Below are 71,428 nucleotides of genomic sequence, written 5' to 3' on the forward strand. Positions count from 1 at the left end.
AGTAGGGGGTTGATCCCTCAGTCCAAGGATAGACATCTTGTTATACATCAGTGTACCACCCTGATCAGCTGCTGCTTCAGAAGGGTTGGTGTCTCCTGTAGGTCCTATAGCACATCTCCCAGCCCTGGGCAAGTGCATTTGATTCTCTGAGGGATTTCAAGCAGCTGTATACAGGAGTTTAGGCACCAGGCAACACCACAGTGTCCTACTTGTAGGCACCCAGTTGTAATCGCCCCTAAATCCCACTCCAGGTGACCTGTTCAGCTAACTGCCTGCACTGTCTCTGCCAGCTGTGGTGAGAGAGAAGCTCCAGAGAAAGTTCAGCTCATTTTAGGTGAGCTGGACAAATGCCTCTGTAGAGGTGCCTTTCATCTTTTGTAGAGGAACCTAGAATCATAGAATTGTGAAGGTTGGAAATGCCCTCTGAAACCATTGAGTCCAGCACTACCATCCAACCTAAAGCTAAACCACGTCTCCATGTGCCATATTGAGACCTCCCCTGGTGCAAATTGAGGACATTTCCTCTTGTTCTGTCACTTGTTACCTGGGAGAAGAGACCACCTCCTGCCTCACTACAAACTCCTGTCAGGTTGCTGAAGAGAGTTATGAGGTCTCCCCAGGCCTTCTTTTATTCAGGCTAAACAATCCCAGCTCCCTCAGCTGCTCCTCATCAGATGTGCTCCAGACCCTTCACCTGCTCCATTGCCCTTCTCTGGACATGCTCCAGCTCCTCAATGTCCTTCTTGTAGTGAGGTGCCCACGGCTGAACACAGCACTCAAGGTGCAGCCTCACAAGTGCCAAGTACAGGGGGACAATCACTGCCCTGGTCCTGCTGGCCACCCTATTCCTGATATAAGCCAGGATGCAGTGGCCTTCTTGGCCACCTGGGCGTATGCTGACTGACATGCAGCTGCTACTGACCAGCACTTCCAGGTCCTTTTCCTCTGGGCAACCTTCCAGCCACTCTGCCCCAAACCTGTGGCATTGCATGGCAGTGTTATGATCCACATGCAGGACCTTGCAGTTTACCTTGTTGAACCTCAGTCCCAAGACAGATATCTAATAACCAGCTAGGGTGGAATGGGATTTGTCCCAACATCTGTTTTCAGAGATGACTAAAGACTAAAGCACATGATCCTAGTGCAAGTTCCTAGTGAAAGGAGTAACTAACACTGAGTGCAGCTACACTGCACATACACCTACAGTGTAAAAATCTGTATCTGGGTCTTCTCAGACACACCCCAACCCTGGCAAAATTAATTCCCAGCTCTTTGGCTCCTGTCTGCATCCTCCTGGGAACTACAAACCAACAGCTCTCTGTTTTGTCTGCAACACTTGAATCATTCAAGAAGAAAACCTCTGCATGACCTAATACATAAAGGGCCCCACAAAAACAGAAAAGAGGAGCAATTTCCTCATTTATTCCTGTAATTTAGTTGAAGCAACAATCAGTCAGCAGGTGGAAGAGACCCACTCTCAGCCCTACACACCATTTCTCTAGAGCCCTTTCCAAAGGCAGAGAGAAGAAAGTGTAGACAGAAAGAATACATGAGAGCATCTAATCAGCTGTGTAGAGTACTCACTTGAGAGAGGAGAAATTAGCACTTCAGCTTCTGCATCAGCTATTATTTATTTCATCAAATGGCTGCCTGATATAAACCACAAACATTAATTGGCACAGAGAGTTGTGGTATCAAAGTTCTTTGTTCTTGTTCTTATACCCCAAGTAACTATGGATTCCAGTGGAAAATTAGTAGAAATTACATAATTCATTTCCTTTTTTATATATCAACTCATCAAAAGCCTATTGAAATATTTCTTCCTGCTCTCTGCATCACACACCCCCAATAATCAGGCCTGGAAGTTGGTTAAGGTGACTAATACAACAATGCAATATCTTGGCATGAAGTGATGTAAAGGTGGAGGCTGTAACAAGGACAGAGAAAGACTCTTTTCAGTGGTACCCAGTGCCAGAACCAAAGGCAATGGCACAAACTGAAACACAGGATGCTACCTCTGAACATCAGGATAAACCTTTTCACTGTGAGAGTGACTACACCCTAGCACAGGTTGCCCAGGAAGGTCATGGAGTCTTCATCCTTGCAGATATTCAAAAGCCATCATGACATGGTCCTGGGCAATGTGGTGACCCTGCTTGAACAAGGGGTTGAACAGGTGTCCTCCAGGTCCCTTCCCACCTCAGCCATGCTGTGAGCCTGGGCTTATTTTGTTCTCTGGGTCTGGAGGAGCACCAGTTGTGTTGTCTCAGTTGAAGTGCTTCCAGGCTGCAACATGAGCTGTGAGCAGCAGAACTCGGGTGCCAAAGTTTGGAGACTGCTGAAGATCCCCACAGTAGAGAGAATGTCATAAAAAGAAAATAGATTACTTGGGCACACAACAAATTCTGCTTTGCCCCTGGGAAAACTACTGGAAAAGGTCACTGATTCAATTTATTTTTGACCCACTTTAAACTTTGTAAAAAGGACATGATTCTGTGAGCTCATTTACACTAGGCTGAAGAGCACAGTTAATATGCCTTGGGTGCTAATCATTTCAATTAACAAAAACTAATAATTTTGACTGGAAAATGTAAGCAGACTCATATTCTCCCTCACAGCCAAATGCACAGGGTCTCTATTAATTTCTGTCAACCCATGAAGTGCAGTTAGGTTTGTCTCCTCTCTTTGAGGCCAAACTCAGTATTTGGCTGCAACCTGCCCTCTTCGAAGTCTCACCTGTCACTCAGCAGGAAATCCACAGTCCTGGTAGTTGTTTCAGGACACAGTTTGTCCTTCCAGCAAAGGGCATCCTGTTTTGCTTTGTTAGGCGGTCTTCCTTTCCTCAACAAGAACAAAAGCCTTACATAATTAAAACTGTAGCTCTGTTTTAAGGTGTTTTTTAAAGACATTCTGAAGGAATGCGTTCACAGCAAGGCACATAGCAATGGGGGTATAGAATTGTACACAGATTCTCCCTTAAAGAGGGAGAAATGATGAGAAAAAAATTGCTGTGCTATGAAAGCTGACTGTGAATCAGAAGCAAATTAAAGCAACCATTTTTCTGGAAAAGTAGAAGCATAATCAATGGAGTAAGTGTTAGAAACAGTTAATAGCAGAACTCTAAAAGGTTTGCATTCTTATATAGCTCCCTCTAGTTTGGTAGCTGGACAAAAATATTTCTAAGTTTAGACCCATGATGATGAAAACTAAATATAGGCTATAAAGCAACACTTTATGAAAATGAAAATCTAAAATTTTCAGCTGTGGGTGTCTTTGGTAAGATGTTCATTCTTAGGTGACTTGATGCAGATCTTAGTTTTTTAAATGGGAGTTGTGGAACTAGTAATTTCTGAGATCAAGGACAATTTATCCAGCTATGTCAGTGTATGTGAAGATGTTCTGAACCTGCTTTTCATTTTCCCAAACCATCTTTTTAAATCTTCCTTCTTTTCTCTGCTTCCCAATTTAAACCTTTTTTCCCCCTGCTCTTATCCAACAAATGCAGACATGACTTTTGAATTCCACACATCTCCCATCTGGAAATTGTCTGCTCTTGCTACCATCTTCCTATATTTGATGAGACCAGGAGAAATGATATTCTCCTCTAGCAACAGTAGGAAATACCACAAGGTGTTGCTCAGTGAAGTATTGAGGTTTTTGTTTCGTGTCATCTTCCAGTAGCACATGGAATGTAAATTCACAAGTTGCAACAATAAAACTGGAGGAAACAAGCACTGCAAACAAACTCCTTCCAAAAGCTGGGGAAGTTATCACACAGCTCTGCCATCACAAACTCCACAGGAGACAGAAGGCCAGCCTAGCTATTACTTAGCTAGGTATGGCCTGCACATCTTTGTAGACCTCTCCCTTCCCCAGCCGCAGCAGTTAAGCACATCCTTCAGAATTTATGCCACTGTTGGGAGGGTCTGGTGGACATTATGTAGTAAGGAGAAGACATTTCATTATATGCATAACGAACAAAACTCCCATAAAATTAATTTGGATCATTCCATCATTATGGCCAAAGTCAACTTCAAGGGCAGAAAGTAACAGTAATCCCAGAATAAACACCAGCCAATACTGTTTCTGTCTCAAATCAAGAAAGTTCATTTCAAAGTTGTAGCGGTCACACTTTTCCATCTAAACTGTAACACATTTTCAATGAAACTTGACTCACTGGCAGCAGAGTAAGAGCTATCCCTCTTTAGGAAAACAATACATGACTACTATTTCCTCCTATCTGTGACTAACCCCAATCAGGATTTACTCTTTTTATAAATATTCAGGTATCATTTGACACAATGTTGAAGGAAGATGAATCTGAAACCATTTCTGGATGAGGAAGAATCACAAAGATCATTCAAAGGAGGCAAATGCACTCATCTGTTAGAAATGGGAAGTGAAAGCTCTGCAAGGATGAAATACTCTCAAACTAGCTGAAGCACTTGATGGATCTTTTCCCACCCTCTGTGATTAATAGAATGCATAAGCTATTCAGTCTCCAAGCATTTTGCTTAAGGAAGCTTTGATTTGAAAAATGAGACAAGTGCTTCCAATGCTGTCATTGATAGGAAATTAGGTGATAGAAGAGAGCACATTTAAGCAGCTCTTAAATATTCATAATTAGAGCTGTCAAACTGCTATACAAGCCTCTCTTTCTCTTGCATTTACCCAAACGTTCTGTCAAGAGTAATGCAAACAGCAAAGCCAGGGGGATGTGACAATACTAAAGTTCTTCAGAAGTAATCGTGGGAGGACAGAGTCAGGGGTTTGTTTTGTTGGTCTGGACCACATTACAGACATAACCATCAAGTTATATAGATGCACCTAACTAACTTGCTAAATTGCGAGGTTTTTAATTGCTTTACCTCTGATGAATGGTGCCATCACAGTTCTGCTACTTCCCCTTTTTTTGGTGCAGTAACAGAGCATTTAACTCACCAGCTTTGGATTATTTTCCTAGAAGTACATTCCAGGATGCTTTTTCTTGCGTCTCTGAAGTAAAAAACAAAATTTTTTTTTAAAAAAAGAGAAAAAAATTATCCAATGAAAAATTATAATAATTAATTTTAATATCCAATGAAAATTTATAACTATTATTTTAATAATTTATTTGAATATAATGAAAATAATTTTTACTTAAATAGATGTTTTGATTCTAAAGCCCCATGCTGACAGAAGGGGCTCTCAAACCAGGATATCCTAAATACAAAAGTAGGCATACTCAAAAAAATGAGGGATTTCATTTGTTATGAACTTCATCAACTTCTGTTCTATAACTCTATTAATTTAGAAGAACTACAACTCAGCTCTGCTTTTCAGACAGTTCTGGGCACAGTGTGGCAAGAAGCTGCAGAGCTTCACCAGCAGGCATGAGATGTGCTCGAGCAGGCAGCAGCACAAGCAAAGCAGTGTCATGGAGTTCAGGTTGCCCCTGACTGCACCACCTCTCTGCCATGAACAGTCCCAGAAGAGCAGTGTCTGCTCAGGGTGCAAAATCGCACCATTTGGTTCATCACTACAAAAACATCTTCTGTTTTTGCAGCCCAGCTGCTCCTACAGAAGACAATCTTTGCTTCATTTATCTTGTTTCATACAGTTTGTTAAAGTATGAGTTCCTCCTGTGCTGGGAGGTCACACAAGCAAGCTACAGCTGCAGGAGCCCCAGTGCAGCTGAGGCCTCAACCCGATGTAAAGCACACTGCAGTGGCTTCCAGCTGCCTTCAGGGCCATTAGGCTGGCCCTTAAGGAGCGGAGAGGACAGATGACCATTTGTCACCTCAAATGTGCAACCACTGCTGGGTCCATTTCTAAATTGAAACAGAGTTATAAGGTCGACTTGAAACACACCTGGGAGGTAGAGAGCAGTACGAGGCAGTAATTGGTACACAGAAACATCGCCCTCCAGTTTTGGTACAGGAAATGAAGACAAATATCTTTTGCAGTTGATGCTTCAGGAGGATGTATGCATAAAGAATGGAATTACTTCCAGAGACTTTTGGATAAGTCCGCATCCCTACACTAAACAAACGAGACTTGCTTGTAAAAATTAAAGGGATTGGCATCTCAGTTCTGAGAGAGATCATATATTTAGGGCTAGGGGAAAATGACGGATTCACAAAACATATTGATGTGGAAATTGATTTTGTAACAGGAAGGAATGAAAAATTTCAAATGTATGCAATTCTCTTGAAAGGGAACAGAGTCAAGGACAGACTGTCCAGGAGGTAGATGCTGAATGCCCCCGTGTGTCCAGCTCTGATATCCCCAGAAGGCAGACTGATTCACGGCTGCACATCACAGACATGTGTAATGGAAGATCTGGCAGACTCAAAGAAAGTGGCCCCTACTGGGGAAACAAGATCCAACCAAGCTGTTGGATCTTTATCCCAAAATGTGTGCACCCAGATCATGTCAGAAACTGGGCAAACAGAAAGGGGATTTGCAATGAAAGCAGGATGTGCTAAATGCATAGATAATGTTCATCCATGTCTGCAAACAGGTTGACTGAATGTGAAACTTGCAGGCAAGTATAATATAATTTTCTACATTTATGAAGGTCCACATCTTCAATGTTTTTGTGCTCAATCTACCATTTCAAAAGCCTGCCTTTAAAGTCAGAGGGAGGAAGAACTACAGTGTTTTCCCTTCAAACTGGACTGTCTGGTACCACCTTGCATCCTCCTTTACAGCTCTAGGAAAACACAAGCTTTTTGACTTGCAAAACTATAAATTACTCTAAAGAGGACTGGACTTTATGGTTCGTTAGGTTGGATCTTTATGACAGTTTTTCTGAAACAAGCAAGACACTATTCCCGATCCCTTTGTTTGAGTGGTAAGTGAACACTGAAACATTTCTGCTGTCACTTTTTGATTTTATGTTATGTGGCTTCATGCTGAGCCTTAATTTGCTGATTTTTATAGCTCAAGTGTAAGGAATACAGTTGAACAAATGGCACTAGCCCCCCCCTCAGAAACAAAACAGAACAAAACAAACAAAAAAAAGAAAAGCAACCAAAAAATGAACCCTGCTGCGAATATTGATTTGCATTTGTGAAGAAATCCACTGGGATTACACTCCTACTTTATCTTTGGCAGCTGATCCGGTGAATTCTCTAAGGAGAAGCAGCAGCAAATATGAGCAGGGAGTGTTGTGCTTCAGGCATGGGGTAGGCTCAGATCTGCTGGGGAGAAGCAAAGAGGCTTTGGCCAACCCCTTAATAGTGGCCACGCTTTCTCATGTAACAGCACCCGGCTGAGGTTGTGAGGACTTCCCCCTTTGCCAAGTCCAGCATTACTTGCCCTCACACACCAGCAGCACAATATTGTTCAGGCAAGTGACACTGAACTTCTGCTCCAAAGGATACAAAAGAAAGTAAAAGCTATTGCAGACCTTTTTCTTTTCCCCTACATTCCCTTCATGGCTGGATCCAAAGACCTGATCTACAGCTGTTTTAGGAATCACTCCTGAATTTCAGCAGTGTGAGCAGGAGCAGAGTGCAGCCTGGTGTTACAACAATACATAAAGCACAGTTGTCTAAGTGCAGGGACACCCCTGGTTTTAGCGTTGTACTGAAATGTTTTACAGTGTCTTGGTCTTCTTTGACCATGCAGAGTAAGCAGGAGAATACTGACAGCACTATTGAAACACCACAGCAGGGAAACAGCACGAAATCCAGAGCTGCTGAAGAGAACAGGAAATTTCTGATGGAGCTGACCTGGATCATTGTGTACTACCTGTTCAGAGACATTTTCAAGACATATCAACTGCTTTTACACTGTCTCCCAGAGCACAGCAGCTCTGTACCTGAAAGCCTGCAGCTTCAAAGAGAACAAAGAGCAGAAATCTCCTCTTTCCCTCACAAGAAAAACTCATTCATTTTTAATGTGATTTGCTGCTGGTCCATCCCCTGAGCTGACTCATTGTGCGGTCAGACAAGTGCCACTGGCACATGGGAAGTGCAGGGTCCCGCAGGTAGGGAGACAGGGCAGAAAACATCACCACCACCCTCTTCCAGCAGCACCCAGCCCCTAAACCAGGGGAAGGGTTTAGCTCTATCCTCACTACACCCTGAAAGTCCCAGTGCACAAGTCTCCTGGCAGCAGATGGAATACATAAATCTGCCATGAGAAATTCCAGGTAGGACAGAAGATCACTTGGAGGAGCTCTGTGAGCACAGGGCACACTGGGTAAGACCAGTTTCAGTGCTGTGCACAACCCCTTCTCCAGATCTTAGGCTGGATGATTGGCTGCATCTGGAACCTTCAGGTCAAGGACTGAAGGGTGACGCACAGGTGGGGCAAGAGGGGAGCATTCAGCAAGGGCAGCCAAATGAGTCTGTCCAGTTTACTGGCCTGTTTTTTGTCTTTAACCCTCAGGAGATACGCAAATATTTTCAAGGAATTCCTTAGGTAACCTGATTGCCAAGGCCATTTCATCATCTCATCTCTCATCATCATCTCAAAGCAATGAAGTGTAGCAGAAAAACAGACTATGAATAAAAATTTTAAACAAGGGATGAAAAGAAACAGGAAAGGAGTGTGGAGGAGAAAAAATAGCTTCTTCAGAAGAAATAAAAAGAAGCAAATGAGAAAAAAAGACTCTGGATAGGGAATATATACCTCATACCTTGAATGATCTCTACCTGTTTAGGTCCCACACAACAAAGATAGGATCATCTCACCCACCTGTGACACCTACTAATGAGGGCTATACTTGGGTCACTAAATTGTCACTAAGATTGCTGAAGAGAAACAAGCACTTCTAGGGCAAGCTTTGTCTTGTCTCAAAGAAGTTATCCAGAGTATCTTGATATTTCTTGTTTCTCTCCACTGGCTCTACAAGAAGCCTGAACAACCAGCTCTGTGTGGCTATCAAGAGTGTAGGCACCTAAAGGTAGTTGAGGTTACCAACACAGCAACATACCCCATGCTCCTTCATGGTCTCTTCTGCTTCTTGATGTTCCCAGGGACTCTTGAGCTCCATGTTTCCCACTTCCCAAAAAGAGGTGCCCACCACAGAAAAAGATGTCATGCTGCCAAGCTGAAGATCAGCTGAATGTTTTGGCAACCAGGAGCTGGCACATCACAATACACAAGGCAGGCAGGCTTAGATGTGTCAGGGTGTCACTGACACCTACTGCCAGTTTCTAACCATAAAGCCTGGCCAAGTAGAAACCAGCATATTCCTTCCAGCATGAAAACTTTGAAAAATCATGTAGAAATAGCAACACTGCCACTTAAATTTGTAAAATACAGCTGCCTATGGTAAACTGTCCTTCATGGGCTGGGTTCAGGTCTTGTGTAAATTCACCAAAATCAGGGAGAAATTGTAACAGGAACAGAGCACAAGCCCTAGCAGAATGACAATGGCAGGCACATTAAGTAGCATACTAATTCAGTTCACTAAATTGGGCTCTATCCCACTTTATTTAAATAATCAGAGCAAGAGAGACATTTATAGAATGAAAAGTTTGGAACAAAGTTAGATTTAAACAAAACTGAATGAAATAAAAAGGTGCATTTTCAGTTGGCTGAAAGAAATGGGCTATATTTGGATTTTGGTCAGAAATGCAAGGACTGTTTTTATCACATCTAAATATGGTAGCAGAACTCTGAGGTCCCCGGTACTGGAAGTGATTCTGGAGGCACATCCTCTTTGGAAGAAGATTAGGGTAATTTTCCACACATTTGTGTTTATTAATAGAGGGAGGGAAGAAAGACTCAAATGTCTCAGAATTGATGGAACCTTGTAAAAGCCTCAGAGACAGGAAAAGCTTCTCTTCCGAGCCTGTGCTATACACTCCAGCAGGCATCTTGCATCAAGGCATTGCTGCCTTCAGCCATCCGCCTCTTCATCCCAAGAGAAGTTGAAAAATCACCAGGAATCCCTAATCCATTTCAGAACATACTTTTCAATCTGTTTTCAGGCAGGTGTTGAAGTAAAATGACAGAGTTCAATTCACAACTATTAGCTAGGCAACAAACAGGGATGGTCCCAGTTTCTACCCATGGTGGCCTTCCAAAGGCTAGCAGAACCAAGATACCCTTGCTGAACAATTTCATGGCTCAGTTATTTCCATAGGGGTTTTTTGGGCTTTTGTTTTTGTTTTTTTTTTTTTTTTTTTTTTGGAGTTGACGGCCTGACTAATTGCTGGGTTTTGGTTTTTTTGGATGGATTTGAGCCAAGTGACCTTGAGCTCACCATGCTCTGCCAGCTGTTCCATGATGCTGTCTGCCTACTTCTCACCTCCCTCTCTGTTCCCACCTGCAGAGTGCAGGGGTATGAGCTCATCCCAGCAGAACACTCTCCTTGTTCCCTTCTATTCTGCAGAGAAAGGTCTTCAGACAGACAAGGCCATGGTTTTCAAGCTAATTGACTTCACTGCAGTGATTTCAGCTTCTACATGCACAGCAGACAGAGTGAGGATGTGCAGTGAGCACCACTGACATACTAGTGAGGAGCTCTCTTAACACTTTTGTGCAATCTTGTGCCCTCCACAACATCTGTGACCTGAAGTTTCAGCAGGATGAGATACCTGCCAGGGCTAGAGAAGCAGTGAAAATGGGAACATCACCACGATTCAGAGGTGTGACTGCAGCTCATACTTGAGTCACCTTCAGCTGCCAGCTCTGGTGCTGACAGCACTATTTCTGCACAGACTGTGCAAATCTGCCCAGGACCCTGGCTGAGCACTTGGCTGAGGATGTCCTCAGCATCACAGCTCCCTGGTTATTTGTACCCCAGCCAGGAAACTTCAGGTGCACTCAGGATGGAAAGGCAAGTCCACCCCCTGAGCTGCACAACAGCAAAGGTCTAAACCAAAATGCATGGAACCTCTTGGTACTTTGGAGATCCAAATGCAGTTGTTGGCTTGCTGGATGGAAGGGATGCAAACAGACTACACAACCTCCTGAAAACATCCTGTAGATCTACACATGCACCAACCTCCTCCCGAAACAATATCAGGTTAACTACACACATTCACAGAATCATTCAGAGGCTTTTAAACCTTGTGATCTTACTGGAAGAAGAAAGCTGAAAGCAGGGCATTTATTTATAATGAAGGCTTTTACAGAAGACTCTTTTATCTGTTTACTGTGTGGTACCAAATAGAGGATTCTGTGAGCATGTGCATCAGATAACACTGAAAAATGTATCTACATTATTTTTGTTAAATATCTCACTAATGTGAAAGAAAGACTAAAGGTCATCTGTCAAATGTAGTTGTGAGGCAGGAAAAAATCCTCTCATGTTGCATATCTGAAACCTTTCAGCTCATGATATTTTTGTTGAAAAGAGAAAATGTGATCAATGAATCATTCAGAGTCCTGCGCCTAATAATGGAAATCAAGAGTGCCTTTTGATGATGAGTTTAAGATGCTTTTATTAACCTGTCTCAAGATGGTTGATTGCTTCCTAATGTGATGAGATCCTCTCCGGCACTTGAATTTTAAATATTTAGCGATCTTTATTGTCAAATGCTTCTCAATAATACTTCCCAATAAATGAATTATTGTGCAAATTAAGCTCAAGGTAGTTTCTAATAAAATTTCAGTATTCTGTAAAGACTAATCATGTTCTACAAAGTACTTGCTAAAATAAAGGTAACTAACAAGAAGACACCTGGAAATTAATGAGGGACTAGGAAGATCTCATTTTCTTTTTAGACTAAGTTTCTGAGTATGTAAATACTCTAATTTCTAATTCTAACTGCCTCCAGGTCTCCAGTTAAATTTTGGCTCACCATAACAGTGGATATGTGAGTAGAAATTAATTCATCTATGCTCAGGTCCTAAGGAGCAAAGCCATTTTCAGCCTTAATGCTTTCTGATACAAAATCTATTTTGCATCTCATTGACTATATAGATTACATTCACATTTGTTTCACAATTCTGTTACACAGTTAGAGAAGTTCAAAGTGATGTCTTACTAAATGAGAATCAGGCCATTGCACATAAATTTTCACTCCTGTTTCAGGATGACAATTCCCATTTCATTTACACAAAAGTGAAAAACAAAGAAATCCATTTAAATCCACTGGATTGTACAAATGGGAAAAAAGAGTAAGAAAATTTTAAATTAGATGAGATGAGGAGCAGTGTTCCACATTCAAATGGCTACGTGCTTTGTAGAGTTAAAATAGACAGTATTTTGTTCTTACACACTTTTCAAACTCTGACAGCTTAGGCCTTCTTCTCGAAAGACAGCTCCAGTACAAATTCTGAATTTATAAAAGGAACAGAGCACACCTTTTCATTAGGTCGTGCCAGCCCCAGCTATTCATGGTAGAGGAGTTTCCTGTACCCTGCTTTCACCTGGTGATATGTTGCAAGACAAATTATTAATTGAAAATTAGGCTGCTATCTGGTCAAGTTCATTTGACTTTGCTTTATTGTACAGCTATATAACATAGCGCTCAATTGTCTCATCTGCCATCTGCTTTGGTGTCAAGATGTGCTTTTTCCCAAGTGACATTCTGTTGTCAATTGCAGGATTCTTGACATTTCAAAATGTCTTTGTTGAGAGCTTTATGGTCTACTTCAGGTTTCCACAAAAAGCATTGTTGATCACCACTACAGGACTTGCTGTTTGTGGCAGCCAAAGGGATTGTTCACCCTGCCTTTTCTAGGCAGCTCCCGAGAAAATTCTGAAGCTTTGCAGTCCTTTCTCCCAGTTCTCTGCCAGTTTCACAACTCCCTGCCAGTTTCACTTCTGAGTGAAGAATTCAGATGGGTTCACTCAGATTGTTTGCTTCTGCTTTTGCCCTTCACTTGATCTACATGTTCAATATTTTTCTATTCATCTGTACAATGCAAGTATGATATCAGAAAATCAATGTTGGTCCCCTTCCATGAGGCCTTAGTCATCTCCATATAGGTCTGGACTGCAAGAGTTAATATGTTATTGAGATGCTCATCTTATTGTTTCTAATTTAATTTAATGTGGACTATATTTTACTGTGTATTGCATTCTGTTCTGAAGGGGGAACCTCTCCCTAGGCAGCAGTTGTGCACAAAATGGTGTTACACGCTCTCATGAGCTGAATATGAATCAAGTGTGTGGTTCTGGAAAAAAGAGGAAAAAAAAGCAAACCCAAACCATTCTTACCCTTTGGGGTACTAAAAGGAAGGCAGGACATTCATTGGCCACATTTTGGAGTTATGCTACCGATTTTCATCTGGGGTATCAAAGCCTAAGAAAGATGTAGGCACATTTGAGAACTTTCAGGGGACAGAACAAAGAATAAAAAGTCTGGAGAACCAACCACAAATGAGGATGGCTTAGAGGCACAATTATCATCACTGCAGCTTCTAGAGCACCCTTTCAAAGTGCTGCAAATGTGTGATTTGTGAATTCTTGATGCAATCCTTCTAGCCCACAAACACCAATGTATTCTCTTGGGAAAACTTTTAAAAAATCTCAGGAAAGTGTAGGGAATAGGTGGGAAAAGCTGCCGTCCTGAAGTCTCAGTCACAGTGCCTGTGTGAGTATCTAATGCAAGTTACAAGGATGTTACTAATTGTCTGGAGTATCTGCAGTATTTTTCCCCCTTCCACACCCATTTCAACAGCTTAGCTTAATTGTACTCTCTGAGGGTACCTACCTGTATCTTGCAGATACTCAGACAATTAGTAGCACCTTTGTACCTAACAGTGCCCTAACTGCACCCTCAGAAACAAACAAAACAAAGCAACTCTGGCCAGATGCTGTAAATCTGTGGCCTTCTAATCAGTCTCACTAAGAGGCTGTGCACAAAAGCAGACTCAGGTAGCTGGCAAAACTGATATAACTCAAGGCAACACTAAGTTACTCCTGTCAAGGCTCAGGCTGTAGACCTGTACAGTAGCAATGAGAGAATTTGGTTTGTAAAAGCTTTCTGGATAAAAATCCCACATAGTTTTCATAATGAATTTAAATAACCTCTCAAAATATAGTTTGTACCACACAGAAAAAGGTCACAAGAGCACTTCTGCTTCCAGAAGTGGTAATTAACATATTCTTTGGCGTTTTGTTTTTTAATTCTTATAAAGTGATGTACATGGCCAGCAGTTACTTGAGGACTCTGTTGTACTAAGGTTAGCAGAGAACAATTTTACTGAGAAACTCTATAAGGTGCATGAGTGGACTCACGCTGAGAACAAATACACGAAGTGTCCCTGTGAGGCACTTCCCAAAAGTTGTGCACATTGAAACATATCATACCTCCAACAGTCTCTTTCAAATCTTCTATTGGTAGCCGTGCTCCTTCATGTTGACGTCATGGTGAGAATGCAGGGCTTGATGATTTTGTACTCAGTGACATACACTACTGGAGAATTTTGCTTTCAAAACATGCAGTTAAACGCAAACCTCACTTCAAACCCTTTAATCAGTAGGACTTTTCATGTGCCTGAGTACCCTCTTGAATGAAGCTGCAAACAAGAGGAGTTTCCCCACCTAGTTTAGCTGAAGATGAAGCTGAGAGATGAAGCAGGGTAGCAGTCAGTGTATTTTGATTTGTCTGAACAGCTCTCATCTAGCATTAGCTCTCATTATCTTGGCAAACCCCCACTCACTGCCCACAACATGTGGTAAACCTAGCCAAATTTTGCCCTTCTCTACCTAACACAAGTGGTAATGTATTAGTGTGCTTTTAGTGCTACCACAGCAAAAGTTTGCTACAGATTTAATGTCAAAATGTGTTTTCTGGACCCTAGAAGCTCTATCATCCCCTCCATTTTCAGACAGAAGCATAATGTGAGAGAAACTTTTCCTTGAAAACTGCTGTCGTGCCACCACCCTGAAAGACAGCAAAACAAAGGAGTATTTAAGTCACTTCGGGGGCTTGTTCATCTGGGCTTTTTGCAAAGAGCAAGTTTGCAACAATCTGCTGAATTTTCCAAATTTATAATGAAACCAACACAGAAGCATAGACTGTGTCCTGTTTGATCACATCTCAGCTAATCTGCATATCAAAAAAATGGTGGGTTTCTAAAAGGAAGAGATTGAAGCTCCAGTTCATAAAGTTCTTAAATTCATGCTTAATACAGTCTGCTTGGGCTAACACAAGTGGCTAACTTGCAAAACAAAAGTAGCTAGCTGAAGGGAGGCAAGAAAACAGGCTTGCAAGGATAAATTATTTTTATATGTATGTAATTTTAAACTAGTGTAATTTACACAGAAAATGCAAACTTAAATGTGAAAGCATAAAAGCAAGATCTATTTTTCGCCCCAGAGGACGGCAATCAATACTGCAGTCAAAGTGCATTTTCCCTGTATGTAAAGCAAAGATTTCATGCCACCTCAAAAACCATTGCTAAATCCATTGAGAAGACGATCACAAATCTTTCAACTTCACATCCACCCCAGCCTTTTTGTCTAAATAGATGTTTGATAGTATACATCTACTTTTCTTTTTGTTCCAATTGTTTGAGTTTAGAGGGTTTATTTAAAAGACAGGCTTAGTGTCAGATGTTTCCATCATAGTAATCCATAGCCTGAACACAGTCTGTGAATATTCTCTGTCCAGTCCTAAATCATCTGCTGGGTTGTTTTTTTCTTTCTCTAATCAGCAAAAACATAATGAGAATATGCTTTTCTCAGAGCTGTTTTGCACAGCTTGAGCAAATTGGAATGAAGGAAAAGCTGTGATCATTCAAACCATTTATTTAAAGAGATGTTGCTCACCTCCTTCTTCCCTACTGATCTTCTAAGAGGCATTTAGGAAGTATTTTTCCATGTAGCTTTCCTCTTCTTTCATCTACTCTCTCTGATTGTAGAGGTCTGTATTTTCATTGGTGTAGGCTACTAAACCCAGGAAAGGCCTTACCAAATGAGTGGAAAGCAATTGCTTTCCAATAGACAACACTGCCCATAGAAAACATGCAGCTGGGATTTTCCATGATCCTGTAATTGACCAGTAACACCAATAAGGGTTGAGTCAAATGCTTAATTCACAACTCAACTATTTCTCAAACTTACCATCAGCTCTTTCTCAAACTTACCAATGTAGTTATGATATTTTATGAAAATCCCTTTGCTAGGATTTTCTTCTCCTGAGAAGCTGAAGAGCCTCAGCTTTGAGTATAAACAATTTGTTATCTGCTACTGTGAAATGCAGCAAGTGCTTTCTTGATTGGTCGATGTAGGATGTTTCTACTTGGTGACCAATCCAGGAGGCAACAACTCTCAAACTCTCTAGGAGTCACAGAACTTCGTTATTCATTCCTTACTATTCCTGTCTCGCCTTCTGATGGATCTTTCTCTCTGTTCTTTGTAGTATAGTTTTAGTGTGATCTTTTTTATATAATATATATCATAATATAATAAACCAACCTTCTAAAACATGAAGTCAAGATTTCTCCTTCCCTCCACCAAGTCCTAACTACCCTGAAAACCACCACATCATACCAACCCCTGTTTCTCACACTTACCACACCATTCACACTCATCATGCATTTATATCAGGGTATTATAGGAAAGTTCAGCCCGCCTTACTCACACAATTTAGTAGGTACATTTGCCAGGTCCCCAGAAACACTCTGTAGACCTGCACCAGAAACTCATCTTCTGACACGACAAAGATCCGGGTGATTGTTTTTTCAGAGAATCCCCAAGGCACTCCAGATAGCGTATTCTGGATGGAGCAAAGCAAGTATTTGAAAGCCCAGAGAGGAGGCAGGTGTAGCATCATCTTCAAGAGAAAGGGAAGGTGTCCTTTGTCAGAGACAGGGATATTTGGGAAGCTAGAGAATGTACATGCTTGGCCCTGTAAATGCCATAGAGAAAGGGGCAACAAGGAGCAACAATGCAGCCCAGCAAACATTTGTATTTCCATACGTACCTCACACTGACAGGTAGTCCAAGAAGCAAAGACTGAATACAAGTTGTATGAGAAATCTGCAGGTTTTAAACCAACAGTTAACAGTGTTGTGGATTAAATCATTCTGCACCCTTGGCTAAAGAAGTAAGCCTTCTATTTTGTCCCTTTCATTTATTGTGTGAATATATATATTTATTTTCATTTTATTGCTCATAACTACTGCTACACACAAAATTGCCCTGCCCTGCTTTTACATTTCCTTAGTAACTCAGAAAAATTACAGATTGAGCAGTTCCCACAGTACCTGTAGGATTCTGAGAATCTATCCTGTTTTGTCCCTTATCATGTAGTGCACTTGCTGAGGAGCAGAGGCACATTGCAGAAAACAAAAAGAATAAAGATGCACTGTGCAGAACAACTGATTTGGGTTTGTGGCAGCATGAGGGAGGCTCTGAGCAGCTCAGAGAGTCTCATCCACTCCAAGGACTCAAGAGCCCTGACTGCAGATTAGGACAGGGATTTCCTGCCCCAGCTCTGAGGGTTCTGATTCAGCAGCAGCAGCAGCAGGGAGGTTACCTTGTGATGGCCAACGTCATTGCTGGGTCCACTTATTCCCACTCCACCCATCTGAGATGTTCCCAAACCTTTTGCAGGAATGACTGAGCAGTCTGTGTAGCAACTTGTTTAGTTTATAGTATATTATAATAAGGTAACAGCAAATTGCTGCCATATTCCCTTAACACAGCAAGCTGTGAACTCTGGCAGCTACAGGAAGAGGTATGGGAGGTCTCTGCAGCTACAAGAGCAGTTAAGTCACCTGTACAAGACTGACTTCTTCAAGAAGAGGTTTGGTAGGCTGTATAGGTACAAACCAGGATTGCTTCTCCAAGGAAAGCCATCCCTGATTGTGAGTCAAGCTGTGGCTGATTCCCTCAGGGAAAAAACCAGTTTGAAAAATTGCTGTTCCCTCTCAAATGCCTAGCCACGAATTCACACTCCCACCCCACCCCAGAAGCTATGCTGATTCAGCTACCCTGTGAGCATGGCCTGAAACGTGTGAATTGACTACGTTAATCTCTAGGACTTCTTTTCCAGCACAAGAACTATTTTAACCAAATCTGTCGTCACTTGGTAATGATGTGGAGCCACAGCCCTAGGCTGTATGACATCCAAAATGAATAATATTTGTTTAACAGAATTTCTCCTAATTTACTCTAAGCCACAGCATACATCCTAGGTAGAAGCTCACAGAAGTTTACAGGTGATTCTTGTCTTGCAAAAGTTACCTGCGGTTATATGTGGTTGAAATCCTCCTTAATATCTTGGACTGAACTTTTAAAGTGCCCTATTTATGTGTACAAAAAGATCTAAACCAAGATTATTTTCCCATTTCATTAATAACTATCAACTGGAAATGTATTAGCAAGACCTTGAAGTCTTTAACGTAGCTTTAAGAACAAAATGGTCTAAAAATACACTGAGGATAAAAGTCCATCCTGACAGATCAGCCTTGCTGAGGAATGGAAAAATGGAGGACTAAAGGTTACAAACCACATTTGGGAAGCCTTTTTCTTGCTGTCAAGTAGTGCTGAGGTGTTGAAGACACCTTTGGCAAGCAGGACTTCCGCAGGCATCTCCATGTCATCCAGCAAGGGCTGGGGGAAGACTCAGGCAGATGAAGTGCATTAAATGGTTGTGATGTGTGTATAAAGTGATGCTTGGACCTATGTCTAGTCTCAGGTTCAAATTTCCCCAAAAGATTCCTGAAGAATCATGGTCCTGAGTGCATTGTACTGTCTTGCTTTAAGATCAGGCCTCATATTTTTCCTTTACCAAAATCAATATTTGTATCTCTTGCATATGTGAATGCTGTTATCTGCATAGGTTTAATCCCATGCATAGAATATCTGTACATGGACATAAAAGGATGAGATTTTCTACTGAAAACATGTCCTAAGAAGGCCACTGCTGGGACAGATTATTTCTGACTCACAAAAGCAAGAGAATATAGGAACTGGCACGGTCACTGCCAGCAGACATACATTTACCTTCTCTCAGATTCATGGTATTGAACCTCTTGCTCCATTTAATTTGCCTTGTGTCCTTCTGTCAACAAAAATCAGTCATGACTACGGCCCATCTTTTATGTCATGGATGAACACTTTCATGTTTCTCACTTCCAGTGTTGGAGATAATTCCAACCCAACCCAAGAACAGAGGAACTTGTTTTGTTCTTCTGTTTACAAGTGCAGACTTAATCAAGGACAAATCTCTGAGCATGACAGATTTGTTCTAAAGAAAGAAATGTGTTCATTGGCTTTTTTTAACTTGTAGAAGTAATCTTATGCCAAAAAGTAGGTCTACTCTAGACAGATGATAAGAAGGACTGACCCTGGAACAGGAATGTGTTACTATGTTGCCATTCTTTACATCACTGCCAGATAAAGTTCTCATTCTGTTCTTTAAATTATCCTAAAAAACACCCAACAAAACCAAGCCGCACCATTGCTGGTATTTCTAATATTAAGACTGTGCCACAAGAAAACTTTCTCAAACAAAAATCAGGTCACAGTGAAGCTCATAAAAAAAGCAAACCACATCACAATCTGTTCTCAGTCTGATTCCCTAATGCATAGCAAGATAGGCACCAAGCACTTGGGAAGGCCCCAAATTAGCTTAGCTTTGTTTTGTTTACCCAAAATCAGTTCAGTGAAACCACACAGTCACAACCAGTCAAACAATGAATATAGATTCTGGTCTACCCATCACTTTCCACAGTGCCTGCAGTCATCCAAATCTCCCTGCTATCTCACAGCTATCTGTGCTCTGGCTTCTGCACCAAAAATCAGGCTCTGCTTAGTTATCCACTTGTAACTACATTCCAAACTACCTAGTCTTAAGTTTTGGAACTAGAGCTAGATCCTCCTGACTTTCATTTGCACAGGTTTTGGGTTTTTTTCATAAATACAGCATTCTGCTTTAATCACATGAAATCTTTGGACTGGAAATTTAAACCTGCTCATTTACAAACCAACCAGAAAGGTTTTGAAGTGTGTGAGCACAGATAATATCATCCCCATCAACACAACTTGCTTAGAATTAAGCATGTCCCCTGTGAGGTTCCTAGTAAGGCCTTGCCATGGTGAAACCACGAGAAGGAATGCCCCATTATCTGCAATGAGTAATATAATTCTTGTACTAGTTAAAGCTCTGAGTACCAGATGGATTTTTGTTATACTGCTGAAGTCAACTCGTACATTTTATAAAAGAGGGTGCCTTAAATCTTGGTAGGTTTTTTCTTTATTCCTTACAGACAGTTTTTTTTACATTATATGGACGAGTGACTAGGAAAGAGTCTGTTTAGCCAAATTTGCATTCCTGTGTTTTGTTATTTGGACTGAAAAAGCACTTATATGTCCCAGGAAATAGGACACAGGCTGAAATACGTGAAATGTATGTTACAGGGGTAAAAAAAAAGTATCAGGAAGCAGAATTGGGTCCATAACTTGATGTACTTAATATAGCTTCAGTGAGCAAACAACTTCTCCCTTTTACAAAAAAAATCCCACAGCACAGATTTTTACTTCAAAATGTACTGAACAAAGTCAGTGGAAGAGAATTATTCGGAGATAGTGTGGATATTTTAAGGGCACTTTCTACTATTTTCCAAAATTATCAGCACTTTGAGTTTGCCTGATAAAAGTGTTCTTCATAACAATCCTCACAGCAGGCTTATGAGTTGATTGAATCATCGTATAACTACATCTACTGCCATCCAGAGGTAATTGGCAAAAGTTTGAAGAGTAAATCTAAGTTAATGGTATCACTAACAGTGAGACATTAATCCTGTACATTAGAGCAGCTCCTATCAAACACAAACTTCAAGTTGCAGCCCAGCTGAACAGAAACCACAAAAATAAAAGTTAAGTAGGATAATTCTTTATTCTTTCTCACAAGAAAAACAAACCTGATGGTATGTCATGTTGATGCTGTAGTTCTTCTGGTGCATCACATATATCCTGCATTATGCTTTCAAATAATCTTTTGGACAAGTGTTTCTGTAAATTATATTCTGCCATATTATGTTTCTCATGCAGCTAATTTTTTCATGTAGTTTAAAAATAATTTTAAAAAAGACCAAAAACTCTACAGCCTTCTTCACCTCCAAGAAAAACTGCACTTTGCAAGAGAATCCAAACCCTGCCTGGTCACCTCCCAATAAAGAAAGCAAGCAAAGAGTACAGCATTAAGCACATACATGCACATACTGTGACATGTATTGCTATTGTCCATTCTGAAGAGGTAAAGTACCTCAGAGAAAGGAAGAGCAATGATGAAATTGTTTCATTATCTATGGATTGTAAGTGCCCACAGTTAGCTGTAGTCTAGCCCTATAGCTGAGCACACCCAACAGGCAGTCTGTGAAATGTGACATTTGATATGCCAAAAGGAACACAGGAACCCCAGAACAGAGACGATCAAAATGAAAAAACACTTTTAAAAAATCATTCCTTTAAAAATTGCTGGGAAAGTCTTTTTCAAAAGCTGAATTAAACGTGAGATAATAAAAACATTCATTTCCTAAAAGCTGTTTCTATAACTGAACATTGGTATTACCCTTTCATCTTTTGGAAAGCCCAGATTTGCAGAAGTACACACACATCTATTCCCTTGACAGTAGCCATGTACCTGGTTGCAATCCCCAGCTCTAAGCTGGGAGTACAAGTTGAAAGCATGGCTGTGATTATTACAGTCAGCTCAGAAGCCCCTCCTCAGAATGGGGCATTTTCCCAAAATATCCATGGCTATTTACAAATCTCTGTTCACAAATCTTTTCCAATACTGTTCCAAATACCACCTTCCCAACCACACCATGAAATCACAAACTGCAAACTCCAAAAGCACGGTCATGCTCTGAGGTGCAGATTCCTGGAATGCATAAAAAGGCTGGAATTCAGATCAACACAGCAGTTTCCAGAATGTAATTTTTACCTTCTGAGATTCCTGTGCATGTTTTCAGGTAAAGCAAGAAGATCGGTTCCTGGCATGCACTCCTTCTACTATTCCAGTGGTCATCATTAACAGTTCAAGAAACTTTGGAAGGGCAAGAGATGATGTCCTCTCAGCCCAAGGCATCGACCTGAAGCATTCTGGACTTGTACAAACACAGACCAAAAGAACTCTGAGAGTTAGCTGCATGAGGATAAAACAGGGGGGTACCTGGGTCAGTGTAAAGGTATTAACCAGACTTTAACAAAACAGTGGGCCTTGCAGTTCAAAATTCAAATTCATGCCTAAATCTAGATAGTGCCTAGGCACTTCTTCAAACAACAGTCTTTAAAATTAGTTGTATCTGCAATTCCAGGTGAAAGTATGAGCTACCCAAGGCACAAAATATTATCCAATGCCATCTTGTGGTAAACAAGAAAATAGTCCATGCCAACCAGCTTGGATTTAAATGCACAGGGATTCTGTTGCTCCATAGTATACAAATCATGCTCAAAACGGCTGGCTTGAGGAAAAAAAATTTCCTGGTTAGACTGTGGGTAAGTTGTATTATGCTAGCCATAGGAATTTGAGAATCAGCTATTTGTCCTCACCTTACAAACATGGCATTTTGTTTCATTTCAACAAGACTGCTGTGGCATTGCACTCAGATTCATTTCCATCACCCCAAAACTAATGTAAAGTCAAAGATGGGATAATAACATGGATTAGAACTGTACCTTGTATAAAAACACCCATCATTTCTCTGCACTACAGCTAAGTGCTATCATGAGCTTGTTTTTAGGGCACCAGGGATCAGCTCAAAATATCATGGCCACACAAGCCAAATCACTGTATAGCTATAAAAGGATTCTTCTGTAGCCCATTTGTTTAAAAATAGCATGGAGGTATCTGTGACCCAGCTGACCTTTAGGAGCACACCATATCACCCCAATCGCCTCACTTATAATTATGTCTGTTGAGACATCTGCCAGATGATACTGCTTCCCAAATGCTATTCCACCCCTCCCTTCTCTGCGGGGAGATTTACCCACAACACCTGTGTCAGTCTCGGTGGAGCTGCAATACAGCACTTGAATTTTGATCCTGCAAGGAGCACTCAGTGGGAGTGTTCTACAGCAAGGAGCATCAGAAAGGATCATATGCTAAAAAAAATCATAACCCCCCCCCCCCTTTTTTTTTTTTGGGGGGGGGGGGGATATGTTCCTGTGTCACAGTCTCGGTGTTTGGATGCCACAGGATGTCCCTAGCACAGGCAAAGGCAAGGGAAGCTGCAGGGCCCCATTGACTCTCTATGATGGTCGTACCATTCTAGTTTTGGCATTTGCCTCCCCTCATGTCCTGAGTCTTCCCACATATGTTCCACCTCAGCACCACTCATGGTGGCAGCAGGAGACAGATTTGGGGCCACCCTGATCCCCACACAACCCCAGCCTGGGGGTCGCTGGGGATTTCATCAGTGTCATTGGTGATCATCAGTATCGTAGGTGAAGGGTTCAGAAGGTCAAGTCCCATGAGAAGCAGACAAGGGAGCCAGGGTTGTTTTGCCTGGAGAAGAGGCTCAGGGATGATCTTATCCTTCTCTACAACTAGGAGAAAGGGGGTTGTAGCCACATAGGGTTTGGCCTCTTCTGCCAGGCAACAGTGGCAAGGCAAGTTTGAACTGCACCAGGGGAGGTTCAGGTTGAGTATCAGAAATAATTTCTTCACAGAAAGGGTGATTAAACACTGGAATGGGCTGCCTAAGGGGGTGGTGGAGTCACTGTCCCTAAAGGTTTTTAATGAAAGACTGGACGTGCCATTCAGTTTCCTGGTCTAGTTGACATGGTGATGTTTGGTCACAGTTCGGACTTGATGTCCTCAGAGGGCTTTTCGAGCCCAATTGATTCTTTGATTCTGTGATTCTGTGACTGGAAGCCCATAAGCCACGGCGGCGGGTCCCCTTGCACACCAGGCCTCCCCTGGCAGACCAGAGCTCCCCCGGCAGATCGCGGGTCCTGCGGCCGCGGACCCGGGCGGGCCTGCGCGGAGCCACGGCTCCCTCTGGCGGGCCGGCGCCACGGGACTACATCTCCCGGCGGGCATTGCGCCCGTCCCGCCCCCAGGGCGCGGCGGCTCCGGGCGCGGCGGTTCCGGCGCGCTGACCCGGCGGAGCTTTGCCGCGTTCCGGGGCCGCGGCGGCGCCGCTCGCACGTGGAGCCGCTGCCATGGCGGCCGTGCGGGTGGAGGCGGTGCTGGCGGCCGCCGAGGAGCAGGAGGCGGAGAAGCGGCGGAGCATCACGGTGGAAAAGGAGCTGGAGCTGGAGTACGACCTGGGCAATTTGCTGGCCGTGGACCGCAACCCCCCGCCGGCGGCGGCGCTGCGCGGGGCCGGCCCGCGGCGGGAGGCGCTGCTGCGGGCGCTGGCCCGCGACAACACGCAGCTACTCGTGTCCCGGCTCTGGGAGCTGCCGGCCGAGCGCGCCGGCGGCGCCGGGGGCCCGCTGGTGGCGCAGCTGCCCGAGCCCACGTTCCGCCTGCCGCGGGAGAAGCCGCCGCCCAAGCCGCGGCCGCCGACGCGCTGGGAGCAGTTCGCGCGGCTGAAGGGCATCCGCCGCAAGAAGAAAACCTCGCTGGTGTGGGACGAGCAGGCCAAGGAGTGGCGGCGGCGCTGGGGCTACCGGCGGGCGGGCGGAGACCCGTCCCGCGCCTGGCTGGCGGAGGTGCCGGCCGGCGCCGACCCCGAGGAGGACCAGTTCGCCCGGCTGCGGCGGGAGAAGCGGGAGCGGGTGGCGCGCAACGAGCTGAACCGGCTGCGCAACCTGGCCCGAGCCCACCGCGCCGGGAGCGCCGTGCCCGCCGCGCCCCTGCACCCCACCGGCCACCAGGACCGCGACGAGCTGCGCCGGGTGGCCCGCGTGGCCCGCGTCTCCACCGCCTCGCTCGGCCGCTTCCAGCCGCGCCTGCCCAAGGAGTCGGCGGAGCCGCCCTCCCGCAGCGGCGGCAAGAAGCGCCGCTTCGAGCCGCTGCTGGGCAACCTGGCGGCCGAGCGCAGCCGGCAGCTGGAGCTGCTGCGGGACATGGGCAGCAAGAAGCCGGTGCTCGACATCACCCGCGCCGTCAACAAGCAGCTGCGGCAGGAGGAAGCCGAGGCGGCCGCTGCCAACAAGGGCAAGAAGCAGTCGAAGCGGGGCAAGCGCGGCCGGCGGCAGCAGCGGCCGGGGCGCAGCGGCAAGAAGAGCGGAGGCCGGCGGCAGCCGCAGCAGCAGAAGCCTGCGGGCGGTGGCACCGGCGGGGGCAAGAGAAAGAAGGCGTGAGGGACAGTGTGCAGCACGGGCTGGGGATGCCCACCGAGGCGTGGGAAGGGACTGTCGCTGCCAGCCTCCTGCCCAGTGCTGTATTCACACGCGTATCTGTCAATAAATGCATTCTGACCTTTCTAAAACATCCTGCGTTTGGCTCTTAGCTGGTAGCTGGTAGACAAGGAGGGCCGTGTTCTCCATCCGAGGGAATTGGTGTCCTGTGAAGGGAGAAGGGTGCCCCGGTTCCCCCCAGGCTGGCGCTTTCACAGTGACTTGTTTCACAGGTAGTGTTGCTTCACAGTTGGCCTGCAGCATTTCTGCCAGGACAAAAGCTGAGCAAAGCCGTCCCGTTTTCAGGTAGCTGGGACGGGACCGCAGACGTGGCCTGCAGTTTTGATGGAGTAGCAGCCATCCACTGCTACCACTGCAGGTGCAGTTAAAGGATGTGGCTGCTGCTCTCTGCCTTGAGCAAGTGGCCTGACGGTGGAGCTCTTGCTCTGCGGGTCACCTTCTGCCGCTCAGCTCTGTGGTATTCAGGTTCAGTTACACAAGGAACATGGAAACTTACTGTAAGATTTATTGCAGGGCCTAAGAAATTGTACAGACTTTTTATAGCATTTTGTTGATGAAAAAAGGAAGTCAAAGCTGCTGAACAGCCATTGAATTCAGCAGAAAAACTGTTTGTATAGTACAGGTTAAAAACTAAATTTCTCCCTGTAGTAGCAGTAATCCATAATTTTATAGAAATAATCTTACAGTGTTCACCTAGCAGTTTGAGAGCAGATAGTAGAAATTCTCTCAGACTTCTTCCCATTTCTCTTCAACTTTGTAGTGTCACGTGTACACTTGAAATAGGAAAAAAAATCCGCTGTCTCAATGTGTGGCTTAGCTACAGAGAAGATGCTGTTCCCTGGTAAGAAAGTTAGTAAAACAAGTTTCAGTAATCTCAGTTAAATTAAGTTTTCAAAGTTTGAGGTTTTTAGGGGTTAATGATATTGTAATGCCTCACTGTGAGTTTTTGAGAAAGCTGGGTGACTTAAGCACTTTTCTCTCGTTCTGTAGCACTTCAGTTAGGATAGCAGCTTCAGTAAAAAGCATCAGAAAGCAAAACCTCTGTGTAGGGGAGTGCTGAGGGCAGAAGGGGTTAGTACACCTTGGAGCTTGGATAGCATTGATGGGCTATGGGCCTTGCACAAGGTGTGTTCTTTGCCTCTCTAGTGCTTCTTGCCCATGTGCTGAGCTGTCTGCAGCACTGCAGGCTGCTTTGGACCTGTCAGTGGCAGGAATGGTCTCGTGGGCACAATCCTCTGTTATCAACAGAGAGACATTCCAGACCTCTGATCTTCCGGGCATTTCCATAGGGAAATGCACACCTTGTACATGCTTAGCCAGAGAGAAGGGCTCTTTTCCCATATAAATACACACCTGATGAGAATTCTGTGCTGCTCACAAGGCTACTGGTCGATTTTCTCCACCAAAATCCCATGAAGAGTGTTCATCTCCAGCAGCAAAGTGGTCACCTGAGCGGAGGTGCAGGTGCTCCTGTGGTGTTGCCACTTTCTGGCTCTCACAAGTGGATAAAGGTTATGCAGCTTCGTGTGGGGGCCTGAGGAGGCCCCTAACCTGCTTTCCCAAGCTCAGCACCTTGCAAAATCCCAAGTTTTAGGCTCATCGGATCTGTTCATAGGATCATTGAATGATGTGGGATGGAAGGGACCTTAAAGAGAAGTAAGACATAAAGAGGATGCAAAGGCAAAATACTTATATCTGTTACATTAGAGAAATTACGCGCTTTTTTTTTGTCAGAATCTATTGTTTCCTTTGCTCAGTACTGGTATGTGATTCTGCTGGCAGCTAAACAACGTAGCTTAAAGTTTAAAAATTTGGTTACAAAGTTTTGATCCATCCTGCACTGTAATTTACCATGATTTCACAGAATTACAGAATTGTCATGATTGGAAGAGACCTCTGGAGATATCTTCTCCAAGGCCCCTGCCAAGGCAGGGTCACCTAGAGCAGGTGACACCAGAACGTGTCCACGTGGGTTTTGAATGTCTCCAGAGAGGGAGACTGCACGACCTCCCTGTGCAGCCTGTTCCAGTGCTCTGCCACCCTCAGTGTGAAGAAATTCCTCATGCTGAGGTGCAGCTCCTTGTGTTTCAGTTTATGGCCGTTCCTCCTTGTCCTGTCACTGGGCACAACTGAAGAGTCAAAAAAGTAGTTCGCTTAATTTCAGGACCATGGGGGTTTTTTATTATTTTCAGTTTGCAATTCCATTACTTTCAATATTTTTGTGTGACAAATACACGACACTCAGTCCTAATTAGATTTAGTGGCTCTTCACCGCCATTCTGTGCTGTTTCAGCGAACAGATTTTGCTCGCCTTAAAAACAAGCGTGAGTTGGGTGTTGACCGCGCTGACCTTAGGACCGCGGGCTGGGGATGCTGGATGCGGGCGCTTCTCGCCCGAGCCGTGCGAGTCCCCGCTTGGGACAGCCGTGTGCGGGCTGCGGGCCCGGCCAGCGGCGCTGTCCCGGGAGGAGGCGCTGCCGCCGGCCCGGCCGTGCCCAGATCCGGGCGATGGCGGCGGGGCGGGCGCGGGTGTCCCGCCTGCTGCGGCAGCTGCAGCGGGCAGCGTGAGTGCGGCGGGACGGGGCGCGGGGGTCCCAGCCGGGGTCCCTGCCGGGGTCCCTGCCGGGATCCCTCCCGGGGCCGGCGGCGGGCCGGGGCCGCGGCTGGGAAGCGAAAAGCGGCGGCCGCTCCGGCCCTGCGAACCCCCCCAGTGCCCGCTCCCGCTGCACACCGCCGGGCTCAGCGGCAGGCCCTTGGAAGGGGGGCTTACAGGAGACTTTTAGGACGTAAAGCTTTAGTTTTCTGCTTTAGTTTTCCCCTTTTAACCATACCTTTTTCTTAACATTTTAACTAGTTGTCGGTGCCCGAGCCATGGCCACACTTATTCCCAAGGTAAGACTTCATTTGTTTCTCCAAAATAATTCTGTAGGAGGCCACGGCCCTGCGGAGGGCTGTATGTATCCATGCGACCTGGGCAGAGGGTGCAGGTAACAGGTGGGAAGGAACAATCTAAAGGAGAAGGTAAACAACCTGTTATTTTGCAGCTGGACAGTGCTCGTGGTTATTATTGGAAAGAGTCACTGCTCCCACATAAACCACAGTCACTGCCTCCTGTCCCCTCCCTCCCCATACCGTGGGGCCAGTTGATCTGAACTTTGCTCTGGCTGTCATCACCTGAACCATCTCAACTTTAGATCTGCTTTTGAAAACTCACATGTTGCACCAGAAAAGAAACAGGTAGCGATATGGATAAAAAGTAGCCTTTCACAAAGGCGTGTGTTGGCCTGGGGAATAAAATCTCCTTAAGTTTTTACACAGTCAGTCCCAAGAATGCAGCTCACTTAGGCCAGGGCTGTGGACTGTGAGCAGGGGAGCTGTGCTGACTTACTCCAGTCACCCTAGGAGCCACCCTAGGACTGTAGGGAGACCAGGAGAATAACTATCAGTCTCCAGATTGTTGTTAAGTCCACTAAATATTAGTGGTTTGGGCCATAATTTCAGTAACGTGTAACTGTAAGTAGCATGGTTTCACATTCTTGGAACACTTCTTAAAGAATTGACATTGTCATTTTACATATGGAAAAGCTATTTATATGTTCAGACACTTGTTTAGCCCAAGACCATCCATACAGCAAGACAATAGTGCAGCTGAGAAATAGAATTTCATTCTTTTGCTTGTCTGCTTGATGACCTACTCAGTCAGTTCAAACTAAGCTCTTGCTAAACTGAAGCCTGAGTTAAGAACCCTCTCTGAAAGTTTTAGGCAGCAATAGAGTCTATGGCGTAGCAAGATGATAGCAGTTCAGTAAATCTCTAAGTAGCGGGAATTGATTGAACAGTGACTAATAGCTAAAAAACCCCGAACTTCTTTGTGTTTCTTGGCAGTGTTTGAGGAAATAGTGCAATTTTTGAACTCAGTAAAATTCGCCCTGAAAGTTAAGTTTGGTTCAAGAATGTAGCAGCAGGGTGTCTATTCTAGTATCAGAAAGCAAGAGAGTAAATGGTTTGGACATGTCCTTAGCCTGTCAAATTAATGACTGAAAGTACAGCAGACTCCAGCTCCAGGAGAGGTCAAACATGTACAGCCTGGCAAGAGGTGGCAGTGAAAGAGCTGATAGCAGCTGGCCTGTGCTTGAATAGAAAGTACATAAAGGGTTTTAATACATCTATCTGTTGCTGTTGTGGGTCAGTGCTTCAGTGCACCCCAGCGTGTCTGTAAGCCTCATTATCATGGTTTCACTCATTGGATCGGAATCCAAACCGCGTATTTTCAATTAATAGAGCAGACGTAAGGCGTGACTTGAGCGGGACGAGCAGAATGCTTCGCCTGGTGTTTTCTTGGAGAAGAATGGGCAATTTCAGTTGATGGGGTTTGCTTCGCTCTATGGCAAAATCAGAATATGCCAGAAATTGAGTTCTCTGATAATTCATGCAAAAATGACGTGGCAGAGAGAAGCTATGACTGAAATACTGTCCTTATAAATATCTTCTAATTAAAGTTAAGAGTAACACACTGATTCTTATTTATTATTAGCGGTGCACGTGGTAATTTTCTAGCAAATAATTCAGTTTCACCTGCAAGTTCAGGACTAGGCAGAAGTAAAAAGAAGTGTAAACACCTGTTAGTATTGCTCCCATGCATACATAAGGTGTTCTCTATCCAGGTGCATAAAGAGGATGTCTCATTACTTTGTCTTAAATGTTGTTCCAAAGGTTATCATGTAGCCCCTACAGCATTTCTAGGACCTCTCAGCTTGTATGTAGCAGCCTGAGTGCTCTACACATACTCAGTTCTACTTTTTTTATGTGCTGTTCTGGTCTTTGTAGACTGCAAACAAACTCTCATGCAACCTTCCTGCTAATTTATTCAGTTTTTATAAAAAATACGTAATTATTGAAAGAACTTCAAAATCTCACTTGTTTTGTTGAATTATATGAGTCAGATCAAGTACTTGGATCATTTAATCTCATGAGCAGCAAGGGATTAAATGGGCAACTGTTATCCAGACGAGCTGAGATGACCTGTGGAAATATGTTAGTGATTCTAAAAGCAAGGGAATCTGTCAACTCTAGAGCTGAGAAACAGATTGAAATAACTTACTGTTTCCTAATTCTACTGTTTTATTTCCATTCTAGTTCCTGAACGGCCCACCCCGGGGAATACAGACTATGCATTTGAGGTAGATTTAATAATAAAACATGTTTCATTTGAAAGTCGTACAAACAATACTTCTTGACAAATATGACATTTAACAAGTATTTACACTATCAAATATTTATATTTCACTTTGAATGAGCAGGTCCAGATGCCATTTTTGTCAAGAAAAAGAAATATCCTTTTTTTTTTTAATAGATGGCCATTTCAAACATCCGATATGGAGAAGGAGTTACAAAAGAGATTGGCATGGTAAGCTGCTGTGCTGTAAGTCCATCACTGATAAAAAGTTATTTTCTGAAGGGCTGCCGGTTTCTGTCAATACACTTAATAAAGGAAAGCTTATATATGGTGTGGTCCAATGAATCAGTGCAAAAAGGTCAGAGCGTACTGTTGGTTGAAGAACGGAAGCGTGGTCCATCAGCAGTGCTGTGGTGCTTGAAATGCCTCTCAGGGGATAATTGGGTCATTGATACTTTGCTACAAGTATGCAACAATGTTTTTCTCTGACAGGGAATTTAATTCGGAGAATTTTGAATCCTGCTGACTCACCAGGATTTTCTCAAGATCACTTTCCTCTTTCTCGCTCTCATTAACTCAGAGACTTTCTGTTAAATTAGCTAGATTCTCATTCATCTCTCAGCTTGCCCTGTGTAAGTGTAGAATTTTTGTTTCAGCAGTGTGAGATGGTTCACCTGAGTACATTGTTCCAGTGTGCTTTTATCACTGTCTTTTTTCATCGATAATTTTTCCTTCTTTTTGGCATTTCTAGCATCAAAAGATCTCTCTTTTATTTGAAAATTTGTGAAGTAAGATTATAGTCAGACAGTAAATGAAATTAGACAGAACCTGTCTTTAAACATTACTAAAATAATTTATACATATTGTATAGCTATTGTGACAATTAGCAAAGGTTAGGATGTAGCATTATTTTTCTTCCTTTTGCCACCTCATTTTGATTTTTTCATCAATAAATAAATATTACATTTTCAATATTTTAATACTGTGCTTTGGTAGGTAGTTAATGGAGACAATCTGTGAAAAGGCCTTTTTTATTCTCACAGGAACTTAAGAAAAATATTTTTTAAATGTTTTATATTTTACTATGGTTTAAAGTGGTTCCATGGGGTTCAATAACTTTAGTTTTCTTCTATCTTAAGACTTCAACTATATAAATTTGGCAGCTTTAAATTTTATTCTGCTTTCTCTATTCTACATGTGTGTGGTTAATGCTCTTTTTCTTCAGCTGGTATGGTCTTAAAAGTTTTGCAATAACCAACTATTTTTAAGTCAGGGCTTTATGATTATCAAATGGTTCCGTTGATTTGCATTAGTATTTAAATAGTGAAGTGTTTGATTTTGTACCGGTTGTTTGGTTTTTCAATTTGTTATTGTAGGACCTGCAGAATCTTGGTGCTAGAAGAGTTTGTTTGATGACAGATAAAAACCTCTCCAAACTCCCTCCTGTAAATGCAGTATTGAATTCCTTGGCGAAATATGGTATAAACTTTCAAATATACGATAATGTCCGTGTGGAGCCAACAGACCAAAGGTACAACTTGCTTCTGGCAGTGAATTTCTCCAAGTAGTGCCTAGGCCTTTACAGGATTCAATATGGCTTTTTAAACACCTCCTTGTGGCCTGCATGCTGGTCTTAGTAGTTAGTTTCCCTGTGTGCTGGTTTTATCCTGACTGATTGGAAAATCATTCTTGTGTCCCAAGTTTCCTGGATGCCATCCAATTTGCTAAAAAGGGAGAGTTTGATGCCTACGTTGCTGTTGGAGGTGGGTCTGTAATAGACACCTGCAAAGCTGCCAACCTGTATGCAGCCAGCCCTTCATCAGAATTCCTGGATTATGTCAATGCTCCTATCGGGAAGGGGAAGCCGGTCACTGTGCCCCTCAAGCCACTCATTGCAGGTAAAGCATGAGGAGAGTGTGTGAAGGGTTGGGGCCAGGGGAAGGAGAGTCATTCTACACTCTCTGATACTTCTACTGAAATCAGTTTACTGCGGCCGTTTCAGCTTCCTTTGGGCTAACTTCTCCTCTAGGTGTACTCAGCAGTCATTTTGCTGCTTGATTCAGTGAAGGTAAAATCAGAGGTTTTATCTTTGTCTTGTTTAGCTCAGCTAGACTCCTTTACTGAGAAAAGAGATCAAAGCAGCAGTTTCCCTTTGATCTGTTGGCTTTGGATCAGGGATACCTCCAAGACTTCCTGGGCCCTGTATTTTGGGTGGTGTTACAATTGTGGTTTTATTATTTCAATTGCAGTATTATATATTTCTTATTATTTGTTGTTATCTCCATTTTTCCTTTTAAGTTCCTACAACATCTGGCACTGGAAGTGAAACCACTGGTGTTGCCATTTTTGACTTCAAAGAACTAAAAGTTAAAACCGGTGAGGTTTTGGTGCTTTGTTTTGGGGTTTTTTGTTTGTTTTGTGGGGGTTTCTGTGTGTTATTCAAGACAATTGCTTTTCCCATGTCTTTGGTATTTCCCTGCCTTGAAAGGAAAGGATACTGCATGTCATTTCAGGTGTCATTTTGTTTGATTCAACAGCCACAGGCAAATTTTAAAAGCTTAAAGGTTTCCTCCTTGAATTAAATTTATATCATATTAACATAATGAAATACCTATGTAATACAGTGGATTATAGTTTGAAGGCAAAACAGGAAACTAAAATCTTTCAAGTCCTTAAATGGCAGAAAATGTTAATTGCAAAGGAAATTTCTATTTATATTCAGGGTTAACCAAGTGTTCCTTATTTCCTCTGTATTTTTCTTTCTACTTTTAAGACTTCTGTTTCTTTGTTGTGTAATTGCAACCAAATGCTCCTTTTCCTGACTTTGGAAACCTCAGGCCTGGGATGCTGTGCAAGTGAGGACACTGTCTTCCTTTGGCCTTTTCATCCCTGGCAAATAAAGATTAGGGCTAAAATGTCATCTTGAGCTTCACATCTGTTTAAGGTTTTGCTTCTAAACATGTGGATTTTATACGCCACACAGTCTGCAGAACTTGGGACCCAGATGGATGTGCTAAGGAGGTTTGACAATAGCTCAAGAGTTTTCTAGTCTATACGTAGTCAATCAGTCTGTCTGTCTGTCTCTCTCAGAGCTACATCTTTGCGCTCTTAACCAAAATACAAGGACATGGTTATTACAGATGCTGAAGACAGCAATTGGCAATAACAATTGATTGCAGGTGCAAACCAGTTTTGCCTTCCGACTGTCCACAGAAGATACAAATCCAACAATGCTGCAGATGCCACAGACATTTTGCAAGGCTGCTCAGAGAGGGTTGCAAACAGACAGAGAATGTTGTCTGGTATAATCCACTTCAGGCAAAAGTCTCAAATCATGTAACTCTTTTAGAGACACTTCATCATCAGTTTGCATTCGTAAAGACTCTCTACCCTCCCTTCTCTCTCTTTGCTTTTATGTTCATAATTTCAAACATTTTTTCCCTCCTTATTGTCATGTTGTGAACATTAAGCTCATCTTGTCCTATTTTGTTGCAAAACGTCTTTAACTGATTTTCCTCCCTTTGCACATGGCAGGTATTGCCTCAAGAGCCATTAAGCCCACGTTAGGCATCATTGATCCTTTACACACACTGTCTATGCCTGAACGAATAGTGGCCAACAGTGGCTTTGATGTGCTTTGGTGAGTTTTGTGCTTAGACTGCTACTTGAATTTATTTAAATTTTGTATTTTTACTATGATGATTGTAGAAAAAAATGTATTTTGAGAGCGCAAGAGGATGAACCTTTTTTTTCTGTTTGCTGTTCTTCTTAAGGTGAGCTCTGTCAGACTTTCCTCTTCCTTAGTTTCACTGCCTCCCTCAGAATATATGGAAACAAATCCTGCATTTGCAGAAATTTGAATGTTTTTGCAGTGCACTGGAAAAACTCTTTGCCTCCAGAATAGCTGTTGTCAGGGAAGAGAATCCAGGTGTCCCTTTTTAAGGGATTATGGAGATAGATGATTAATCACAATTATAATAGCATTTATCATGAATCACAGACATGGCAGGGAATAGAGAATAAGAAATTTCTAACAAAAGCCATGATTTGTCAATAAAAATTTGTAAAAGCTTTGAGATACTAGCAGGTCTTCACCCAGCTATGGTCATCTTTGGAACAAATCTCATAGTTTGCTTTTCACTTGGCACAAAATTTTATTCATCTCAAACCAACAGCTTAACTACACAAAATGCATTGGCATTTCTATTAATTCATTTAAAATAATAGATATGTAATGAAACTGTGACTTCTCAAGTGTGTTGAAGGACCCTGGCCTGCAATGTCTGTAATGGAAAAAAGGCATCTGTTCGTCAATGCAAATAGTTTATCTGTAGTTTTGTTCATCTTCATGGAGCCATGTAGGCAGTGCCCCTTCTTTATGTGGTCAGATTCTTGAGTGTCTGGGAGATGAGACTATTGGCAGTTCCACTTAGCTTAAATATCATACCCATCATTTTTTCAAGGTCAGTACTTCTAAAAGAAAAGTACCCTGTGAAGTTTCCAGTGCTAAAATCTCCTATGGTTCCTGTCCTACAGAAAGGAAATGCACTCATTGCACATGCACAGCCCTCCTCAGTGAAAAACACTACAGGTGCTGGTGCATCCAACCAGGCTTTCAGCGTGGTGTGAGCTGATAGAAAGGGACTGTGTTTAGATTGCCTTCTGTGTGTGTGTTGGAGGGGAAGTGCTCTGGAGGTGCTGGCCCAGCATTCTTCCACTGTCTGTGGGATTGTATTTCCTGTTTCAGCACCTGTTGGACCCCAGAAATAAAAAAGAACCTCCATTCAAAGGCAGTAAAAGGGAGCTCTCCCCCTAAAATAATTGATGTTGATTTCTCCATCTTTCTGTTAGCCATGCCCTGGAATCGTACACTGCTCTCCCTTACAACCAGCGCGGTCCCTGCCCCTCCAATCCCATCCACCGCCCAGCCTACCAAGGCAGCAACCCTGTCAGCGACGTCTGGGCTCTGCACGCTCTGCGAATTGTCGCTAAGTATCTGAAAAGGTAACACACTTAACAGCCATCCCCCCTGCAGTCTCTTCAGTCCACAGTGCCCCAAAAGGGATGCCTGCAAGAATGTAAACTTTAGACCAGAATGAGGCAAGCTGCAACAGTAAGCTTTTGTTTCCCACCCTTTAGATTTTTAGTAAATGAAGCAAAATATTTTTCAGATAAAATTCAAGATTTCAGATAAAATTGGGATTAGTAGTTTGTCTGAGGAGGTAGCTTTTTAATTCCTCTGTGGATCTATTTGGAAGTCCTCCGTTAAAGGTATTTCAAGCTGTTCAGTTAATATGGGAGCAGAATTTACTTTTTTTTTTCCAACAATCTCCTTTCTATGACAGTATAAGGGGTATATGTAACAAACTGAATAAAATACTGCTGATGTTACTTCTGTGGCCTTCAGGGTAAATTTAGTTGCAGATCCATCAAGAAGGTAATAACATGCACTTATGAATGTGCAAAATTGTTCATTTATTGCAGGCCTGCTCATTCTCAGAAGACCTTCAGTTTACAATAGGTATTGTCTTAGCTGGGAGCTGGTTTTGATCTCTGTCAATAAAGTTTTAACCTCTTTACAGCTTTAGCATACCATTTGCACTTCTGTTAAAGATCAATGTGGGGTTTTTTTAAAAGAACTTTTCACAGTACCTAGTGAGTCAAAATAGTTGGTTTTTGCTCCTTTGGAATCTATTCATGAGACTTTTCTCCTTAGTGTCAAACTGCACAAGGATCCTGAGGCATAGGAAAGCAGAGAACCCTGTTTTCTTCCCACACAGGTGGTGGGGTCTAGAGCACCACCTAATGAGATGGTGAGAAAGCTGGAGTGATCCTGGAGCCATACACAGAATTACCATAGATTCTAACTAGAATTTTTAAATTCACCTCTGAATTGAATATGTTTAAATTCACTCTGTTTATTTGTTTTTTGGAAAAATGAAAGGAAGCTTGCCCTTCACTTAGCCAATATGATCTATGTAACTGATCCAGATGCAGGATTGTTCTTTACCGAAGCGTGACTCGATCCCATTTCCACCATTTTTATCTCAGCTTATCTTTTAGATTTTTTGTGTATCTGTCCATAAAGAAGCCCTCTCTCCCTTCTCCCTCCTGAATCACCAATCTGTTTGTGAATTCATTGGTACCATTTGCCTCCATGGTGCACAGAGCCATCAGGAACCCTGAAGACCGGGAAGCAAGAGCCAACATGCACCTGGCAAGTGCTTTTGCTGGTATTGGCTTTGGCAATGCTGGTGTTCATCTCTGGTGAGTACAGATGTCACCTCTGGTGACATCTGAGGTCAGCTCATAGCTAGTGTTTGTTTCAGATTGTCAAAGATGTTGCTGGCCTTGTTGCTGAATGTAGAGTAAGGGATTGTAGCCTGGCCTGTGATGCTGAAGGACCTGTGTGTGGTGACAAATTGATGGGTTCTTGTCATTTATGTGTATAAGGATTGTGTATTCTTTGGTTGTGATATTCAAAACCAGTCACATGAAAATTACAAAGCACAGCCTTCTTTACCTTCCTTGGGAGTAAAACCAAGAGTAAAAAAGTCAATGACTTTTAAAATGTTAGATTCCGTGCCAGCCATTCCGCAGTGAGACAGCAATGATGTAATCTTGAGTTCTTCCTGAACTGATGCAATTATCTCTAACTTTGTCTGGGGGGTAGGCAATCAGCAGTCTGAAATGAGCTGTAATTAATATTGCAAGGCAATATAGTTTCATTTGGATGAAAATCTTAAAGAAGCAAAGCCTAAAAGTGAACTGTGTACAGAAGTTATTAGCAGTCATTCTCTTCAGAGACCTTCCTTTCATTCCTTTTCTTTGAGCAAGTCTACTCTTATAATTATTTCTTAAAATTAAAGTTTCTTTTTCTCAGACAGTGTGAACACATAGGTATGCAGACTATGATTTTTTTGGCATATTTACATTACTTTAGGAACTTTCAGTTCAGTCAGAGAAGTAATATAACTTCACACTCACAAAGTAAGGAGGTACTGTTTTTTACAGCTAGGTCCCTGAGGTGCAGAGGGATGAGGGTTGTCTGTACCTAATATCCACATCATTCCTGTCAATACCTTCTGAGTATCTGTACTGAAGGGACTTGCATACTGAAAACTGACCACAGAAGGGACTGAACACAAATTTTCCAAATACTGGGAGAGCTGCCCTAACCACTCTCTCTCTGCTCTCTGTTCCAGCCATGGAATGTCTTACCCTATTTCTGGTTTGGTGAAAACTTATAAACCAAAGGATTATAATGTGGATCACTCTTTAGTGGTAAAACTTGTTTATTTTTGGGTTTTTGTTATACATTTCAAATATCTGTTATCTGTCATTAATGAGCATTTTATGTCCATTGAAGTTAAAAGTACATATCCTGTTGATGTGTTTTATTTTCTTCTTCTTTTTTTTTTTCCAGCCCCATGGCCTTTCTGTGGTGCTGACATCCCCAGCAGTGTTTGCTTTCACAGCACAGATACATCCTGAGCGGCATTTAGAAGCTGCAGAGATTCTAGGTAGGAACCTCTGTGGGTACAGTTCTCGTGTACAAATGGAATTCTTTCCAAAATAACATTTTGGGATTGAAAAAAACTGTGTGCAAGCAATTGTCATTGGTTGTTGGGAGGGGTTTAAGTTTAGAAAACAAGATTCTGGAGTTAGATGTCATGCCAATTAGATAGAATAATGCAGAATTTTAATATTGTATGATGTGATTAAAGGAGCAAGCTGGAGAAATCTGATTCTTGGCCAGAAAAGTGGACAGTGGAAATTAACTGGAGGTCTGTTGCAAATCAAACAAGAGTAGCTGTGGTTGGCACAAGTCTTGGTGCTTTATGAAGAGTAGTTACCACAAAGTGAACCAGTACTCAGGGGCATTTGTTAGCTAAAAGGAAGTATTTTCCTCAACGAATTCCCTGCTGTGGCAGTGAATTAGAACAGTGATATTCTGAATCACTCCTGCTCTTTTTCCGTGGCACACAGCTGTGGGTTTTGGTCTTTCTCATGTAGGCCTAAGATTGTTTGTAGGTGTTGGAATTTCTCCGTGGCTGATGCCAAGGGAAAGCTTTTCCTGGAGTAGCTCTTCTGTGGACACATATGTAATGGCTAAAAAGAGATTACTGAACAAAATGGCCTTTTCTGCTTTTTAGCAGAATAAAAATGAATGCTGCAAGCTGACAGCTCATTTAAAGGTTATTTTGTCATACAGTGCCTTGTTATGTTACAGCCCATCACCAAAGGGTGTCCTAAGAGAAAGGATAGCTCTTTATTATGCCTCCAGCAAGACTGTGTGTAATAAACCAGCTTCCAGTGATGTAGTCTCCGAGCTGCTGGCAGTCTAGCTGCGACAGCATGGCTCTGCCCTGAGCTAATTTATTTGTCTAAGGTCAGGGGTTTTGCCTGCACTAAGTTTTGTGTCGTAGCTGCACTGCTGCTAATACCCATGCTGGCTAAGGGACAGTCACAGCCACATGCAGAGCAGTGCAGGGAGTGGAGAAAAAGTGATTATGTCAACTCTCCTGGTATTTGGAAAATTTGTGTTCAGTCCCTTCTATGGTCAGCCTTCTGTATGCAAGTCACAGTAGTCCAGTCACATGTATGACTTGCTTGTGTAAGTAATCTCAAAGCATTGGGGATCAGAAGAAGAATGGGACTTTATTATAGACATTTTATAGTATTTTATATATAGTATAAATATTTTATATATACTATATTATTTTATATATTTTGTATATTTTATGTATATATATTTTATAGTATTTTATAGAGGGTGTAAAACAACATGGTCAGAAAAACTACATTGGGTGAAAGTTCTGTTTATTTCATAATTGGTCTGTGAGGTTGTTCAGGCTTCCTCTAAGGTATGCTGTCCTGCCTATGGTCAAAACCAAAACACAAACTTAGCTGGAGTCATACACTAAGCTAATAAATATCTGTGTTCCTACAGCAATATCACACAACTAAAATTAGTTGAACAAAATGTGTCTGGCTAACTGGTCAGCACAGCATATCAGAAATTTTCAGCTCTGGCTCTTGATTTTAAAACAAGGGACTGAAAAGCAGTTCCCTCAGGTTTTGTGGTATTGACTTCTGCCGTAAGTTCTGTCTCTAAAAGTTCTGTTAACTTTGTCAGTAGAAATTTTAACTACGTCCTTGTGTGCCTTGCTGGAAAGGGATTCTGCCCAAAACATGTCACGTGGATTTGAATTTATTAATTCCCATCTGGGGTGTTTACTTCTGAGTCCACTCCAGAGTCCAACTGACTACAGTAGCTGACTCAAATCTGTCATGTTGCCAAATACAATGACTAAGAAGGTATTTTGTGACATGAAGCAGATTACTAAACAGTTATGTTGTGTGTATGTGCAGCTGTGAATTTGGATACAGCCAGAAAAAGCTTAATACCTCCCCAGATTGATTCTTAAACTGTTGAAATAGGTGTGCATGTGGCCTGAGATTTTCTAAGTGCAATTAAAGACTGATGTATCTTTTAGATTGAGCAAAAAGAAAGTACTAGAACTACAGCAATATTTTAAAACTGCCAATCACATTTGCTGTCGTATTTTATCCTCCTCCCTTTCCCTTTTACTTTACTATCTGAAGATAGTGGGTCTATGTCCTGGTTATCCCTCCACAACTAAACCCAGGATAAACTCAGGCTTCATGGCATAGCCCCAATAGCACAAGATTTCGTACAAGACTCCCTCATATCTTATTTATCAGTTTTTTCCAGGCATTATTTACTACATTACTGCCAGCCTTACTACCTGAATATCTGAGCTCTTCAAGTGAACTTGTAGGTCTCCTGTTCACTTAACACCCTTTGAATGTTACACTGAGCTGTGTGAGGATGACAGATGTTTTTCCTGTAGCTATGTATTGCTCTTACTCATCTCTCAGTGTGGCACTTGGACCTAGCATAGCTCTGGTGTAACATCATTGAGGTTACACGGAGAACCAATTTAGCTCGGGTTCCTTTGAAAGGAATCATATGGAGGAACTTGGGTCTCCTGTTTGGACATGCTTTTATTATTACTTTTAAGTAAGTCCTGAACATTCATTGAAGAGGGGAACACAAGCTATTCTGTAAGAAATATTTGTAACCTTTCATTTTGTACTGGTATTTTCATTACTGTTCAGTAGATGTTTCAAAGAGGGCAGTTCCTCCTCTTCAGTTCTACAGTACCCTACACAAGTCAGCACATACTCAAACAGCATAAATTTAGAATTTACTCAATGTGCTGAACACTGCCCTGCTGTCTCCTGCCTTTTTCAGCCCACATGCTGTAGTCCTCTCCGTGAATGTGTAATTGAACGGAACAGTCCTCTAGATGTCAGCAAACTCAAGGCCTTAAAACGAAGTCAGCATTTGGCACACTGTCCATACAAATAAATACCACTGATGTTCATGCATTAGCTGCTTTCCTCCCAGCAGTTAGTCAGACTGAAAAGTGCTTCTCCCTGTAAGCACAGAGGGAAAGGAAGTTAACCTCATGTGGCAGTTAGTCTTTTTGGCAGCAGTTAATGTGCCTCTGATCTTGTTTTATTTCACCTTTCACAAACCATTCCAACTGTAAAATGAGGACTGATTCCTCTTTTTACTTCATGTTGCTTTCAGGGCAGTGGCTGTTATGTATGGATATGTATTCAGCTGATATTATGATTAAATTAAGTCCAGGACAGGCTTCCTCTGCTCTCTCCACCCTACAGTCAAGGCATTATGTCTTATTTTAGGAGCTGACATCCGCACTGCCAGAATCAAAGATGCGGGGCTTATTTTGGCAGACACACTCCGGAAATTCCTATTTGATCTGAATGTTGATGATGGCTTAGCTGCAATTGGTTATTCCAAAGCAGACATCCCTGCATTAGTCAAAGGCACTCTGCCTCAGGTAAGACACAGAGCAAAACAGTTTTTCTTGTCAAATAAAATAGAAGAGATTTTGGAAAAAAAACAGAAGTGCTTCTTTTCCAGCAAGTTTTATTTCTATTCCTGAATGAAAACTATTTAAATGGAGAAAATTATGGATAGTCAACTGTATTTTGTTTCACTCCACAGCTTAGGTTTTTCTTTTCAGTGGGATGGAGTGCATGCTGCAGTTTTCATATGGATACAGAAAAAAGGGCTAAGTGTTTGGTTTGGGTTTTTTTTTTTAATGTTACAGTTTTTTAAAAAGAGGATGTTTTTCATAGGCCTGTGATCTTTGTAGTAGATACTGCTTTTTCATAACTACCTCTCCTTATTATGTGTGCAGGTGGTCTATAGATAGAGCCTTAATACCAAGTGCTATCTGGTAAGAATGGTCAAACTCACTTTGCATTAAACTTTCCATATTGAGAAGTTGCATTTTTCTTCACAGATGGCTTTTTTGTTCCATTGACCCCCATCAGAATTTGAAATAAGGTCTCCTGGGATGATATAGATTAAACTTGTAATACCCTTTATTGTTGCAGTGCTCACAAAGGCACTGCAAAAAGCAACACACCACTCTCAAAGCAAAATCCAGAGTCTTCCTTGTAAAAAGACATTTGGATTCATATGCTATGGACCTAGTATTTGTTCCCACCAAGTTGCAAGGGAAATATATACTATGGAGAAAGTGAAAATTTTTTAGGCCAAAGGGTTATTCACTTTTTACAGCAGATCCTGTATAGTTCTTCTCACTCATAAATCCCAGAGCACCTTAGAACAATTACATTAACAGTAACTATTAGTATTCCTCTTTTATACCTGAGAAAGTGATGCAAAGGTGCAACTTCTTAGGGTCGCACACAACAGAGCAGTGGCAAAGCCAGGAAGAAAACTAAGGTCTCTGAGCACCCATGAAGTAGGTTAGCACCCATGACAGGCAGCATGTGCATTGTTATGGGACATTTGGAGGGTTTGTTTTGATAAACATGTTTCTTTATACGTATTTCTTGCATTCAAAACAAACATTGAATGCAAGTTTTGCGTAGCTGGGGAAGGGCTCTTCACCAAAAGATGTTGAAGGGTTTTTCTGTCTTCTTATGGCGTTGGTGATTCATTGTACTGTGTGAAATGAGATGACCTAATAGTTTCTCAGACCTTATTGTTTTGTATGAGATGTAACATGATGCAAATGTATCAGTGTTCCTTAACAATCTGTTAGTAACCACGAGTTAATCCATACAGTTTATTTTTTGGTATAATTTTTTTGCTTTTCATCTTGCAGTAGATTTGCTTTGTAATATAGCAATGGTCCATCAGGAAAGCAATGTGGTGCAGTGGTGAGAGCACTAAAAAGTTTGCCAAGTATATTCCATGCCATGAAGTGCAGGCTGCAGGGAAAAATGTAATCTGACACTTGAGATTTGGGGTGGGAGCTCCAGATGGGAGAGACAGCTACACTTGAAGTTAAAACAGAATTTTATTTCCCTTCCTAAGTGAGGCTGTTGAAATTGATCTTGTTTACAGACCTCAGTTATTCTAGCAAAGAAGATGCTGTCTCAGAGCTCAAGGTGGCTGAGTGGTGATGTTTGAGAGGAGATGGGGGCACTGAAAATAAGAAATTGTGGAAGGGCTGTTCTCTGTCCACCCACCCCCCGCTGATGTCCCGGAGGCAGTGGGACTGAGCCAGTGATGAGTCCGGAGCTGCTGGCTTTGGCACGAGACCAGAATGCACTGAGTCACACTGAGGGAGCCAGGGCCTCACTGTCTGGGCACCAGCAAATATCAGCAAGCTTGTGCAGAGGTAGTGATGGTGCCTCTGTGTCGAGGCATACGGGAGGAGCACCCGTTTGCAGCCTTCTGTCGATGGAGCTGGGAAATGCTCAGTCTGTCAGGCTGTCAGGCTGGCTGTCTCCTGTCACCCTGTGTGATTTTACAGATAAATCTGGACATCTCAGTGCACAGAGCTGCAAAACTGGCTTTGGCCCAGATGGTCCTAATATGATGAATCTATGAATACTTGAGCACCGTGTTGTTATATTTTGCATATTGTGAGTCTGAAGAAAACAACACACTGTTGCCCTAGTGCTGTTTGAAATTTCCATTTGGTTTCAAAACTGCATAGAAGAATCTTAGTGTTCTCTTTGGCTGGATCTCTGTGTGTAGCAGCGCTGGTGTCAGCCGTGGGGAGAGAGATACCATTTGATTGCTACTTGTGCATCAGTAAAGCTTCTTCTGTAGGTAAAATTATGCGCACAGACCTGCACTTCTCAGACTCCTCACAAGCCATGCTAAGCATGATTATGAGCTGTGAATACCTCACAGCTGACTTCTCACCGGGCCAGACCACTGTTTCACGTTGATTTTGCAGTGTGGTGGCCTCGCTTGCCGTGTAACCACATCCAGCCTGCCCGCAGTCGCGTCCCACGGGCCGGGGGGAAGCGCACGGCTGCAGCCCTGTGCTGTGGCATCACCCTGGGTCCCAGGGGGCTCAGCTGAGCCTCCTGCCCAAGCAGGGCACGGGGGAAGCCCCTTCCCCTGCATCCGCAAGGCACTCCGTGCCTCAGGCAAGGACCTCAGCAAATGATATCCACTGTCTCATATGTGAAAAAAGGGGGAACTTTAAAGCTGGAGGGCAGCGTCTTCCCCAAGGGAGATCTTGAAACAGGTTGCAGCAGAAGAAACTCTCTCTTGCCAAAACACACCTCATCTAAAGATAATGTGTTCCTAGTGTGGGTCTGGACTCTGTCTTTGCAGACATGTCTAACTCTCCCCAGTATTTCAGTAAAAGTTAAAATCATTGGCTGTTGAAAACATGAAAGTTCTAATCATGACCAGTATGAGTACACTGATGTTGGGCCCTTTCAGCTGAATGTTCCTGCAGTAACTGGGTACCTACACTAATGCAGCTCCTCATCCTCAGTAGCACAGGGCTTTTCTGAATTGCAGCCCCTGCCTCGGTTCTTATTTTGTCAAGCAGAGCACTAAAGCACATACCTGAGTTTCATTTCGGTCAGTGGGGCTTTAGCACCTGAACATTCTGTTAAATCAGTGTACAAACGAAGACCAACCACAATTCCTTTGTATTCTGACTCTGAGGGGGGGCTGTTCATTAAGCAGTTTCATACTTTTTCTTTGCTGTGTCTCTTTTTCAGAGTCTGACTTACAAGTGCTGTTTAGTCTCCCCATTTACAGCAGCTCCTGGGCCTTGAGAGATGTAGTATTTTGAAAGTCTTGGTCCCTAAAAGTCTAACTCCTAGTTTAGTGCTGGCAAATTAATTTTAAAATGGACTATATTCTCAGGATAATGTCCTCCAGTGTACTGACATTTGTGATGGAGAAGGCCCGTGTTTTGCTGTGCTTGACTCTGAAACTGAGCAGCATTCTGATCTTGCTTCTGTGTATTTCATTACAGGGAATTTTAGCTTATATATTCTTGAAAGTAATGTGCAGTTGATGATGCTTCAATTTGATTACTTGATTTCTTATTTTGCAAAACTTTGTTATTCTCTCTGAAGGATGTTAGTACAGTGACACGTAGTTCACCTACTGTTTGATTAATTTTATTGGTATCCATTTATAATCCAGTTTTTCGTTCATCTTGCAGGAGAGAGTGACTAAACTATCACCACGTCCCCAAACAGAAGAAGACTTATCTGCTCTCTTTGAGGCTTCCATGAAACTTTATTAGCTTAAACATGTTCTGGAAAGTGTGGTCTATTCTAACACAGAGGTAGTTTCTCATAGATATGGGACTGAACTTGTTTAGAGCATGGAAGAATTTGGGTAACTTTGACTTCTGTTCCATTGTACACTGCCAAAAGGTCACATAATTCATCTTTAACTAAACACTGCTTTGAAGTGAGGACTTGACTGTGGTTTCTTTCTTGCTCAGCTGTCAGTGACATTGACTTGCATAACAGTTGGAGCAGATTTCTTGCATTACTGAAGGCTTTTTTGTGCTTCAGAGGTGGTCAAAGGAGGAAGAATGTTCTAAGGGATATTTCAAACCATTTTGCAAATTATGCTTCTGTTTAAATTATCCATATTTTGTTTTAAAAAGTCGTGCTAGTTGAGAAATAATGAAGGTCATTTTTCATGAGGGAGGGGAAGTCCCCCGCAGAAAATGTCAGGTTACTGTATTCTGTTCTGCTTTATCATCTTTTTACCATCTGGCTTTGCTAAGAAAGCTATTGAACTGGCGTGCTTTTTCATTGTTTGATTAAGAAAAATCTGCACACTTCATAGCTGTTTGAAAAAGACTGCTTGGAAATTTGGTTTGGGTTAAAATTCTGACAGATACTGTCATATATTTATCTTTCCTCTTATAATCTCTATAATTGTCATATATTTATCTTTCCTTTTATGCTCTGTATAAGGTGTTCATCGGAGGAGCAAAACCAGAGTAAAGCATGGTCACACATTCAACAGAAACCATATAATAGCAAGACAGCATCCATCATGGTCATTCTGTCTGTCTGTCTGTCTGGAGGCAACATCCCCCCTTTCCTGCTGTGTTCTGTGGAAGGAAGCTCTTAACTGTGTCTTGATGAATCAATTGCTTCTGCTGAGCTCCTGCAGGTGCTGTCCCTCAGAGTGCAGCCACCAGCTTGAGGAAGTGGCTGTGTGCTGTGGTTCAATATTAAAAAGAGGTGGTGAAGCTTTTGGCTGCCCCGTGCCCCACAGGGAGCACTGGTTAAATGTGGGAATGAGCGTGCACCTTCCGAGCAGTTAACCAGCTGTCAACTGAGAAAGGGAAGTGGGGAAGGGAGAAAGGAAACTAACATTTTAATATTATTTTCCTTTATTTAAAAAGTCCACGTGGTCGTGTATACAGTTCATTTAAATCAGATTCTGCTTCATGTTGGACTCTTGCAGCATCTGATTCATGCTGCTACCACAGCACAAGACAATGAGAGAAGAGCCCTGTGACTTCTGGTGTGCACATTTCTTTCTGCTGGGGAGGGAGCACTTTTCAGTCACCCTATTGAAGTAGAAGGCTCTATGCTTGCACCTTTGCACTTGTGTGTTTGTCAGATCAAACTAGTGCTGTGCTAGCATCTGAGGGCAGATGTGTACTGGGTATTGACACTGGATCCATTTCAGGGCTGTTAAACAGGTGGATGGATGCTGGTTGCAGACTGATTGTTTTTAGCATCAGAACAGGTTTGGTGGCCGTAGGACTAGTGCTGCCACTGTGTGATACACATGTGATTTCCATATTTCCATGTCCTTCTGAACCTTTCCCTCTGCTGAAATTGCCCACAAGTACCTCTGTCACGAGGGCTGATGTTGTAATAGCAAGGGATTCACTTCATTCTATTGTGCAAAGCTGACATACTTAGGGAAAAAAAAATTGTCAAAACCTTTTGTCCAGCCCTGTTGTTCAGAGTTAGGCTAGATGAGACTCTGAGTCCAGTCTAGTGAAAGATGTTCCTGCCCATGGCAGGGAGGTTAGAACTAGATCTTTACAATCCCTTCCAGCCCGAGCCATCCTGTATAAACTTTTGGCCTGTTTAGTTTTTCCACTCCTGTCTTTATCCAGTGTGTGGTGGCAGTGCAGATTCATGAAGAGACAATCTTTTTGTCCAGGAGCCTAATTCATGGCAGTCCTGCTGTGTTTGGGGGGAATATACTCTCTGAGGAATGAGCAGCATGTGATTTCATCGCTGCAGCAGAGCACTTTGATGGGCTGCTTAGGGAGGTAGGATAACTTCTTCCAGCACACTTTTTATCTGCCTTTTATGCCAGGGTGGCAGTTATTGGCAGGCTGCATTTTCAACTGACAGAACCTCACACTTAACTTCCTATACCAGGTAAGCTGCAGCTCCTGATGGTTTATAAAATAAACCTCATACTCCCTTTGACACACCTATTTTACAGATGAGACAAAGGGGTTTATGTAATACCTAACCTAACATAAGCAGATGGTGCTGTAAGAAGGGACATTTCTGTTTTCCACACCTCTTTGGCTGCATCAAGGTCTTCAACTGCCTTAAACTGGTTGTGAAATCTCTCCCATGGACATCAGCTACATGTGCAAATCTCTCTCATGGACATCAGTCTCCACCACCAATTATTAGTTACTGGCAGGGATTTTCTGAGGAAAAGTCAAGAGAGCTCAAGTTGCCCCAGAATGCTGTCATCCAAACAGTGATGGTGTGACCGGGTGTCACATCCTGGCTCCTGGGCAGTGGTGGTTTTATTCACAACTGAAGTGCTACATGGGGTTTTTCATGTATTATCTCACTAAATTATCTGTACTGGTATTTCTGTGGGGAGCTGGGGTAACACTGCAATTGTGAGTGCCCAGTGGTGGCTGGGCATGGGTGTGAAACCTGGGAGGCTTGTTCTTGTGGCTCCTGTTACTGCTGTGTTACTCAAACCCTCTGTTAGTTTAGATTATGCTGAAATGCAAACAACAAAAATAAAGTTTGTTTGAGAGCAGCATTTAACTCTGTATTCTCTGAGTTCTGTGCAGGTAAACATAACCCTAAACCTGGCCCTTGTGATCACTCACTCAGTCCATTTACATTTATTAGATTGGCTTTGGGGAGCAAGTATGAACAAGGGCATATGTAGTGCTGGTGGAAATAGTTTACCAGCAGGTATAGTTTCATCTGGAGTACCAAATGAAAAACTCACTCATTTCACAAAGTAGACCCTGCAGGATTGCTGCTTGGGATTTATAGATAAGAGAGCAGCTGGTACAGTAATTTGTCCATCCCCTCACTTGCACTGTTTCTTTCCATACCAGTGCTGATTTTCTCAGCAGTTAAAAAGATAATAAAGCAAAAAATATGCACTTAACATGCCTAAATCTTCAAAAACTCTCACCATCATCCTGTGTGGAGAAACTTGGAAGAAACTACATGTAGGTCAGGCTGTATGATCATTCCTGTTGCACTGTCTTGTGCCGTGGCTGTCATTTTGTCTTGTGGTTGGCTTTCCCTCTCCCTGAGACCTGAAAAAATGGATGAGAAGAGCAACGGTTAAGGGACACAGCCAAGCTCTGTCTAGGCCCTTTCCATAACCCCATAAATCTGCTTAGGCATCACTGTGCTCCAGGACACGTGCAGTGTGCCTGGGATTCAACAGCTCCAACCAAATAAATCCATTGCCACGTTAAACATCTCTGTGCAGAGGACCTAAAGGTAGTGTCCCCATTTTTCCTCAATCCCTGTGTGCTTCCTAAATGAAAATGAAGTTAACTCCAAGCCCCAGCTAGTGAATGCACAAAGTGATGCCACCATTTTCCTGATGCCTCCAGCAGCCATGGCTCACACAGTGTTGCACAAGCTGCTTGTCTGCTGCAGTGTCAGCCCTGAGCAGTGAGGAGAGGGTCTCCCACTCCTGGCCATCCCTGCTAATCCTGCCTGAGAGCTGAGTTAATCTTGACATTCCACCTGGCCACCTGTAGGAGAGGAGATTCCTCTGAGCAGTGGTGCCGTGAGACTGTCAGTGACCAAATTTGCAGAGGTCTCAGCTCTCTTTGCACAGGCCTATTTTTCAGCTTTTCTGTTTACCTGCAGTGTATGTATGAGAAATCACACAGGGTCAGTGGGTCAAAAAATGCTTAGTGCATAATTTTTAAGTGTAGTGGCCCATAAGAATAAGCAGAAGCTTTTACTTTTTGCTCTACATTTCTTGAAGAAAGTGAGACCAAAGAAAAGCTCCACAGCTGGGTTATCATTAGGAAGGCTACAGTTTCCTTAGATGCAACATTTCTGAACGCATTTTTATACTTTGCCAGATCCAGTCTTCCATTAACCCTCTAAAATGCCATTCAGTTTCTTTTTTTTCCCCCCATAGTACTGAAACAGCTGCCACAAGTGAGTGGATAGAAAATGTTGTCCAGCCAAAAAAAAAAAAAAAAAGAGGAAGAACCATTTGACACAGCTCAATAGAATGTTAATCAGGTTCTTAGGTTAACTGCTTTCCTGGTAATAGGGAGGAGGATGAAATAAATACTTTCAGACTTTGGTTTTCTATTGAAAAATTACATGTACCCCATTTTCAGAGAATTCTTAAGTACAACAAATGGCAGGAGATATTTTCCTTATTTCTTTGAACATGGGAACTAAAGGGGAAAATTAATTTACATCCACGTGGTGGCATAGTTAAGTGAAGGCAGAGGAAATGAGACTTCTGTCCTCTGAAGATAATTCTCGTGTTAATTTGTGTCACCCTGTAGAGCCACACAGCTTGATTCCTGAACCACAAACACAGGCAGCACATTCACCACCAAGGTCAACTGAGCAGCAGAGGAATATTGGGTGTGCTGACACTGTAGTCTGAGCTCCCATTAAATGTTTAGTTTAATCTAATATTACTTTAGCATAAAATACATATCTCATAGCCCAAAATGGTTTATTGATGGGGGACATTTCCTCTGTGTTCCCTGACTTCTGTGACTTTGACCTACTTTGACAGTGCACTTGTGCTTTTTCTGGGTGTTTGATCATACAGCCTTAAATTAGCAAGTTGACATTGAAATGCTGATTTACACCTGCAGTCAAATGGATAACACATGTTAAAGACTGATTGTCAGCAGCTCCAATACGTTATCGCTTCATTCTCTGGCATTGTTTCTTCCTTTTATGGGATTTAAGGACAACATTGTGTGGCATTGTTGTTATGGCTATGGACACAGCTGTGGGGGGCTGACACTGTGTATGGTCTTTGTCATTTATCTGAAAGCTGACATCACTTTCAGAAAATGACTGTGAAAGTTTGGATGTTTAAGTGTTGCTGTATGTTTTAAGACAGCATTAGGAATAAAAAAGCCTTTTTGCTGGCATTAAAAAAAACCAAAACAGTTAACATTGTATAACTTGCTCTTCTGACCTTTTCACCTTTAGGAAGATTAATGGTTGTTTAGATCAGAACATCCCCCCTGATCAGGGTCTGAATGCTTTGGGGATTCAGATACACAAAGAAAGTCATTTCACCCCTAGGTCACCAGCGCAGACCTATGGTGTCTCACTAGTGACCACTGGATGATTGCTTAATAGTTTATGGAAAGAGTTGGTGGTCATAATCCATTTTCCAATGGACAAGTTCCTGCCTTGTGAAAGCTGTCACCGTGTGCTTATCCAAGCAGCGAAAAATGGGAATTAACATGAGCAGCCTGCATTACATTTGCCTTGCACTACTAAAATCTCAGAGCCTCTGTGTTTCAGCAGATCGGGCTCTCTCCAGGAAGGATTGGAGCTGTGCTGGTGCTGTTCTGTGAGTGGTGGCACCTCCGTGTTCCCTTCTGGAGGGATGCAGCCTCTGGAGCACATAGGCCTCATTCAGGCACACTCACGGTGTCGCCGCTTGCATTTAGGACATCCTGGAATGTCATGTCCCACAGCTTTCCTGTAGTCATCTCCCAGATTTAGTTCTTGGTGTGGTCAAGCTGATGTACTTCATACCTACTGTATTTGTACTTTAAATGGAAGACCTAAAGTTAGGACTCCTCAGTTAGTGAAACTGAGCAGAGAGCTGACAGGCAGGTTCTGGTTATAAAGTAACTCTTTGTGACTTCTCATGTCAGAAATTATAATGTCACCAACCATAAAGCCCAATTCAGGGGCCTACCCAGCAGAACTGAGCTGGAAACGCCAAGGCGCCCAACAAAGGCAGCAGGGGATTGCCTGACAGGCACGAAAGGTCTGAGGGTGTCCTTCAGCAGGGACATCAGTACGCACACAGCAAGGCAGGCTTGGGGAAAAACTGGCAGACACACGAGCACAGTTGTTCACAGGTGAGATGTTGAGCCTGAGTATATAATGTGGTTACACATTACAGAGAGAAAAAGTTGGAGTGCTAGGATCTAGTAGCCTAGGAGTTGAGAGGATCAGATTTCAGGGGGACATCTAAGACAAGAATATGCATTTTAAAAATACTGTAAAAACCTGAAGGATGAGGAATCTCGACTTATGTAGTTATTAGGTTCTATGTCCATAGCAAGGCCCACAAAGACTCTTTCCTGTTCTCTTTAGGGTTATTTTTTCTCCTGGGGTTAGCTCTGTACAGTACTTTCCTGGTAGTGGACAGAGCAAATGAACAGATTACAGGTAAAACTGAAGTAATAAAGGGAAGTGCTTAAGTGTAAAGGCTAACAGGATAAAGGAAAAGGACACGTAAAGATCATGAGTTCTGCGAAAATCAGAGCTCTCAGAGGCTGCTGCGTGACTTTAAAAGTACTGACCTCTATGTAGCTTATAAGCTTGCAAATCCTCTCCTATGTATTTGCAGCATTAATTCCTCTTGTTATCTGAGGTGATCTACTTTAATCAGATTCCTACAAACAAGTCAAGTGCTTACAGCAGAGGATCTTTGACACCCCTACTCGCAGCGCCCATGGAGAGGACGAAGACCAAACCAGCAGGAAGACCAGATAAATCGCCTCATCTCAGCAAAAGCTGTTTCAGGATAATTGACATCAGAGTTTCCCCCCTCCAGGGTCTTACCTGTATGCTCTATGGTCATTTGATGTACTGGTTGCACAAAAGATACCTCAAAATGATCACGTTTCAAAGGCACAGCAATTCCGAAGCCTCCTCTGTCACAGTGCCAACTCCTGTGCTACCTTGCTTCTTCACGCAGGCCACATAACTTGAGTCTGGATCCAAAAGGGATTCATAAATTTGATCTGCTTTTGTGCCTTTCGTGTAACTTCTACTTCCTATTTCCTAAGTTGCTGGTCCCATGGCCTCTAGTCCAACTGATAATGGTCCTTGTTTTAAATTTAATCTCATTTTCACACAGAGCTTAAGCCAGAGGAGGCAATGCCATCTGATACCCTCCAAAGACCTTTCATCCCCACTGGAGCACATGTATTGCATGTGGCAAAAGGAGCTTGATGGCTGTGTGAGGACACACGAGATATGTAAGGTGACAGTTCAGGTTGCCTTACTCTTTAGACTTATCCACTGGAGAAAACCTGAGTTATCTTGTACCCGGTTACCCAAGAGTAGATTGTACTGCATATGATGCGAGACTCAGGATGCAGTTGCAGCAAGAGGGCTACCACTGCCTAAACCCAGGAACCACAGGACAAGCTTTGGTTAATGTCCTTGTTTGCCCAAAACTGGTTATGTTTCTAGCAGGAGCCAATAGTTGAGATAACCTTAAAATGTTTTAAAGGAAAAAAATGGGAGTGAAAAAAACCCTATCTAAAAGTCATTGTGGCTTATCAAGGGAATGAAGACCTCACTGACCAATTAGCTTGAAAAATTAGTAAATCCTGGACAAATGTGGTTCAAGATTAGCATCTTAATGAGCTATTGTTGTCACAGCCTGGTTCGGACATATCGCTCCTTTGTTGACATTTTTAATGCTTTCTGTGGATTACCAGTACATGACCAGTATATGAAAGCTTGTTAAGCCTCCACGTGCTCAACCCAGCCCTAGCTTTAATACTGGCTTAATGCAATCCCTGCTGTTGGCACAAGCTCAGTGGGACTGGAACCTTGTGGTGCTGGGCATTGTGTTTCTACCTAATCATCATATGGACCTACTCAAGTGTGTTTTACAAGCTTAGGGGAAATTTGTGAACGCCCAATTATACATATGTAACTTTTATAAGAGAAGCCAACCAGGCTGGGGGTTCTTTCCCCTTTTTGTCTTTCTCTTGTTTTTTTTCAGAATTCTGCAATATCTTTCTGTAACTAGTGGGAGGATGCTTTCAGCCTGGCTTCCAGGTCTGGCTGGTATTTCCTTTCCCGATTAGCAGAGTAGCTTGTGCACTCATCTTTTCAAACTGCAGAGCTCTTGCATCTCTCTCTCTCCTGGTTCCCTGTAGAGAATTTAAAGTTGAAAATGTTTTTTGAATGCCTCAGTCTTATTCCTATTGAGGAAAAAGTTATTACAGCAGCTTCTAGACAGATGCAAATTCACATGTTACTTTTGAAAATTCACCTTTAAGCTGTGCAGTGCTTCTTCAAGTTTGAGCTAGTTTTGCTGTCTGCTACAAGTGTGAGGTGAAATTACTGATAGTGTATCTGTCTCTCTGTTCCTTTCATTCAGAGAAAAACAACAGATTATGTATGAGAAACTCACTGTATAGTTTGCTTTTTTGGTTGGTTTTCCTTGTCAGTTATTTGCAGCAGTAATTCTGTGGCCCTAAACCAAAACAAAACAATTTTCCTTCCACAAAAAAAAAAAAGGCTGCTGGCATTGCATCATGCAGAAGTGGTTTAAAGTAGATGCCTGCAGTATGCATGTGCAGTTTTATCCCATCCTATTTTTAAATGGTTATCTGTGCATCCCTCTGGTTCACAATTCTATTCCAAAAATACCTGGGGTTTATCCTTATCATATTGCCCAGCTAACAGTATGAAATAGGCTCAAGTGGCTCAGTGCAGATCAGATTTACCTCTTATGCAACAAGGTACGAGATCCAGGGAGAAGCCAGAGACCTGCCTTGGGAAGAGCTTTGTCCTCTGTGGGCCAGGGAATCCCTTGGCAATACCCTTTGCACATGTTGAGAGTATCAGGTTGCTTCCCAGCAAATTCACTGGAAGAAATCTGCACTGAAAAGGGATTCCTTTGTTCAGAGAGACCAGGATAAATAAGGTCTAGAGGTTTCTGATTCTTATCTTAAATAACTCAAAATTTTAATTACAGGTTTCGTAACCATATTTTTAAAATTTTATTCCTTTCAAGTTTACCAGCTCTGGCATACTTGGTAAACAGGAAAAGCATTACATTTGTTTCTTCAAAATATGTCCTAACAGATTCAGGCTTTGGAAAAAGCACCCTTGCCAACTCCCCAGAGGGACATTTCACCAGTTTATTGGATTTTTCTGCCATTTTTACAAGGTTTGCTGAGACTTTTGCTGTTTTGAAGTTTGGGGGTTTTTTTCTTTCAGCCTCAGCAAGCATATTTTCTTCTCTGCCTTTCCCTCCTTTCTACCCCCCATTCCCAAGAATCAAATACTTTCCCTGTCCCAGACCTGCAAATAAGGCTAGATGTGTGTTTTGTCAGACAGCATGTGTCTGTTCTTGTGTCTGGAGTTCTCGTCCTTCTCCACCTTGTCCTTCTCCACCCCTTCCTCCTTCTCAGTTGTCCCCATTCACCTTTGGTAACCTTGTTCTGGCACCAGGAAATGTTTTGATCCTTTACAATCAACACCAAGTGTGGGTATTTGGTAAACTGCTGTATCACAGCCCACACGGAGGAATTTGGATTCAACGTGTTCACTTGGGAGTCTTAGGTCAAAGATATACCCCAGGACAAAAACTTCTTAGGATCTTCTCATGGCTGCAGTGGCACCATGTGAATTAAATTAATAGCTTATTCCTCATTCTAGTAGAGAGGAAAAAAATTGAGCCTGGTCTCCAGACATTTCATGTAGCTTGGGGAAGAAAAAAAATATTCATAGACTCAAAAACTGTTTGGTTTTCTCCTCCCACCATAGACTGAACTCTAGGTGAGTAGGGAGCTGGAAGGAGATACCATGTGAGATTGTCTGATGTGGCTCTGCAGTCCCTAGGTTGGACATTGTGGAGAGTTTCTCCTCCAAGTCTAAAATTACTGCCTACACTTCTTTATCAGGTAGCATGCAGTAGAGCTTTTGCACCACACTGCCTGCAGATATAATTACACCCATTTCATAGCTAAACCCAACATTGGACATTTGCCCAAACTATCTCACACAGAGGTACAAAAAAGTAGCCCAATTGTGGTTGTGATATTTTATGAAAATCCCTTTGCTAGGATTTTCTTCTCCTGAGAAGCTGAGAGGGCCTCAGCTTCAAGTGTAAACAATTTGTTATCTGCTACTGTGGAATGCAGCAGGTGCTTTCTCGATTGGTCAATGTGGGATGTTTCTACTTGGTGGCCAATCGAGGAGGCAGCAGCTCTTGGACTCTCTAGGAGTCACAGAACTTTGTTATTCATTCCTTTCTATTCCTGTCTCGCCTTCTGATGAATCTTTCTCTCTGTTCTTTGTAGTATAGTTATAGTGTGGTCTTTTTTAATGTAATATATATCATAATATAATAAACCAGCTTTTTGAAATGAAGTCAAGATCTCTCCTTTGCTTCACCAAGTCCAGACTGCCCAGAAGATCCACGGTAATAGATGGTGACCCCAGATGTGGCAATACCCAATATGTGCAGGTCTTCTCTTGAAGCCACATTAAGATTTCATGCAAAACCCTGAGCATTCATAGTGCTCAACTACTCTGCAAGATCTGGACAAAATGAAGGAAACTCCTTTGCATGGACAGGGGAAAATTCATTCCCAGATGAGGCATATTATTATATCTGTCCTCCTGAGCCCTATTTTTCTGTCTGAAAGTGATGTGCGTGCCTTTCATCAGCTCTCAGTACAGTGATTTGTCCCAGAACATCCTGTGACTTGCAAAGATGTGTCCAAAGCCTACCTGCCTTGCAATGCAGTGAATGCCAGCTGGTGACCAGCTCTAGAGTCTCACTTCAGTCTCTGCATCCCACCAACCCTCAAAGGATGAAGAACCCAAAGAACCCAATACTTGTTCTAATGTTAAACCCCATCTATGATTTCAAAATATCTGTGGGTCGTACCTAGAATGAGGAAAACAATGACTTAGGTCCAAAAGTGCCCGTCTTCTCATCGGAGTCTGAATATCTGAAGGTGAAATAAAGGGTGGGTTAGATTTGTTATAGCTTTTTTTTTTTTTTTTAATAGACTATTCAGTGTTGGTCTTCATTATTTTTTTTTTTGTCCTTTTGAAAGCTTTTAGAGCCTCCTGCATAACCGCCTCTGCCCCATTCAGTGCTGAATGGACGGTGCGCTGATCTTTTTCTTGGTGGGTAATGGATTTGGGTTGATTGCTTGACACAGGGACAATAGGGGGGTAAACAATTGCCTTCGCACCCGTGCAGCTCCCCATCTGTTGAGTGCGTGCGCCTTCAGAGGCAGCCGGGCAGGGACAGATGAATGCGCCAGCCGAGCCTGATGTTAATGACATCAGTCATACAAGCAGAACATGTGGCGCAATAAATCAAAAACTAATTGAACTTTTGGTTGATTATATTGCCGTCCCACTGCCTGCTTCAAGCATCGCACGGTTTCCTGGGACAATGCCCCCGGCCCCGCAAAGGCTTTGCTGCCCTTGGACAGCAGGAGCCTGCCCTGGGAGGTGGCAAGTGACAGCAGCTTCTCTTCGCTCGCTGCTTTCTTGAAACAGCGACACCTTCCACTCAACCAAAATGCTTCCAGGCTCAGGATGTTTATTTGACCAATATTTATTATTTCAAATAAGAAACGTTCATCAATATGACAGTGACAGCCCATGTTCACTGGCACTTTCCATCTGGGACTGTTGGTGGCAGACATCTATAGGAGAAGACAGCACTTGTTTTTGTGCTAATTAGACACACACGTGGTGGTAATGAAGGCTATTCATTAGACTGATATAATTTAATATCATTATTCACACTTGAAAGCGCTCCAGCTACATCAGTTGTTGGAGCCTGCAAGCCAAAATTTTCTGTCTTGGGTGTCCATGGCAGCATTAAGTCACCAGAAGTTGAGGGGGCTGATATTCATAGAGGTGAAAAGGAACAATTTCTGATGGGAGTATTAAGAAATGAAAAGCTTTGGCAAGAGCACCCTTTATTGAAGTGCGTAAATATGGGATTAGACCCCAGAGCCATCAAGTCAGGAACCCATCCATGACTGAGCCACCTTTCCTCCCCTTGCAACCACAGACGTGTAGGGGGCATGGAGATCTATGCACATCTGCCTTTCTTAGACATATGCTTTTGAAAATTTGCTTTGAAAAACCCAGGATTCCAGTGTTTCTTTATGAAATGAAAAGGTAAAGCACAAAATGTTTTTCTTAATATGCCTAGAGTCATCTCCTCATTATGTGTAAGGAACAAATTTTTTGTGGTAAATATGTTAAAGTACACATTTAACCCAACTTATTTCAAATATTTTTGCTTCTGTAAACATTTGCCAATAGATTAGACTTTAGTTATTAGCTATTTATTGCAGAGGATGCTCCACACTGGTAAAAGCAAATGTAAAATAAAATGCTCCTATCTGAGTAGAGGCTTAAGCAAGAGCTAAATTAAATCTTGGTGTTAATATTATTCATAGAAAGGCAGATGGGAGCAGAAAATGTTGCAATGAAGAATATGGAATGAGATGAGATCACAGCATCAGTCTGTCCTTTGTAGATCTGGACAATGATCACAGAGCCAGATTGGATTAGTGAAACCTATTTACCAGAAGTTCAGAGCGGTTGCATGAAGCTGAAAGGCAGTCAGTAGGGAGAGGTGGAAAATGCACCAGATTTACAGCTGCAGCGATGAAAATTTAGAAGTTTTCACTGTGATTTCTTCCAAATGTGAGTACATCAAAATCTAACAATGGCTGTGGTGTTGTCTTTTAGAGGGATGGCATTTTTAGCAGCGGGGAAATATTTGAGGAGAACAGTTCATCTGTTCTGCTGTGCCGTGCTCTGCCGGCAGCCCAGCCCTCGCTGCTGCTTTCTCAACCTAATCCGTGCAGGTGCTTCAATATTGTGGCTCTGTAAAATCTTTACTCTGGCAAAATTGGGAGCTCTGGAATCGGTGTTGCTGTACCTATGAGGTAACTGCTAAAGTGACAGCTTGCAACTGTGTGGCTTTTCTGTGTAATAGAAAAGAGAATTAAGTCCTGCGAGCAGTTAGAAGTGGGTGAAGTGCATGAATGTTGAATTTAAGTCTGCTGGCTCAATAAGTGGAACATTTCCAAAGCCATGCCCTGGAAATGAATGCATGATTAACATTAATTGCTTCTAATGAAGAGTAAGAACCGGACAAAGCCCAGCCTGCATTTGATTGAACAAATTAGTTTAAACTCAATGGCTGCATATTTCAGCAACAAGAAAGCAGGGAAAAGCAGGGAAAACAAATTGTGGGGCCAGATCAGATCTTTACTTGCAAGCTGCGAGCATGAGCTCTCAGCTGCTTAATTTTGGAATATAAGTGGAAATGACAAAGTGAACCATCACTGTAATTGTATTTGTTGCCCGAAATCTGGGCTATACGTACAAACATCCTTTTGCAGGTAAATCCACATGCATCATCTGCAAGAATTCGTTCCTCTCTTCCTTCTCCAGCTCCCTGCAGAAATTGGTGTTTGCAGGGACAGCCTCGCAGCCCCACTGTTTGCATTGCTGCCATTGTATTCCCACGCAAGTGGGTCACCTCTGGCTACTTCTGTGATTCACCCTTCTTTCAATGCCTATTCAAGTAATTGCATGTTTGCTGGTGCTGTGATTTCCCTTTCATGCCTTGCCTTTCTTCAGCCCTGTAAACCTTTTGCCACTCGTTCTGGCAGACAACCGGGGGTGAGGGACTGTGGATCATATGTACTCTGAAAGTAGGCAAATTTATTACTGTTAGGCACATTTATGTGGTTTTCCTTTTGCACTAGCCCGGGTAGCAGCTATAACAGCACAAGAGCACTTGCTTCTGGTAGAAATCTCTAAAAAACTGTACTCCTTACACTGTGTGGTAAAATACCTAAAGTATCAGAGAGACAAGAAGATAATTCCTTGCATCAGTAAACTTTTCTGCACTTCAGTGTTTTGCTTAGAAGCAATTAGTTTAGTCCTCACACAGAGAAATTCCAGAAGCGAAGGTGATGGGAGCAGCTTCAAAAACAACTTACAGCGTATTCCTAGGTTAAAAAAAACCCAAACCACCTTCATTATGTTTGTCAGGCTTTCATCCCACACTCAACATGGTTTAAAATATAAAACGTGTCCTGCAGGAGAAGACAGAGAGGATCCCTGAGGATATCACACTGTGCAGAGCAGACTGTAATCACACTGACAGCTTAGCACACTCCAGGCAGGCAGATAACTTCCTTGTGACAAGCTCAGTGTGGAAGTGCCCTGCGCTGCAATGGGCTGCTCACAGGGACCCTCCCATTTTCCTGTCCTGTTTCACTACAGCCACAGCACAGGCCAGAATTTCCTCTCCAGAGGGCTCCTAACGCTCAGGACTTGCATCCTCACCGGGGAGTGGAGGGATGGCTGTTAGACACACACAGACACACACAAGCTGTCTAGGAAGATTGACTTGGGTCTCACTGCCAGCTCTGCTTGTACCAGAGCCCTGGAAAGCCCAGCCACTTGTTATTGCTGCCATCTGAGGAGAGGAGTTTGGCTGCAGTAAGGAGCAGCCTTGGATGACCTCCAGCTGCTTCCACAGCTCCAAAACTCTGCACACAGTAATACATAGCAGCAATGAGCACTGCAAGTGAAATGTATGCCAACAATGTAAAGGAGAGCTCACCTGGGGAGTAGGAGTCACCCATCATCCTGTGACAAACCTTCCTGGCTCCTCAAAGCCTTTGGATTATACAGGGAGCCTAAATAGGAAACCCCCATTCACGTGCCTTGCCCCCAGGGTCAGCCTTTAGAATTGGAGTTAATTCTCCACATTTGGCAGCTTTCTGCAAGCCTGTTTCTGTCACTAATGGCTGAATCCTGTAGCTCTGGTAGCCTGAACACAAGGCAGGGTAATATATGTAATGAGGGGGAGAGCTGGGAGTATCACACAGTCCTTCAGGCCAGTTTCAAGTGCAACTCAAGCAATAAGAGTTTAAAGAGCCTTCACTTAATCCAGTAAAACCATCACCCAAAACCAATCATTTCAGTCCAGACAAAAGCTTGGCTTGTGGCCCTGACATCCTGTGCGTCCATTGGCTAGTGGTTCTGTGCTTTTGATGTCTTCGTGGGTCCAAGAAATAAAAAGTGTAAAAAAGACTTTAGGGAAAATGTCCCAAGCTGAAGAACTGAACAGGTAATTTTGAGAATTGAAAAATAAGATTAGGCTTAGTGCAAATGCTGTGCTTTGGACATCATGCAGTGAAAGCGAAACAACGTCATGAGGGACTATGAGCTTATTGATAAGGTCTCCAACTAGATAAAATCATAATAGTCTCCAAGTTAACATATACACTACTCATGTCCTCCTGAAGTACTGGCAGGTGGGAGGCCTGATCAAAACTGAGAAAGGAGGAGGAGTGCTCCTCCTGGAAGCCAATGGGAGAGGTGCAGAAACTTGGGATGGGCTGTGGCCCTGTGGCCACGGATTTCTGTCTTGTGTAGCCAGAGCATGGTCCCTGAGATCACATCAAAAGGGACTTTTGGATTGTTTCAGCTGGAATCTTCCTTAAACCCTTTCTTCTCTCCCCTCTTCCCACCATGCCCACAGTGAATTCTTACAGAGGACTTGGGGGGGCATGTGTCCACCTCCACAGCATCCTGACCATGTTCCTGTTCTTCTCTTTGCAGCATGTAGTCCTGCCCGAAGACGAGCCAAAGCTACACAGCACATCTTAGCAAAGAGTGTAAGAAAAATCTCCTTTCTTCTCCCTATTTGATTTTTTTTTTCACATTCTAGCTGGCAATGCATACCCTCAAAAGTGCTGTGGGTAAAGGGGAAGCAGATCTTCCTGGGTAAAGAGGTGCATCCGTGTCTGATGTAGGGAGGGGGGTGGAAAACAAAGGAGGAGTTTCTGTAAAGCTGCAATTTATTTACAGAAGTGATCTGAAACAAAACAAAACAAAAAAAAAAACCAAACAAAAAACCAAAACAAACCAAACAAAAAAAACCAAACCAGGTTTTGCGATGCAGAGCCAGTCAAAATGAACATAGTGTGGCCATCTGAGGGAATCACAGACTTCATTACTGGTCATAGAGCCTTCACAGTAAATCCAGAGACACATGCAGGAATGAAAAGTAAGCAAATCACACCAAATCATATCAGTGTTAATCAAGTAATAATAATAATCATGTTTATCCCCTGGTCCCAGCAGTGTTTGCCTGTCCCTCAGCCTCGGTGCAGAGGGCACAGAGGAACCCCCCAGATTAAAATAACTGAACATTTTTCATGCTCTGAGTAAATGTCTTGCAAGTTCAGCTGCTTTCACACATGGGTGTGAGGTTTCTTGTCTTCAGAGCCAGTTTTTCCTCCTGAAATCCACTTGACCCATTCACAACCCCTTGCACAATCTTTTAGCTGATTTGCAGGAACGACAGTCTCTTCTGCATATCATAACCCTTCTTACAAGTTTGAGACTCTTCTGCCAAAACATTTCTTCTCACCACAGACCTGTCTCTTATCTAGCACTTTGCTGAAGTATTTTGCTCCATGGCCTTCACTTTTTCCATGCCCTTTCCTGCTTCCCAAATCCATCCTCATTTTCCAAGAGCCTTTTCTTTGTATTCCTGATTCCCTGATCTCCCCGCAGAACTGTAGGTCCTCATGCTTACCACACTTACCTGTGCACTGGAAAAAAGCCTCATCACATTCACTCCCAACCTCTCTTTTGGTTATTAAAGCAGATCACAGGATCCCAATACATCACAGGACACCTGAAGTGGTCCCCAGGAAGAGTCAGAAACATGTCTGTCATTTTTTGGGTAGAAACTATGCATGTGTATATTTTCCCAAATTGTGAGAGTCTTGGTTTGGTTGGTTTTGTTCCATAGCTCAGGCTGAGTTTTCAAAATTACTCTTCATTCCAAAAGAAAGATGAGTCAGACTGCTGGAGTATTATTCAAAATAAGCCATCTTGAGATACCCCACTTTCATTTGTTAAACCTTTGGTATCTATTTTTTTTCCATGTCATATAAAAATAGATAAGTCCAAACCAAAAGTGAACTATTCTGAATTGATGAAACAAAATATTTGGATAATTTAACTTTTTTTTTTTTTGGACAATATTTCTCATAGAACTATTCAGCTGGCAAAGTTCACCTGGCTTACATCAAAATCAAAGGAAATTCTGTGTCTGTTACCTTGTTCCAAATCTCAGTAGATAGTTGTTACTACTAAATGGAAGCACCTAATATTTAATTTGGATTGGATCAGCTGCTGTGGCAGCACTGTACTCATAAAAGCCCAAGAAAACAAGATAAGAAAGTCCCTGTTTTGTTGCTATATTTTAAGAGGATTGGGGTTTTTTTTTTCCCCTTTGGGGCTTTCCTGACCCCAATTAAGGATGTCCTTTGATTGGCTCTTAGTCATGATGCAGTCAGCATCCTATTAGCAGTGGGAGCACCAAGCCTGAGGAATGGTCTGCAGCTCCAGCTACGAAAACAAGGATGGCTCTCGAACCAAAATGTTTGACTGAGCACAGTCAACTCTCAGACATTCCCCTTCTTCAGTGGGATGCAGCTGCTTGCAGCTCGTAAGCAAGCATTGAAGTGAATTGCACCTACTGGAATAGACGTGCCTGTGGGGAAGCTGTGATTGCCAATTTCTAGACCCGCAGAAAGGTCGCAGAATGATTGTTTATTTTTCACTTTTACGTCTGCACCTGCAGTCAGAGCTGTAGAAATGCCTCAGCTAACATAAAATCTTCTGCTCTGGTGATTGCAGTGGATGCACAACTTTAATCCTCAGCAAGGACAAAAATAGCAACCAACGTGGACATCTGCCAGACCATTTTTTTCACAGCAGAAATACTCAAGCAGTGTAGCATTAAGTGATTTAACATTCAAATTACTGGCTGTGGGGGGTAACTTCCATCACATACAAGAACTCATCCCAAAAGCATGATAATTACTGTGGAAGGATGACAGAAAGGAGGAAGCACCTTTTTTTTTTCCAGCTGAGTGTTCACCAGTATGTATATTTGCAGTTCCTATTGTCTTATTAAGAGTTATTTCCAGTGGTAGTAGATCCTTTCCTTCTCTTCTTCTTCTTCTTCTAGCCTCAAAATCCCTTGGGTAGAACTGTCTGGACACCAGTACCTGTCTACTTTGCAAGAAAGTAGAAAGTATCCCTGTGCATGCTAGAGCTGTTACATTAAAAATCAGCTCAGCATTAGGCCATCAAAATAACTTAACTCTAAAAATCTGAAATTTTCTCCACGAACAAGCACATTGTTGTTCAGACTCAAACTTTCAAAGTTTTATCCAAAGCTAGATATTTTATTGTTACCTTTTCTGGATGGTTGTTGGTTGGCAGTGGGATTTTAAGTCCAGGATCAGGATGGTTGGAAGAGCCTCTGTGTGACTGTCTTGCATCCTCTGTGCCCCTTCCCTCCCAACACATCTAATTCCAAAAGTGGGTATGCCAGGCCTCAGTGCTCTCATGTGCATGGCAAAGTCCAGACAAAGAGAGTTTGCTGGGTTCTGATTTCAGAGTCAGTGTCCTGCAAACAGACTGGGCCAGTCAAGAGATTTACAGGTTCTAAAATCAGTAGGTTTTTAGAGAGCAGTTTGCTAATTCTGCATAGTTTGGCTGACTCTGTCATTTGCACAGATTTAAATTTCCTGGTATGTCTAGAAAAGAAAAGTGACTCCCAATTGATCCTACTACTTTACCCTAGGTACCCTAGAGAAATGTCAGCTCCACTTTAGATCAAAACCAAGCTACAGCAGGTTTAGTTTCCTGACCTAGATAAGTCTTTACATATTACAGTAATGGGTGAGGTAGCCAAAGTCACTGTGAAATCTTGAATTAGGAGATAAGGAACTCCCAAAGTGTGCTACAACCAAATGCTGAAAAAAAAAAAAAAAAAAAAAGCTGCAGAGAATATGTTATAGAGATTGCACTGTTGTCTCCAGCTGTAATGGAAAATGGCACTGTAACTTATTTATACAGGTTCTGCTGCTTGAAGGTGTTTTGGCATTACTGATATCATATGTAACAAGGCATCTCGAAAACATAGACAATGTGCCTAAATAATTCTTGCTGTTAATCAAGATATAAATCCTCTTCTTTTCCCCAAACTGTATTTCATCCTGTGCAACACGTAGGCAGAATGTTAAGTTTCAAGTCCGTGGTGGTTTACACTGATCAAATAAGCCACTTTCAGGATTAGAGGTGACTGCAGCCTACTAGAATCCTACTTACAAAAAATGCTCTTTCCATGACGGTGCAAAATAAGTGACTGTAGGTGTCTCAGTAGCAGAGGGTTGATGACATTTTCTGTCACACCAGCAAAGACTAAGTGTGACCAAGAGCACTGGTCATTTTTCCAGAGATGGTGGGAAAAGCTGAGCTTTGTGGCATTCCTTGAAAGCTGGAAGAGCTCGGTTCACATGAGGCAGACTCCAAGGGCTGTCATTAGAGCCCCCTGCCAGCCACAGTCTCCTCATATCAGTCCTGAAGATGGGAGTCTCCACTGGTGCCACCGTGGTGAAGGGGGTGATGCCCTGGTGAGCAGCTTGTAAGGTTTGTGTGGTCAGGGCATGTGTGGACACAGGAGCCTGCAGCCTGAAGGAGCTGCTGCAGAGGGATGGGGAGATGCTGGAACCGCTCCAGGGGCAGCAGGGAGGGAGCCAATGCCAACAGCTTAAGCAGCAACAGGAGGCCTCTCACAACCAGCATCACCCTCCTTAACATCGGAGAAATGCTGAGGCTCAGCTCTGTTGGCAGCTCCAAATTTGTGATCAGGACAGCTGGGCACTTGCTGCAGCCTCCTTTAGCATGAGCTTGTCTTCAAGGACATCAGTAGTCCTTTTAACTTTAGCTGAACACTGGACATGTCTTTAAGTAGTTTACAGCACATGGAGCGTGTTGGGCTGTGTGTCAAAATCTGCAGAAATAGGGTGAAACTCCTATCCAGCCTTGGATTAGGCTTTGGTTGCCTTACCTGCCTTTCCCAGAAGTATTTTTGCCTGTTGTTGGCCAGTTTCTGCTCCTCGTCCTACTAGTCAGTAAGATTTAGGTAATGTGGGCTTGTCCAGACTCCTGAGGCTACATGGAGACAAAAGAATTAAAAGTGGTTAGGTTGGGATTTTTCTTCTTTCCTGTTTTGGAAAACATGGGTTTGCATGTGTTGTTATGTCTGTGTAAAAAATCATGCACACAGAACATTGCAGATTAATGGCAAATTGAATTAAAACTTAATTAGAGGAAATGGACACCTCGGTGTGAGGGGACATGCTTGAATAGGGTCTTGTTTTTATCTTGACTGTGTGTTAGAAGACAGAGCAGTAGACACAATTAAGGCTTTTTCTATGTCAATAGTGAGCTGGCCAGTTTTTGGTCTCAGTCTTGAGGCAAAACAACTATATTTATATCTAAAACACGTAGACACCAGCTGCCAGTCATCATCTACATGCAACTAACTGCTTTTCTCATGGTCTTCCAACATAAGTCTAATAGGAAACAGTCTGAATAGTTGCCACATGTCTTGTTTCCTTGCTGGTTTGGATCTTCACCCTGTTTAAGTGGCTCTCAGTATGACAGCAGCAAGTCTTTAGGGAAGAATAAAAAAAAACCCAATAAAGTATGAAACACTTTGTCCCTGCTGTTGGAACTTTGATCTTCTTGAGAAAACTCTTTCCAGACCATCCTGGAGAACAGTCCTGACCAATCCACTTCTTTGAGGTGTATCCCTGTTTTTCCAAACTCACATTAGCTCTGGCATCCCCAGTTGCCTGTGGCAGTACAGTGAGTGCCAAGGCTTAGTCTAAATTGGTTAGAAAAGACCTTGATTTTGTTCGTGCTTGTTTTCAGAGACTGTGGGAGATGGAGGTGGGGTGGGGTGAAGCTCGAAGTTGCAGCTGTCAGTGAGTTGTGTCTGTGTGAGCTAATGTTTGTGAAAATTAATCTCTAGGAGCACAATTCCTCTCTGCCTCCTAATCTCTCCAGTTATTTTTCAGGTAAAATATGCAAGTAAGTTCAAAAGACAGAAGAGACCATAAGGAAACAGCATTTGTAGTTTGCATTGCATAAGTTTGACTGATTGCCCAAGATGTGATGCAATAAGAAAATAAATCTGAGCTGTCTCAGAGGCATTCCCTATTCAGTAGAGCTTGGAAAAGAGCGCATTTCAGCCTCCTGAGGAGAATACAGAAAGGTGCAACTATATTGCCACGTCTGGGGTCACCATTTATTGCCACGGGTCTTCTGGGCAGTCTGGACTTGGTGAAGCGAAGGAGAGATCTTGACTCCATTTCAGAAGGCTGGTTTATTATATTATGATATATATTACATTAAAAAGACCACACTATAACTATACTACAAAGAACAGAGAGAAAGGAATCATCAGAAGGCGAGACAGGAATAGAAAGGAATGAATAACAAAGTTCTGTGACTCCTAGAGAGTCCGAGAGCTGCTGCCTCCTCGATTGGCCCCCAAGTAGAAACATCCCACATTGACCAATCGAGAAAGCACCTGCTGCACTCCACAGTAGCAGATAACAAATTGTTTACACTTGAAGCTGAGGCCCTCTCAGCTTCTCAGGAGAAGAAAATCCTAGCAAAGGGATTTTCACAAAATATCACAACCACAAAACTAAGCAGCTGGGTCCCAGAAAGACCCAGCAGATTTTCCCATACTTCTATACACAGCACAGAAGCTGGAGCCAAACAAAATCCCCCAAACCCCTCAGTCCCCACCTGACAAAATCCCCTTTGGATGACAGCAAAGCAGCAGGAAGAACGAGCATCCTTCCAGCTCCCCCATGACCTCAAGAGACCACCTAACCCCCGGGGCCGGGTGTAACGGGGTGTTCCCCTCTCTCTCTGCTGCAGGTGGTGGCCCTGTCAGAGCGGCGGCCGCAGCAGGGTGACCTGCTGCAGGTGCTGTACGAGGAGGAGGCGCGGGGCGCAGGCTGCGGGCAGCGCCCAGCCGGCCCCAGCAAGGGCGCTGCCCAGCACGGTGAGTGCAGAACCAAACCCTGCATCCCTCCCTGCATCCATGGCCTTTCCAGGCGTCGCCAGTCTGCCGGTTATGCAGAGAAGCAGGGCTCTTCGTTGTGTACCTGGGGGATAATTCCGTGCTTATGTGAAAAAGGCCAATCACCCGTTCTTAAAGTTTTAAAAGTTTAATAGTAATAAAATGGTTATAAAAATAGTAATGTAATTAGAGTAATAAAAATTTGGACAATTAGGATTTAGGACAATATGAGACAATAAGAACAAAGAGTTACGGACAGTCTGGGTACCTTTTTCTGGGCAAAATAAGCCTGAAAAAGGACACACGTTAACAGAAGATTAACCCTTAAAAACAATAGCCTGTTGCATATTCATACATCTCATACATGATGCATAAAGTCCATTCAAACAAAGGATTTTGTCTGGTCAGTGTCACCTTCTTCCTCTGAATCCTAATGGCATCTTCAGGGCTGAGCAAGGCAGGGAGAAGTTTGTTTCTTCCGATAATGGAGCCATAAATTCTTTTTCTCTGAAAGATTTAGGTGTCCTGTGGCTGTTATCTCGGTGTGAGTCCTCTCTTTAAAAAAAAGTATCTTACATAGCACAGTTTCTATTTTAACATTATGTTATAACCTAAAACTATATTTAACACACTACTTAAGAAAATTATACGCATAACTCTCTAACATAACGCATGTAATATTCATTTTAATATTTGTGAAAAGCCAGCCATAAAATACACATTTTTCACACACTTAAAATATCCAGTGGAATGAATGAGATAATGACCATGGCATTGCTCAATTTATTCAGAGTCACAAACACTCCCTGACAATATTTTAGAGATGATAAACTGTAAATTACTGAGTTTGCCTGAGTCATCTTATTATATAAGATCCTTGTTCAGTTGCTTAGAATCAGCTAGAACATAATCATCAGGGATGGATTTTCAGATTCTGGATGTCAGCCACAGACCTGATTTTTTGGCAACCAAAGCTTGTTCAGCATATTTGTGAGAAACTGTGAAGGAAAAATAGAGCTTGCCAATACAAAACCAAGGAGATGAGTAAACATAAACAGAGTGGCCATTCAGCTCCTCCAACACTGGTGTGTTATGTTTGGAAGACTGAAGCTGGAGCAGGGCTTGCAGTTTCACATGGGATGGCCTTTTAACCAAAAACACATCTTTTGCTCTCCTTTGAAAAATCACCCAGATGCAGTCAAGTCGTATTTCTTTAAAGAAATCCCACATGGCATGTTTTTCCAAGGTAAATTGGACATTTGGATGTTAAAGGTTGCTAAATCTCCAAAGCAGGTCCATGAAGGTGCGTGTTCCTCACATCACTGGTGTGCAGCCACACTGCACATAAGCCATCCTATTAAGAAACAAACCAGACACGAGTGGGGCCTGGGAAGCTGGAAAGGAAGAAACTGAGCCTGGGACCATAGAAAAAGATCTCAAAAAGGTCTCAGGACCAGAGCCAAGATGTGGCTGAAAAAAGAACAGGAGCTTCAGGACTGGAGCAGGGGCAGGAGAAGGAGTGGCTGGGACTGGCTACAGGGTAAAGGATGGCAGAGGGCCAGAGAGGCAGAAAGGAGGGACTGCAGGTCTCTGCTGTTAGGGCAGATGAGAGGTAAAGGATGGCAAATAGATGCAAGCAAGAGAAAAGCTGTAGGAATATAAAAAGAAGAGCAAAAAAAGGGGGGAACAGGTCTCAGAGGGAGAAAGGGAAATGAGTAGGCAGAACTTAGAAATTAAGCTTAAATTAGAACCAACAACAAACGAACAAACAAAAGAACACAGATGAGGCCATTAGCATGTTTATTGCTACCATCAGAAATTCTGCACGAACAGCAAAGCAGAAGGACAGTCCATTCCAGCATGAGAGAAGGCACTTCTGGAAGTGGAATTCACACTGCATCCAGCCACCACTGCCCTGAGGGCAGCAGCTACAAACCTTGAAGCCATGAGAACTTTCCTTTGCTTAGATATTTTGCTAAAAGTTTGCAAGAGCATTTTCTGTATCTATTAAGAGGGACAGGCTGGAGGGAAGAATCAGACAAAGTAAGAGAAGCAAAACCAAATAAAAAGAAAAAATATGGGCATGAGCTGAAGCACTGATGATCCACTTGCTGAATTCTGTTAGTGCCTAATGTGCACGATGAGAGGAGGTAATTGCATTAACTTTGACGTGAGGGATACAGTAAGGTACCTAATGGAATTACTGGAGGGGGGTGGAGCAGGAAGAAGGAAGCTGGTTTGGATATTTATCACGGGCAAATATTGCCCCCAGAAGGAGGAGACAGTTCCAGTTGCTAAGTCATGCTGGAGACAGCACAATAAGCAGCACCCTGGCTATTTCCAAATTTGCTGTCATTATTTATATTCCATTGGTCAAAGCAGTAGAGAGGTCCACACTCCCACTGCCAAATAGAAGGGTTTGGCCTCATGAAAAAATCCGGCATCCCTCACTCATATATTTCCTTGGCACAGTGGGCAGGAATGTCAGTGAGCATTTGTCCATGGAAAAGTTATCGGATGAGCAATTACTTGAAACTGAAGGGTAACCTTCAGAGCTGAGGACAGCAGAGAGAGAGATGTCACTCAGCCACAGGCAGAAAGGTGGAAATCCCTCCCTGTGACAGAGTTGACATAGCACACATCTCTGCCCAGGTTAAAATCATTCCCCAGAGCACTACAGAAGGGAGAGAATGATCTCCTAGGCAGGACAAATCTGCAGTGGGGGCTGAGGAGCAGCATTTGGACTCTTTGCTGGTAGAAATATGTGAGTGTTTACAGAGGCGGAAAGGGCTCCCACTTAGCTTGGTCTGCTAAGGGCAGCTTGTCATCTTATTTGAAAAGTCCAGGAGCAAGCTGAGAGACTTTCCAGAATGACTTAAGCAGCTCCACAATCACTTATTTTGACATCACAATAGATGATCACTCTGCTCTTTTGACTGTAATCAAATCTGGTGGGACTGTAACCTGTATCAGGGTTTCACTGCACCAAAGGAGGTTTCTCCTACAAGCTGTGCCAATGGGATAATTGCACCTGATACCGTGTTTCTTATGCTTTACAGTGGGAATTACTCAACAAGAGTCATCCAAGTCCTATAATCACCTGTTGGATGGAAAATCTCTGGTAAGCAAATAGAGCAAGACCAGCTACCAACGCATCTTAAAGCCTGGTACCCATCAGCGTGTCCCGCAGCAACAGCACGTCAGTCTGTTGCAGCACCTGCAGATTTCACAGCCCTTGTTAAAGCTTGAAACATGATTCATGCCAGAGGATCCCTTAGCTGGGAGCAGAGACTGGCATGGGACAGAGAACTGCCCCTCAGGAACCAGGAAGAGTGGTGGGATGGATGGCTCCTGCTCTGGATGCTCAGCCACCTGCAAGAGCTGGGAGAAATTAGCCTCTTGTCTCTCAGGGAATTGCACAAATTGGGGAAAAAAATAATTTCTCAAGTGGAATAAGCATCAAATAATTTGTTTTCTCCAGAAGGTCAACCTGACATGATCATCTCTAAAGTCAGAAACATAAATAAAGAGTTGGGGAAAGTTATCACGCAAATCCCCAAAATGTGTTCTCTAATAGACAGAAAAAAATATTTTGGTTAAAAATTACTCACCTTTACTAAAGTGTTGTCCCTGCCTTTTTTGTCTTACACTGCCCCCCCCCCCCCCCCTAATTTTCATAGTCTCCACATTTAACAAAATCTAACTTTTTCAAAGAAAAAAATTATTTTGAATAGTTTCTGGCCAACACCAGACCATGCTGTTGAAACTTTATGGTTTCAGAGGCTCTTTTGGATGGCTGAAGCATGCTTGCTAGCTGATAGCTGGGCTACACTTAAGAAAAATGACAGTACAAGACTTAAGGGTTGTTAAAACTCATGTTATTCAGTGTAATGAATCCAATTGAACCTACCAACAATTAACATAGTTAAATTTCAAAGGACACTTGCAAAAACATGATTTCAAACATCTCTAAGTCTTAGGATACTTGAAAAACACACCTAAATGTATCCAGTCTCAGATTAATCCTAGGAGTAATTGTCCTAGAAAGCTTAAGACTAATTATGGTAGTGACAATAATATGAACTTTTTTTTTTTCAGGATTGCCAGTAAAATCATTAAGTGTGCTTATTGCCTAAAATAATGAGATTACCTCACACTTTTTGACTTTTCCTATTTCTGGGCAACACACATTTAAATTTACCATCTTGGAGGATATGCTATTCTCAGAGACCTGTTTATGGGGGACCATGACTCAGCTCTGGTGGGCAATTTATCATCAAATAAGACAAGGAGGAAGTGGATGATTAGGCCCTTGTGGGGCCGTGGCAGAAGTGGAGCATAAGCAGGGTGCCCCCACACCACAGAGTGACACAATGAAACAGGGAAACTCCTTGGAACACTCAAGGAACTGTGATGGCTGAGACATCTGCTTCCCAGGCAGCTGTAGAGGTGGAGCAGCAAGAGGCAGGCTGCTCACTCTGCAAAAAACCTCACTGCCTCAGGAAGTTAAACACAAAAACAAGGGAATAATAAGCTCTGCAAG

General features: G+C 42.8%; 3 protein-coding genes across 3 annotated transcripts in view; all 3 read left to right on the forward strand.

The window, feature by feature from the left end:
* The first annotated feature begins 23,928 nt into the window (after nucleotides 1–23,928).
* Nucleotides 23,929–25,238, forward strand: RRS1 (ribosome biogenesis regulator 1 homolog). Its single transcript, XM_038127873.1, has one exon. It carries the CDS (start codon nucleotides 24,020–24,022, stop codon nucleotides 25,106–25,108), a length of 1,089 nt encoding a protein of 362 aa, XP_037983801.1. The 5' UTR covers nucleotides 23,929–24,019; the 3' UTR covers nucleotides 25,109–25,238.
* A 2,282-nt stretch (nucleotides 25,239–27,520) lies between these two features.
* Nucleotides 27,521–45,121, forward strand: ADHFE1 (alcohol dehydrogenase iron containing 1). The gene is made up of 14 exons (XM_038128661.1): nucleotides 27,521–27,729; nucleotides 28,020–28,057; nucleotides 30,302–30,345; nucleotides 30,519–30,572; nucleotides 31,718–31,872; nucleotides 32,043–32,239; nucleotides 32,640–32,717; nucleotides 33,876–33,981; nucleotides 35,193–35,345; nucleotides 36,510–36,608; nucleotides 37,547–37,625; nucleotides 37,768–37,864; nucleotides 41,082–41,239; nucleotides 44,864–45,121. The coding sequence occupies exons 1-14, from the start codon at nucleotides 27,536–27,538 to the stop codon at nucleotides 44,945–44,947; spliced, it is 1,536 nt and encodes a 511-aa protein (XP_037984589.1). The 5' UTR covers nucleotides 27,521–27,535; the 3' UTR covers nucleotides 44,948–45,121.
* A 12,333-nt stretch (nucleotides 45,122–57,454) lies between these two features.
* Nucleotides 57,455–71,428, forward strand: part of VXN (vexin) — an 18,205-nt gene continuing 4,231 nt past the window's right edge. Inside the window, exons 1-4 of the mRNA XM_038128662.1 lie at nucleotides 57,455–57,590; nucleotides 60,534–60,589; nucleotides 66,741–66,867; nucleotides 69,945–70,006. Coding sequence (XP_037984590.1) covers nucleotides 57,527–57,590; nucleotides 60,534–60,589; nucleotides 66,741–66,867; nucleotides 69,945–70,006 — 309 coding nt within the window. The 5' untranslated portion in view covers nucleotides 57,455–57,526. The remainder of the gene's footprint in view (nucleotides 57,591–60,533; nucleotides 60,590–66,740; nucleotides 66,868–69,944; nucleotides 70,007–71,428) is intronic.

The sequence above is a fragment of the Motacilla alba genome, chromosome 2 (genome assembly GCF_015832195.1).
Source record: "Motacilla alba alba isolate MOTALB_02 chromosome 2, Motacilla_alba_V1.0_pri, whole genome shotgun sequence".
Taxonomy (NCBI): domain Eukaryota; kingdom Metazoa; phylum Chordata; class Aves; order Passeriformes; family Motacillidae; genus Motacilla; species Motacilla alba.

Coding starts and splice junctions, on each gene's coding strand:
- RRS1 (XM_038127873.1), top strand. CDS start 24,020: ATGGCGGCCGTGCGGGTGGAGGCGGTGCTGGCGGCCGCCGAGGAGCAG.
- ADHFE1 (XM_038128661.1), top strand. CDS start 27,536: ATGCTGGATGCGGGCGCTTCTCGCCCGAGCCGTGCGAGTCCCCGCTTG. Junction 35,346..36,509: donor GTCGCTAAGTATCTGAAAAG/GTAACACACTTA, acceptor CATGGTGCACAG/AGCCATCAGGAACCCTGAAG. Junction 37,626..37,767: donor ATGTGGATCACTCTTTAGTG/GTAAAACTTGTT, acceptor TTTTTTTTCCAG/CCCCATGGCCTTTCTGTGGT.